Consider the following 70,450-nt stretch of genomic DNA (forward strand, 5'->3'; position numbering starts at 1 on the left):
ACTGGCCAGAGCTTGCACAGTATGCAATTGAGCTACTGGCCTGTCCTGCATCCAGCGTTCTTTCGGAATGCACATTCAGTGCTGCTGGAGGCTTTGTAACCGATCACAGGGTGCGTCTGTCCACCGACTCGGTCGATCGACTGACCTTCATAAAAATGAATCAGTCTTGGATCACCACCAGCTACCAAGCACCTGATGCTGATGTAACCGAATAATTTTTTTTAAAATCTCAGATCCCTTCAAAGACTGCCTATGCTGATGCTGAGTGACTATCCCTGAGTAATTATCCTCTTCCTCCTCAATCATCAAGCTGATAGCTTGAAAGAACATTTTTGGTTCTGGGCGCCACCACCAATGCCTAAGGCACAATTTTTCAGCCCCTGTTTAACAGGGGCGTGTGATTACAATTTTTGATGCAATACTTTGCAGCAGGGCTCGTTCCTGCGTTCCAACTAGAGTGTCTGTGAGGGGTTGCAGTGTTGTGGCACCAGCACCAGTGCCTAAGGCCCAATTTTTCTGCCCCTGTTTAACAGGGGAGTGTAATTACAATTTTTGATGCAATACTTTGCAGCAGGGCTCGTTCCTGCATTCCAACTAGAGTGTCTGTGAGGGGTTGCAGTGTTGTAGCACCAGCACCAGTGCCTAAGGCCCAATTTTTCTGCCCCTGTTTAACAGGGGCGTGTAATTACAATTTTTGATGCAATACTTTGCAGCAGGGCTCGTTCCTGCGTTCCAACTAGAGTGTCTGTGAGGGGTTGCAGTGTTGTAGCACCAGTGCCTAAGGCCCAATTTTTCTGCCCCTGTTTAACAGGGGCGTGTAATTACAATTTTTGATGCAATACTTTGCAGCAGGGCTCGTTCCTGCGTTCCAACTAGAGTGTCTGTGAGGGGTTGCAGTGTTGTGGCACCAGCACCACCACCACCACCACCACCAAAGGCCCAATTTTTCTGCCCCTGTTCAACAGGGGCATGTAATTACAATTCTTGATCTAATATTTCACAGCAGTGCCCATTTCTGCACCCACCAAGAGCAAGTGAGGACTTACAGTGTTGTGGCACCAGCACCACCACCACCACCACCAAAGGCCCAGTTTTTCTGCCCCTGTTCAACAGGGGCATGTAATTACAATTCTTGATCTAATATTTCACAGCAGGGCCCTGTGAGGGCTTACGTTGTTGTAGCCACAACAACACCTAAGGGCCAAATTTATGCTGAGTATATAGGGCAGGTCCCTACTTTCAAACATCTAACTTACAAACGACTCCTACTTGCAAACGGAAGGAGACAACAGGAAGTGAGATGAAATCTACCCCTAGGAAGGGAAATTCTCTCCTGTAAGAGTTAATATGGGAAAAACATTTCTCCTTTCCACTGATGCTTTCCAATCCTTGTTCCACAAAAAAAACCCAAATTTTCAAAAAACATTTGTCATTGGGACAAAAAGTGAGGTGAAATCTTCTAAAGAGGAGGAAAGACAGCAAAACAAATGTCACAGGGGTGATAACCCTTCCCTATGTTTTCCAAAAAGCTTAAAAAAGATTTTTTGGCTGGAGCTAAACACGTTAAAAATGTACCCGTTCAAAATGACAAACAGATTCTACTTAACAACAAACCTACAGTCCCTGTCTTGTTTGCACCGCCTGTATACTGCTGTTCAGAGTATATAGAGCCTGGTGGCCGCACACCTTTCCTTATTTTAATTTGGGTGCGGGGTTCCCCTTAATATCCATACAAGACCCAAAGGGCCTGGTAATGGACTGGGGGGTACCCATGCCGTTTGTCTCACTGATTTTCATCCATATTGCCAGGACCCGACATTACATTAAACCCTCAAGCAGTTTTAAATGAGATTTTTTCCTTTAAAAATGACATTTGGTGCAGGGACTGTTCTAAACACGGGAAACACGCGTCACTTTACAGGCATACTATAGACACCCCCCAGGTACGATATTTAAAGGAATATTTCACTTTTTTTTTTTACTTTAACCATCATTAAAATCACTGCTCCCGAAAAAACGGCCGTTTTTAAAAGTTTTTTTTGCATTGATACATGTCCCCTGGGGTAGGACCCGGGTCCCCAAATCCTTTTTAGGACAATACCATGCAAATTAGCCTTTAAAATGAGCACTTTTGATTTCGAACGTTCGAGTCCCATAGACGTCAATGGGGTTCTAACGTTCGTGCGAATTTTCGGTCCGTTCGCAGGTTCTGGTGCGAACCGAACCGGGGGGTGTTCGGCTCATCCCTAGTTATGTGCCTTGGGTGAGCCTTTTAGAGAATGGGCTGGAAGGGTTTGCATGGCTCCCTGTCCATAGATGGTTTACCTATGTTTTACCTCCACCTCATATAATGTGCCCGCTAATGTATGGAGAGTTCAGGGGGGCTTGGTACCCATATCACTTTCACCTGCTGGTTTGAATGGGCCCGTCCCTTATAGGTGTTTTAATTATACACGTCCGATCCCAGAAACTGCAGCAAACCCGTCTTAGAGAGGAGGAAAATAGACTAATCTTACAGAGAATTTTTGCAGTTCCTCTCCTTTTAAGTTTACTTCACTTTAGTATCAGACAGTACCCATATCCTCAGAGAAGAAGATTCACACTTTAAAGATAGTTTTGTTTACCTTGGGATATCCTTGGGGTATCCTGAGGTCCTAGGTAAGTTAAGTATGTTACTGTCCATGTATAGTTGACCTTTTACTTTGAATTTCGTATAGCCTTTAAATTACATATTAATACTCCAGCAGTGTTATGACATATAAGGCACTTACCCTCTCCGTGTCTTACAGTCTAATGCACTTATCTGAGGGTTAGCCGTCCCAGCTTCTCCAGCAGTATTTGTGACTTCCAGGGGAGCTGTTGATAATGTCTCTCTCCACCTCTCAGCCGGCTCTCTCTTCAGGTGCCTTGATAGATCATGGGCTTATGCTGGGATTTCCCGGAGCCTAGGCTCCCCTTGTCAGCTGTTTCTCTCCACAGCTCCTCAGATCACTGCTCCGCCTGTAATCCTGCTATCCAGGGAAAAGGGGACAATGAAGACGGACTGAAGGGGGGGGGGAACAGGGGGGAGGAGGGGGCGACAGCCGCGATCGTACAGGGACCCAGGTCCCGCGGCGTGTTCCTGGCGTGAAGGGCTAGTAGGCGGCCACCCGTATCCAGGCGAGAGGCGCCGCTATGAGCGTCACCGCCTCGCCACTAGCCACGAGGAGGGAGGAGAGATCTGGCATCCCGGCGCAATCTCTGAGGTCAGCCAAGCGCCCACATCCGACTCCTCCCCTGAAAGAAGCCTATCCTGATTCTAACTAATTTCCTGTTTTACTTCCTCCCTCCGCTCATCCCGCACAGCTATTACCTTTTGTATCAATTGACCCTCCCTTTTTAGATTGTAAGCTCTAACGAGCAGGGCTCTGATTCCTCTTGTACCAAATTGTAATGTAACTGTAATGTCTGCCAATGTCTGCCTTTATTTTGTTAAGCGCTGCGCAAACTGTTGGCGCTATATAAATCCTGTATTAAAATAATAATAATTTCCTGAATGATTAAAATTCAGATCCATTGAAAAATGATCGACCAATTTGAATTCTGTGTAAAGAATATCTGGTTGTTAAGCAGCGGGCTAAGAAGCCGGCTGCCACGTCCTTAACAACCGATCACTCATTATCTGTCAGCTGGCTTCCCCACTGACAGATGAATGTAAAGAAAAGAATGCTGGCAATACAAAAATGTTTAAAAAAAGCCCCCCCAGGTCATACCAGGCCAACGCCATGCCAAAACTAAAAAAAATGGTGTGGGGTTCCCTCCAAAATCCATAATAGACCCTTATCCGAGCATGCAGCCTGGCAGGTCAGGAAAGGGGGGGACGAGCGAGCGACCCCCTCCTACACCATACCATTAAATGGATTTTGGGGTGGAACCCACTCCTTTTTTTTAAAAAAAAATTGGCACGGGGTGCCCCTCCAAATCCATACCAGACCCAAATTAAATTTGTTACCATTTCATTCTGAGATTCATACATCCGAATCTCTGAATAACCAAAAATGTATCCGAATTTGACTGTATGCTAGAGACCAGTTCATGTCATAAAAGTCATCTTTTCACACAAATACTCTATTTGTTTGATCTAATAGTACAGTATACATAGGTGGTAGCAGATAAATTCATTGCAAATTCACTGTACCTGTGTCACATCCCAATGTCACTGTTATTAATGGTGTTGTAAAGTGACTTTTGTAAAATGAATTTTTATTTATTTTTTTATGGTTTCACAGACTGTACTTTCAGCCATTTTATTGTGTTTTAAAAGAATATCTACATATGGAAAAGAATCTCAGGAATATTTAATTAGTCAGCTTAATTATTTAATAAATCAATTTTTTTTTTGGAGCAACTGTTATGCCCTGTACACACGGCCGGACATTGATCGGACGTTCCGACAACCAAATCCATGGATTTTTTCCGATGCATGTTGGCTCAAACTTGTCTTGCATACACACGGTCACACAAAGTTGTCGGAAAATCCGATCGTTCTGAACGCGGTGACGTAAAACACGTACGTCGGGACTATAAACGGGGCAGTAGCCAATAGCTTTCATCTCTTTATTTATTCTGAGCATGCGTGGCACTTTGTGCGTCGGATTTGTCTACACACGATCGGAAATTCCGACAACGGATTTTGTTGTCGGAAAATTTTATAGCCTGCTCTCAAACTTTGTGTGGTGGAAAATCCGATGGAAAATGTGTGATGGAGCCCACACACGGTCGGAATTTCCGACAACAAGGTCCTATCACACATTTTCAGTCTGAAAATCCGACCGTGTGTGCGGGGCATTACACATTGAATGACTAAACGGTTGATATAGATGACTCAATTAGTCATTCTAACATCTGACACCAATAACCTTATTTTTGGTATACAGTATAGTATTTAAGTAAAAACAAATTAGGTCGTTATCTGATGCCAACACTGGTTAGCGTTAATGATGTCTCTGATGTAGTCTATTGAGTCTATTTAGCGAAAAGTGTATATATATATATATATATATATATATATATATATATATATATATATATATATATATATATATATATATATATATATATATATATATATATATATATATATATTAGAATACATTGTAGTGACCTCTTACCTGTGTGTGTGCCGATACAGTAACTGGGCCACCGCAAGACTTGTATGAAGACCGATGTCACCAATAAGACCAGCAGACACTTCTCCGTTTTGGCTTCAATAGTCAGGAGCATCTGTCTTTCCTCTAGACAATATCTGAAGGCTATATCCCAAGGTTTGCTTTGGATCTCTACAAGTATTAAATATATGATAACCCAGGGGAAGGAACACTGATCAGAGCCAAGATGCTTCTATACAATTCAATGTTAATGCTGCAGGACATCATGGTGGATCATTTAGACGTTGTTGAGACTACAGGACCTTATAAGATAGTCGGCACTACATACACAAATATTCCTCAAAATGAACAAAAGTGATTGTAGCCATCTTCCAGTTTGAAAGCATCGCCAGGCAATATATAAATTCAACCAGGCATATGTGATCACTTCCTATATTATCTCTTGTCCTCTAAACTTATTTTCTTAATTTCTAGTAGGGATGAGCTGAACTGCCCTGAGTTCTGTTTAAGTGTTGGTTGGTGAACTTAACCGCTTGCCGACCAGTGCGCGGCGATATACGTCTGCATAATGGCACGGTTGCGCAAATGGGCGTACAGATACGTCCCCTTTAAGAAGCAGCATTGTGGGTGCGCACGCCCGCCACGTGCTCCGTGCCCACGGGACCTGCAGACTCGATGTCCACCAATGTCCTACGATCTTGTCACGGAGCGGCAGGGTGGGGAGATGCCTATGTAAACAAGGCATTTCCCCATTCTGCCTAGTGACAAGACAGAGATCTACTGCTCCCTGTCATCGGTAGCAGTGATCATTGTCATGTCCTAGGTAGCCCCCCCCCCACAGTTAGAATCATTCCCTAGGACACATAACCCCTTCATCGCCCCCTGGTGTTTAACCCCTTCCCTGCCAGTGTCATTTACAAAGTAATCAGTGCATTTTTATAGCACGGATCACTGTATATATGACAATGGTCCCAAAACAGTGTTAAAAGTGTCCAATATGTCCGCCATAATGTCGCAGTCATGATAAAAATCACAGATCGCTGCCATTACTAATAAAAAAAATTAATAATAAAAATGCTATAAATCTATCCCCTATTTTGTAGACGCTATAGCTTTTGCGCAAACAAATCAATATACGCTTATTGCATAGTTACATAGTTACATAGTAGGTGAGGTTGAAAAAAGACACAAGTCCATCAAGTCCAACCTATGTGTATGATTATATGTCAGTATTACATTATATATCCCTGTATGTTGCGGTCATTCAGGTGATTATCTAATAGTTTCTTGAAGCTATCAATGCTCCCCGCTGAGACCACCGCCTGTGGAAGGGAATTCCACATCCTTGCCGCTCTTACAGTAAAGAACCCTCTACGTAGTTTAAGGTTAAACCTCTTTTCTTCTAATTGTAATGAGTGGCCACGAGTCTTATTAAACTCTCTTCTGCGAAAAAGTTTTATCCCTATTGTGGGGTCACCAGTACAGTATTTGTAAATTGAAATCATATCCCCTCTCAAGCGTCTCTTCTCCAGAGAGAATAAGTTCAGTGCTTGCAACCTTTCCTCATAACTAAGATCCTCCAAACCCTTTATTAGCTTTGTTGCCCTTCTTTGTACTCACTCCATTTCCAGTACATCCTTCCTGAGGACTGGTGCCCAGAACTGGACAGCATACTCCAGGTGCGGCCGGACCAGAGTCTTGTAGAGTGGGAGAATAATCGTTTTATCTCTGGAGTTGATCCCCTTTTTATGCATGCCAATATTCTGTTTGCTTTGTTAGCAGCAGCTTGGCATTGCATGCCATTGCTGAGCCTATCATCTACTAGGATCCCCAGGTCCTTTTCCATCCTAGATTCCCCCAGAGGTTCTCCCCCCAGTGTATAGATTGCATTCATATTTTTGCCACCCAAATGCATTATTTTACCTTTTTCTACATTGAACCTCATCTGCCATATAGTTGCCCACCCCATTAATTTGTTCAGGTCTTTTTGCAAGGTTTCCACATCCTGCGGAGAAGTTATTGCCCTGCTTAGCTTAGTATCATCCACAAATACAGAGATTGAACTGTTTATCCCATCCTCCAGATCGTTTATGAACAAATTAAATAGGATTGGTCCCAGCACAGAACCCTGGGGAACCCCACTACCCACCCCTGACCATTCTGAGTTCTCCCCATTTATCGCCACCCTCTGAACTCGCCCTTGTAGCCAGTTTTCAATCCATGTACTCACCCTATGGTCCATGCCAGTGGACCTTATTTTGTACAGTAAACGTTTATGGGGAACTGTTTTTTTTTTTGGATTCTTCATGAATCCATGCTGATTACTGCTAATGATACCGTTCTTGTTACTAAAATCTTGTATATAGTCCCTTATCATCCCCTCCAAGAGTTTACATACTATTGATGTTAGGCTAACTGGTCTGTAATTCCCAGGGATGTATTTTGGGCCCTTTTTAAATATTGGTGCTACATTGGCTTTTCTCCAATCAGCTGGTACCATTCCAGTCAGTAGACTATCTGTAAAAATTAGGAACAACGGTCTGGCAATCACCTGACTGAGTTCCCTAAGTACCCTCGGATGCAAGCCATCTGGTCCCGGTGATTTATTAATGTTAAGTTTCTCAAGTCTAATTTTAATTCTGTCCTCTGTTAACCATGTAGGTGCTTCCTGTGTTGTGTCATGAGGATAAACACTGCAGTTTTGGTTACTGAAGCCCCCCAATTCACTCGTGAAGACTGAGGAGAAAAATAAATTCAATACCTTGCGATTTTTTTTTACCAAAAATATGTAGAAGAATACATATCGGCCTAAACTGAGGAAAAAAATTGTTTTTTATATATTTTTTGGGCATATTTATTATAGCAAAAAGTAATATTGCTTTTATTTCAAAATTGTTGCTCTTTTTTTGTTTATAGCGCAAAAAATAAAAACCGCAGAGGCGATCAACTACCACCAAAAGAAAGCTCTATTTGTGGGAAAAAAAGGACATACATTTTGTTTGGGTACAACGTCGCACGGCCGCGCAATTGTCAGTTAAAGCGACGCAGTGCCGTATCGCAAAAAGTGCTCTGGTCAGGAAGGGGGTACATTCTTCCTGGGCTGATGTGGTTATAGAAGCTTGAATGCCCTAATCTGAACCCCACTGAAATCAATCGGAGACGAATCTGTCAAAGTAAAAAAATGCTTATTTTCTGGGCTAATAGGCAAGGGGGTGTCAAACTAATAGCATGGGGGGGGGGCACTGCCTTTGAGAAAATATAGTAACGCAAATTTTTTTTTTTATTTAATTCGGACCAGAACAGGGATTTTTAAATGCCTAGTGAAACATTAAATATACCCAATTCCTTTAAATAACAATTCTGGGTGTGCCCTAATCTCGCTTCTGCAGGGGCACATCTCTGATGAGGAAAAAAGTGTTTAAAATTGCTGGTAAATGATACTTCATTGCCAGCTTCATAAAAACAAAAAACAAAACAAAAACATCACACAGACTCCTCTAAGGGTCTTCTGTGTATTTTGGGGGCCTTTGAAGCGGACTGTGTGCTTTTTTTTTTTTTTTTTTAAAGAGGCTGGCAGTAAAATGTCATTTGCCAGCAATTTAAACTGGACCCTCAGTCATTTTTTTTTAATCTTCTGCCCTTGTTGTTGCTTTACCTTTGAATAGTAAAAGATTTTTTTTTTCTGCCAGTAAATATCTTATACAGCCCACTTCCTATTTCTTGTCCGGTCATGCACATGGCATCATGCACAGCTCTCTCTCTAACTCTCGTGAGAGTTTGCCAGGAAGGACGGGGGGTGAGTCATAAGTGGAGGTGTGCCTCTGTGTGTCTGTGTAAATCCAGGAAGTGAACAGGCAGCAGCTTCAGCTGCCCACAGTTAAAATGGCTGCAGCCAGACTCGGTGGAGGGAGATTTCTGCAGCATATTTGGCAAGTACAGAATCCCAGTATATATAAAATAATATGCAAAGCGGTTGGAGGGAAGCTTCAGAATGGCAAAGATGTTTCTATTACAAATTATGTGAGCCGACTGAAGTTCCTCTTTAGACTGTATACAGTGGAACCTCGGATTGCAAGTAACGCGGTTAACGAGCGCTTCGCAATACGAGCGCTGTATTTCTAAAAATCCTAACTCGGCTTGCGAGTGTTGTCTCGCAAAACGAGCACGATTCAGGCCAAAGTGGTGTGCAGTACTGCTTTTGGCCTGATTTGGGGGGCACCGGAGCCATTAAGAAATGCGCGGAAAGGCCCGAGGACAGTTCAGCTGACCTCGGCACACCTTGGAAAGGCTCGTGAACGGAGTCTTTCCGAGGTTTGCCGAGGTCAGCCGAAGTGTCCCTCGGGCCTTTTTTCGGTCGTTTCCGATGCTCTCCGGCGCCCCTCCCGCCTCTGGCCACATGCAGTATTGCATCCCATTGAAGTCAATGCGGAACAAATTATTTTAGTTTCCATTGACTTCAATGGGAAAACTCGCTTTAATATGCGAGTACTTTGGATTACGAGCATACTCCTGGAACGGACTATGCTCGTAATCCGAGGTTCCACTGTATATATTTTTTTTTTTTTCGCAAATGTCCCCACAAAATTACAGAAGTTTGACATGGATTTTAGGAGGGTATTTCACGCAAAATAAATAAATAAAGGCAGGAGGTCCTCCAGGAAAACCATACTACCCTCGATGGGTCTGGTATGGATTTTTAAGGGGGGTTTCAATGTAGAAGAAAAAAAAAAGAAAAAAATATGTGCGGTCCCTCTAACAATCCATACCAGACCCTTAATTTGAGCATGTGGTCTTGCTAGCCAGGAAAGGGGGGGGTGGGGGTACTTCCTAGGTATGAGGTCCTAACTGCACCCCTGAATATCTGGGAAGGAGACAGATGCTTGTTATGAAGTTGTTGTCAGGTCGGTTATAGCAGGAGGGGAGGGGAAGTAGTTCAGACCTCAAATTTAGGGTTAGGAAGCATTTCAGAACAAAGCATAGCTCCAGGGGCGGACTGACCATTGAGCCACTAGGGTACTGCCCGAGGGCCCTGGGCCACTAGGGGGCCCCATCAGGGTTGCCAGCCTCAGTAAAAACCAGGGACAGTATGTATAAATCTGTGGGTTTTTTTACATCTGTCTGTGTATACTGTGTGTACATGTATGTGTATACTGTGTGATTGTATACTGTGTGTGTGTATACTGTGTGGCCCCATAATCTCTGATTGCCTGGGGGCCCCATAATCTCCTATTGCCCGGGGGCCCCATGAGTTATCAGTCCGCCCCTGCATAGCTCCCAACTGTCTGATTTTGAGGGACTCACCTCCCTCTTCCCTCTTCATTTGTCCCTCATTTTGGTCTTATCTACATAGTTGTGCAGTATATAAAAAGGACTATTTATCTATCCAAAGGTGTTCTACAGTTCTAAACCTTTCATCCAGTTTTTAAATTGCTGCTTTCGTAAATGACAAAAGCCGGTATAAAAGAATCGTAGTAGTAAAAAAAAACATGTGGCGTTAACCAATCTAAAACAATGTTAGTCACCTGGCATTCATTTTAGCATTATTACTCAGTGCTTAACGCCCCGTACACACGATCCGAATATCGTACGACCGTTCTCGCTTAATAGTCGCAAGTAGAAACTGTATAACTAAATAAAGTCACGAAAATTCTCGTACGACAGACAAAAAAAAAAAACGGAAGTGATGTCATGTGTTGTAATGTATTTGTATTGTATTTTCGGACGACAACTATACTGACTAAACGAAAATCGTACGATCTGGAATCGTTGTGATCGGCTGTCGAAAGTAGTGTACACGCGATCCGGAAATCGTACGATCCTTCCTCGGAAGACCGTTTTCGTACGATATTCAGATCGTGTGTACGGGCCATAAGTCGGGGACCTGGAAGAAGAATGCAGACAAGGAATTGTGGACCTTTTTTGGCTTTTTATTTCATGATTCTGGGTCATTGGCTTCAAACAGGAGTGTTGTTGACTGTGCAGTAGAGCTGCACGATTATCGGGATTCTCCGCCCGCCACGATCGCAACCCCGGATTCTGACGTTTCTGACCATTAAACAAATTGTCAGTATTGTCAGCTAAAAAAGTGCGTGCCACGCAGCGATCGATGGTTGTCGCCGGGACGTTGGAATCACTATTGTGGCCGCGGCGTGAGGTTGCCTGTTACGGGGCGGAGGGGAAGCCGTCGGAGCCAGCGTGAAACGCTAATGGCGGGGGATTCCGGAACTGACGTCAGCAAAGAATGTGATTGGTCAGTATGTTTGTTCTTCCCAGAGGTCTCGGGGACAGCGCACCATCACAAGCGTGACTGCAGCACTGAGTGGCACTGGCGAAATTTCAGCTGCTGCTATACTGCTTTTTTTATTTTTAAGAATCAGCAAATGTTTTTTATTCTCTCCCATTCAATCTCTCTCTCTTTCAATCAATCTCTCAAATTCAACCAATCTCTCTCTCTCAATCAATCTCTCAGTCTCAATCAATCAAGCTCTCTCAAATCAATCAATCAATCAATCGCTCTCAATCAATCTCCCTCAATCAATCAATGTCTCTCTCAATCAATCGCTCTCAATCAATCAACCTCTCTCTCAATCAATCTCTCATTCAATCAATCACTCTCAATCAATCTCTCATTCAATCTCTCTCAATCAGTATCTCTCAATCAATCAATCTCTCTCAATCACTCAATCAATCAATCTCTCTCTGTCAATCTCTCTCTGTCAATCTCTCTCTCTCAATCTCTATCAATCTCTCTCTATCAATCTCTCTCAATCACTCAATCAATCAATGTCTCTCTGTCAATCTCTCTCTCTCAATCTCTCTCTATCAATCTCTCTCAATCACTCAATCAATCAATCTCTCTCTGTCAATCTCTCTCTCTCAATCTCTCTCTATCAATCTCTCTCAATCACTCAATCAATCAATGTCTCTCTGTCAATCTCTCTCTCTCAATCTCTCTCTATCAATCTCTCTCAATCACTCAATCAATCAATCTCTCTCTGTCAATCTCTCTCTCTCAATCTCTCTCTATCAATCTCTCTCAATCACTCAATCAATCAATCTCTCTCTGTCAATCTCTCTCCATCAATCTCTCTCAATCAATCAATCTCTCTCAATCACTCAATCAATCAATCTCTCTCTGTCAATCTCTCTCTATCAATCTCTCTCAATCAATCAATCAATCAATCACTCAATCAGTCAATCTCTCTCTGTCAATCTCTCTCTCTCTCTCTGTCAATCTCTCTGTCAATCTCTCTCTATCAGTCTCTCTCTATCAATCTCTCTCTATCAATCTCTCTCTCTCTCTCTCTCAATCTCTCTCTCTATCAGTCTCTCTCTATCAATCTCTCTCTCTCTCTCTCTCAATCTCTCTCTCTATCAGTCTCTCTCTATCAATCTCTCTCTCTCTCTCTCTCTCTCTCAATCTCTCTCTCTATCAATCTCTCTTTGTCAATCTCTCTCTATCAATCTCTCTCTGTCAATCTCTCTCTGTCAATCTCTCTCTGTCAATCTCTCTCTATCAATCTCTCTCTATCAATCTCTCTCTGTCAATCTCTCTCTATCAATCTTTTTCCTAAAAAAAATGACATTGCGAGAATTGTGATCTTTTTATCCTAAGCAAAAAAATTGTGATTCTCATTTTGGCCAGAATCGTGCAGCTCTACTGTGCAGGGGAGTGTCAGACTGCTGGGGACCCAGATCACCGTGCTCTATGGAGGGATCTGGATCTCCAGTGTGTGCTCAGTGTAAGTAACCCTTGCTGCAGCAAATGATATAGTTAAAAAAAAAAATCAGAAAGATGCTCATATTTACTACTGTTTATACATCCTGCAAACTGCCCTGGATCTGTCATAGGTACTTGTCATCTCTACAGCTTCTGCTTATTACAGTCATATGTAAAGAACATTAGTAATAATTCAATACTCACTAAAAACACTCAGGAAAGAATAAAATGAGTTGGTCACACAAAGGTAGTGCAAAGATAAAAAAAAATTAAACAACAATTATGATTGGATTAAACAGCGATAAATTTTCCAATAATGATGTCTCCCTCTTGGAAATATATTTTAACTAAAGAAAAAGGTTTTATGACTCTTATTTTAAACTGAGGTGCCGAGCTCTGCGTTATTATTGCTCGTTAATAAGTGAGAGGATGAAGAAGTATCAGAAGTTAGACCAGAGTGTACAGGGGATCAATTCATAGCGTACACCAGATCTTCCCACAAGGTGCCGGCACTGGCAGTTCTGCTTTTCTGTACAGGAGGAAACACACAATCAACAGCTCTTTATATACATGAACTGACTCTGATTTACACCGATAAACTCAACCGGAGAACAAAGGAGTGATAAAAAAAAAGTCAACATCAGTCCCAGAATAAATCTGCACTAGACCAGTTGTTTTATTTTGTATTTAATTGTTGGTAAATTTTAAAGTCTTTGCTATTTACTTTGTGAAATTAGAAATTATCTATCTATCTATCTATCTATCTATCTATCTATCTATCTATCTATCTATCTATCTATCTATCTATCTATCTATCTATCTATCTATCTATCTATCTATCTATCTATCTATCTATCTATCTATCTATCTATCTATCTATCTATCTATCTATCTATCTATCTATCTATCTATCTATACAGACAGACAGACAGACAGACAGACAGACAGACAGACAGACAGACAGACAGATAGAAAGATAGACAGATAGACAGATAGATAGATAGATAGATAGATAGATAGATAGATAGATAGATAGATAGATAGATAGATAGATAGATAGATAGATAGATAGATAGATAGATAGATAGATAGATAGATAGATAGATAGATAGATAGATAGATGTACATAGATATATATTGAATATTGAGTTGGCCCACCCTGTGCAGCTATAACAGCTTCAATTCCTCTGGGAAGGCCGTCCACAAGGTTTAGGAGTGTGTCTATGGGAATGTTTGTGAGGTCAGGCACTGATGTTGGACGAGAATGTTTGTGAGGTGTTTGTGAGGTCAGGACACTGTGCAGGCCACTCACGTTCCTCCACCCCAAACTCGCTCATCTATGTCTTTATGGACCTTGCTTTGTGCACTGGTGCGCAGTCATGTTGGAACAGGAAGGGGCCATCCCCAAACTGTTCCCACAAAGTTGAGAGCATGAAATTGTCAAAAATGTCTTGGTATGCTGACACCTTAAGAGTTCCCTTTACTGGAACTAAGGGGCCAAGCCCAACCCCTGAAAAACAAACCCACACCATAATTCCCCCCCCCCCTCCACCAAATAATTTGGACCAGTGCACAAAGCAAGGTACATAAAGATATGGATGAGCGAGTTTGGGGTGGAGGAACTTGACTGGCCTGCAAGGTGTCCTGTCCTCAACCCAATAGAACACCTTTGGGATGAATTAGAGCGGAGACTGGGAGCCAGGCTTTCTTGTCCACACCAGTGCATGACCTTACAAATACGCTTCTGGAAGAATGGTCAAACATTCCCATAGACACATTCCTAAACCTTGTGGACAGCCTTTCCAGAAGAGTTGAAGCTGTTATAGCTGCAAAGGGTGGCCTCTTGTCTGCAGGTCATACCCTGATACCTAGACATTGGAAAACGACCATTATTCCCATTGTTAGGGAATGGGTTGAAGAACTCAATTGAGTAATGAGGAGCTAACCGCCAGCCTTCTTAAATGACATTGAATGTTTGTGGCAGTGTGGTTAACTTTAATTGACTTTTCTACATCAGCCAAAATCCAACCATTCCTCTAGATTCTGTACAGGACCATGGCTTTCTGTAGCTGGTAGTCTAGACGTTTTCCGCCAGTCAAGTGGCCCATGTGTGAATGCAGTTTTGTTGTTTTTCCCCCTTGGCAGTATTAACCACCTCATTGCAGTTCAGCTGATACAGTTCATCTGTAATTTTAGCCTTTGTAAGTAAGATATCCCCTTTTTGATGCAACAAATGTCATCTTGGAAGGTCACTACATTGCATTGTTTTGTGAGCTTCTTCACTGACAAAAGATTACTTTCAAGAGCAGGGACATAGAGGACATTTTTCACAGTTATCTTTCTGGTGACACTCTGGGAAATAGGACAGGAAAGAAAACCATCTCCTTTTCCTTCTGAATTCATTATTTGCTCATTAGCTGTGGTGATTTTTTTTGTTTTACTCTGGTCAAGGTGAGAAAGAAATTTCTGTCATTTGTTATGTGATTGGTAGCTCCTGAATCAACACACCATACCTGCAAAGATGAGGTGTGACTTTTGGACTGAAAAACATATTCATTATTTAAAGCAAAATCAGTTTTTTAATTCACACTTTTAGCCGTTTGTAGTTTCGTTTGTTTTTGCATTTTAGCTTTCCAGATTCTGCAATCTGCTTTTAAATGACCTTGTTTCTTGCACAGAAAACATCTACATGTTTCTTGTTGCATGTTATTGTTTTTTTCCTATTTTTCATCTTTAACCACTTCGCGCCCGCGCTATAGCCGAAAGACGGCTGAAGCGCGGACGCTATCTACCGGGGGGCCGTCCCTGGACATCCTCCTGTTTACTTCCGTGTTGCGCGCTCCCGCGGGCGCGCATCGGGGAAGTTTTGTGCTGGCCGTGTCCCTTGGACACAGCCAGTCACAGATCGCTGAAAACGGCCAATCATAGCAGCCGTTTTCAGCACGATCGCTCTGCCAATGAGAGATGATCTCATATGTAAACATATGAGATCATCTCTCATTGCCGACTCTCCCTCCTCACACAGAGACAGCATGTGAGGAGGGAGAGCGAACTGTGTCTAAAGCGTTAGTTACTGTGAGTAAAAAAAAACACATACACTGTGCCAACACACATAATATCAGTGCCATCTGCCAGTGCCATCTGCCAGTGCCATCTGTCAGTCCCATCTGTCAGTGCCATCTGCCAGTGCCATCTGCCAGTGCCTCTGTCAGTCCCATCTGTCAGTCCCATCTGTCAGTCCCATCTGCCAGTGCCATCTGCCAGTGCCATCTGCCATCTCCCAGTGCCATCTGCCAGTCCCATCTGTCAGTCCCATCTGCCAGTGCCATCTGCCAGTGCCACCTGCCATCAGTTCCACCTGCCATCAGTTCCACCTGTCAGTGCTACCTGTCAGTGCAACCTGTCAATACCATCTGTCAGTACCACCTGTCAGTGCCACGTGCCATCTGTTATCAGTGTCACCAGTGCCACGTATCAGTGTCATCAGTGTCATGTAAGTGTCATGTGTCATCAGTGCCACGTAAGAGTGCCAGCTATCATTAGTGTCACTTGTCATCAGTGCCTTCTGTCATCACCAACAATGGCTAGAAGATTATATTCAGCTGAGGAGGCGTACAGTATTCTTGCAGGCGACGAGAGCAACGGGGAGCTCTCCGCTTCGGATTCCTCCTCATTTTCCGATTCTGAGTCTGACGTGGACTACGAGCCTATCCTAACCAGTGGTACACTGACAGCCTCAGAGGAGGAGGATGAGAGTCCGCCCGCCAGACGAAGGCGTACTGGTGAGGAGGTAGTGCCATCCACCAGCACCGCAGTGCCATCCACCAGCACCGCAGTGCCTCGGCAAAGGCCACGTACCATTGGGGTGTCACCTCAGTCCCAAAGGGTTAGGTCCCATGCCAGCCTTCCCTATTCCCTTCAAAACCCCTTGTGGCTGCCATCTAATTCAAGAGAAGCTAACGTTCCCCCTTTCACTGCCCAGCCAGGAGTCCAGGTGGACACAGAAAATTTTTCCCCGATAGACTTTTTCCCCCTTATTTTTACTAAGGACATGCTTGCATCTATTGTGGCCCAGTGCAACCTATATGCCCAACAATTTATTGCAAGTAACCCAATGTCCTCTTATGCCCATCCCTACGAGTGGAGAGCCCTAACAGTGGAGGAGTTTAAAATTTTTTTGGGCCTCACGTTCTGTATGGGACTAAACAGAAAAAAATGAAATACGTTCGTATTGGTCTACCCTCCCCATCTACCACATGCACATCTTTTCCTCAATAATGCCCAGGACCAGATATCTTATGATTATGAGATTCCTTCACTATAACGACAATACCCAGTGCCCTAATTTTGAAAAGCTTTTTAAAATTCGGCCCCTAATAAATTTATTTTTCAGAAATCTTCCCCCAGTTGTTTACCCCAGGCCAACACATATGTGTGGATGAGTCCCTTATCAAATTTTCTGGCAGACTGGGCTTAAAACAATTTATTCCCACCAAAAGGGCCCGCTATGGGGTGAAGATGTACAAATTGTGCGATCGTGCTACAGGGTATACCTATGCCTTCATGGTATACGAAGGGAAGGACACCCAGCTACATCCCCCTAATTGCCCAGAATATATTGGATCGAGTGGGAAAGTTGTTTGGGAACTCATAAACCAACTCCTGGAGAAAGGCTACCATCTGTATGTGGACAATTTTTATTCTTGTTTGCCCCTGTTCCGAAACCTTCATAGAAAGAAGACTCCAGCATGTGGCACCGTAAGGACGAATCGGAAGCGCTTTCCTCAAAGCCTTGTCAACAAGAAGTTAAGAAGAGGGGAGGCGAGCTTACGGAATGAGGAAATTCTGGCTGTGAAGTGGAGGGACAGAAGGGACGTCTACATGTTTTCTTCAATCCACAACAACACATTTGAGATCACCAGGAGGAATGGCCCAATTCAAAAGCTGACGTGTATCTATGAATACAACATGTATATGGGGGGTGTTGACTTCAACGACCACATGCTCGAGCCCTTCCTTTCCACTAGAAGAACATACCAGTGGTATAAAAAAGTTTTGATTTATTTATTTAATTTGGCCATATACAACACCTATGTAATTTATCGCAACTCCACTGACAGACCCAAACCCTTCCTTGGGTACCAGGAGGAAATCACCACTGCCCTTATATACCCGAACGGCCCACCAGAAAACATTAGATCTGATGTAATTAGCAGATTCTCTGAACGCCACTTTCCTGATAAAATCCCTCCCAGACCAACAGGCCATAAACGTAAAAAAAAATGCCGGGTGTGCTCCAAACGAGGGGTGAGAAGAGACATCACTTATCATTGTCCCCAATGTCCTTCCCAACCAGGCCTCTGCATAGTTGACTGTTTCCGCCGTTACCATACTTCACTAAATTATTAGTGAAGTATGGTAAACATAAGCCTCACTTCCTGCCTTTACACACCTTCACACCCCTTATGCCAATGCCTGCTCTGGAACCGACCCTGGACTGTTTGACCATGCCTCTTGCCTGCCTCTTGGACTGATCTTGTACCCTGCCAGTGGACTAGTGGGATTCAGAACACAGGGGTCTCACATATGTGAGGGGCTCCAGAATTGTTTTTCTGGATGAAGAAAACAATTTCATTTGTTTTCTCATTCCTAGATTAGGGTCTGGAGACTCGGAGGCTTCAAAGAGATTTGGGTGGGAGAAGCCTCTACCCCTGTCCCCATTCTGTCCTGAACGAGGCCCTACTTCTGCCTGCTGCCTGTAGGACCTATGCCATCATGCCTCTGCCTGTCGCATGAACTGACCACACCACATGGACCTGCCTACTACCAGGACCAATATATTGGCACTGCTGACAATCTCTGCCTGCACTGACCCTGGACTATATATGGACAGTATCCCTGCCTGCTGCCTGTACTGACTATGTACAGTATTCCTGCCTGTTGCCTGGAAAATTGTGGTCGCTTTTGCTGACCAAGTCCCTGCCTGCTGCCTGGACCAGTGCTATCCTCCTGTGTACAACTGCGCTAATACAACCACAGGTAATCTTTTGTTTACTCTTTGCTCAGCATAATGTATTTTGGGGTGTAATTCTTGGTATGTGAATGCTATGTGTCCCTAGAACACCTGATGGTGTTCCTTGCATGTTGGGCCTCTGTATGTGGCCAGGCTGTGTAAAAGTCTCACACATGTGGTATCGCCATACTCAGGAGGAGTAGCAGAATGTATTTTGGGGTGTCATTTTTGCTCTGTACATGCTATGTGTTGGAAATATCTTACAAATGCACAACTTTGCGTAAAAAAAATGCGTTTTCATTTTTTTTCCACATTTTCCAAAAACTTTTGGACAAAAATGAACCATTCAAAAGACTCATAATGCCTCATAGAATTATATGTTGGGGTGTTAGCTTTCCAAAATGGGGTCACTTTGTGGGCGTTTCCATTGTCCTGGTGCTCCAGGACCTTCAAAAGTGTAATAGGTGGTTGAGAAATGAGATGTGTAATTTATGCTCCTAGAACGCCTGATGGTGCTATTTCAATATTGGGCCTCTGTATGTGGCCATGCTGTGTAATAGTCTCACACATTTGGTATCGCCATACTCAGGAGGAGTAGCAGAATGTATTTTGGGGTGTCATTTTTGCTATGTACATGCTATGTGTTGGAAATATCTTATAAATGCACAAGTTTGCTTAAAAAAAATGCGTTTTCATTTTTTTTCCACATTTTCCAAAAACTTTTGGAAAAAAATGAACCGTTCAAAAGACTCATTATGCCTCATAGATTATACGTTGGGGTGTTAGCTTTCCAAAATGGGTTCACTTTGTGGGCGTTTTTCGGGTCGCAAGAAATGAGATAGGCAACCAGTACATCAGGTGTGATCAATTTTTTATGATTTGCACCACAGCTTGTAGACTCTCTAACTTTCACACAGACCAAATATTATCCACTAATTTGGGTTATTTTTACCAAAGATATGTAGCAGTATAAATTGTGGCCAAATTTTCTGAAGAAAAATTAATAATTTGCAAAATTTGATCACATAAACTAAGAACAATGCGTTTTTTTTCAAAATTTTCGGTCTTTTTTTATTTATAGCGCAAAAAATAAAAAACCCAGAGGTGATCAAATACCACCAAAAGAAAGCTCTATTTGTGGGGAAAAATGATAAGAATTTCATTTGGGTACAGTGTTGTATGACCGTGCAATGGTCATTCAAAGTGCGACAGCGCTGAAAGCTGAAAATTGGTCTGGGCAGGAGGGGGGTTTAAGTGCCCAGTAAGCAAGTGGTTAAAGCAGACTCTGCAACAGAAGTACCATCACTAATAATGCTTTCTGTTTTACTCGTATATTCATTCACAAGCTTGCCCTTAACATATTCCAATGTCACTTCATCATCTGGATGTGCATCAAGTGATGTAACAAGCATTTCATAACTATCTGGTAAGTCACTAAGTAATAGTGCTGCAACATGAAAATCTTTTATTTCTTCTCCTATACCTCTCAGGCGTTCAACCATTTCCAAGGTCTGCCTTATCCTTATGTAATCCTGAATATGCTGGCCTTTCATCAGCTTGGTTTGCTATAGCTTTCTAATCAAATACAGTTTACTGCTGAGATTAGCTCTTTCATGCACCTTTTGTAACTCTTCCCACATTTCTTTAGCAGTTTCACACTTACATATATGTATGATTTGATCACCTTCTATGCTGAGAGAGATTGCCCTGTGAGCTTCTCTATCCACTCACCTGAAGGGTGTTCTGGCCTGACTTTATGTATACATTTCCACACACCTTCTCTTATTTTCAGCATTTTCATCTTGAATTTTCATCTTGAAGACTGGTGGTTCTGGTTTGTCAGATTTAAAAATGAAAGCTTTGTTGCAGTTGTGTTAGTGGCTATTTTTTTATTCTGTTGCATCTTGCTCTTATCTGCTGTAGCTGGCTATAAGTGTGTTCTCAGCTTTTCTCTGGGCAGGTGTTTGGGCCCATAACCTGTTAGAAATTCTGTATATAGCCCTACAGAACAAACAGTGCACAGTACACATGTGGTTTATTTACTGCCTAACTGCAAGCAGGAAACAGGAACTTTATTATATAGAGAAAAGACATAGAGTACAACCATAGATGCAGCTACAAACTTATAAACACTGCCCTCTACCGGCTGAAGAATATGTTTGTTGCACAAACTACTTGAACAATGTATTCCAATGGGGGATGCAGAAAAAGCAGGCAGCAGCAACAAGTTAAGCACAGAATTCTATGGCCATATGCTGCCTACCCTTCTTCAAATTAGGGAGAAAAAAATTGAACGCAGAACCAAAAGGAGAGGTAGAGGTGCTGCACATGGGAATGATAGGTGGCAAGTATTGCTGATGTGCCCTCTTACTCTTCCACTTCCGCTTCCTCTTCCAGCACCTTTTCCTCTTTCACCTCCAGGGCCCCTCTGGCAAAGCATTGTGTCCCCATGTTGATGATGACAAGTGCCTCTTACCCACAACCCAGGCTCAGTGGTGGTGGGGGTCTACAGGTGGGGGGCTTAATGGAATCTGGAAGCCTCATTTATCAATAAGAGTGCACCCAGATCCCCCCCACATGTGAATGAGTAAGGGGTTCAATGAAACCCAGTGGTGTATCATCCATATGTGCAGGGTGTGCACACAGGCCCCCAAGGCCAGGGGAGACCACTGTGCCCTGTCACACTTTGCCAGGCCTAGACTAGCCAGAGGGCCAATGCCGAGGCCACCTGGGTAGGAGGGGCAGCATAAGGAGGACCTGATGTGTCCATTTCTCTCCTGCTGCTGCTGGATGCCTGCAGGAGGGAGAGGAGGAGAAGCGGGCATTCAGTGGCGGCAGGAGAGAAATGGACACAATGGGGTCCTCCTTATGCCACCCCTCCTACCAATTAGAAGACCTTCAGGGGTCGCAATTGTGCGCTGGCCATGCTGCAGGGATCTATGTAGGCACCTGTATGACTCCATGCAACCAGGACTGCCTCTGCTCCCCCCCCCCCCCCCCCCGGGAGAAATGCGCTGCAGCTTTTTCCCCAATGTGTAGCCTTCTGTGGCTGGCAGACCCGATGGTGTCTCTCCCAGCCTACAGTTTCTCTACTGGCAGACTACACTTCATGTACATGCACAGGTGGTTGCATGGTAGAGGACTAGGAGGAGGAACATACATGGCGACCCCGAGAGCCTTAACCTCCATCAATATGGCGACTCCTGCAGCAATTTCCTCCATCTGCAATTATTCAGCTCGATAATGTGGTTAGTACACCTCATGCTGCTCACTGCTCCTCCCCATACTATGCCCCCCCTATACTGCTCACTGCTCTCCCCCTGTATACTGTTCACTGGTACCCCCCTGTATACTGCTCACTACCCCCCTGTATACTGCTCGCTGCTCCCCCTCTGTATACTGCTCACTGCTCGCCCCGTATACTGCTCACTGCTCTGCCCCCTTGTATACTGCTCGCTGCTCCCCCTTTATACTGCTCACTGCTCCCCCATATACTGCTCACTGCTCCGCCCCCTGTATACTGCTCACTGCTCCCTCTGTATACTGCTCACTGCTCCCCCGTATACTGCTCACTGCTCTGCCCCTGTACTGCTCTGCCCCTGTATACTGCTCACTGCTCCCCCTATATACTGCTTACTGCTCCCTCTGTATACTGCTCACTGCTCCCCCGTATACTGCTCACTGCTCTGCCCCTGTACTGCTCTGCCCCTGTATACTGCTCACTGCTCCCCCTATATACTGCTTACTGCTCCCCCCTGTATACTGATTACTGCTCCCACCCCTGTATACTGCACCCTGTTCCCCCTGTATACTGCTTGCTTCTCCTCCCCTGTATACTGCTCACTGGTCCCCCCTGTATACTGCTCACTGCCCCCCCCTGTTTATCGCTCATTGCTCCCCCCCGTATAGTGCTCTCTGCTTCCCCCCATATACTGCTCACTGCTCCCTCCCTGAACACTGCTCACTACCCCCCCCCGAATACTGCTCACTGCTCCCCCTGTATACTGCTCACTGCTTCCCTCATGTATTGTCAGGGCTGGGCTCAACCCTTCCTTCTCTGAGCTGGCCGCTCAGCTGTTGGCTAATTGCCAGCTCCTATCTCTCCACAGTTACTCAGCTGTTGATGATATCCTGCTCGTCAGTCCTGCCTACTTAAGCCGTCCAGTCCAGAGGATCGCTGCCTTCGCCTTGGTCACATCACAGAAACTATCTCCTGCGATCCTGTTCAAGATTTGCTTTGCTGACATCCCTTCTGGCTCCAGATCCTGCTTGCTGTTCCACTACATTGATCCCTGACTTCTGGCTTGGCTGACTATCCATTCCGGTTACTGAACTTTGGCTATGTTTTGACTACGTTTGTTCTTTTTTACTTTTATTATTAAACAAGTGTGATTTAACTATACTTCTGTCTCGGCCTGATTTCAGGGTTTCTGACAGTAAGCGAAGGATATGAATTCAGAAGATGCAGTCGATCCACTTGTTGGTAATATTTTTTCCAGATTGGATGAACTGGATCACGGCATGGATGAGTTATCAAATGGCATTACAAATGCTCCTGAGTCGCACGGCTTACCTGGAATCTCCCACTGTGGCCGCCCCGGTACAACCTATGTTGCAGGCCGACCCTGCTGCTACTCCAGTCTCTGTGCAGGCACCCGCCTCAAGTATTATCTCTAGAAGAGGCATGTCTGGTTCCGTTCCGCTTCCCCAGCGATTTGGGGGTGATCCAGTCCAATGCAGAGGGTTTCTCAACCAGGTTGAGATATACTTTGAGATGCTGCCCCAGATGTTTCCCACGGACAGAAGCAAAGTAGGTTTCATGATATCTTTGCTTTCTGAGAGAGCCTTGGCCTGGGCAAAAACCTGTTGTCTTGAGTTACACTGAGTTTGTGGCTTCCTTTAAAAGGGTATTTGACATTCCTGCACGCTCCGCTTCTGCTGCCAAGTGCCTCATGTCCATCAAACAGAGTACGAGAACTGTTGCTGACAACACCATTGAATTCCGTACTCTGGCAGCAGAGGTTTCCTGGAACAATAAGGCCCTCGTGGCTGCTTTTTCTAATGGTCTCTCGGATACCATCAAGGATGAGATAGCAGCCTGAGATATACCCACTAAACTGGAGAAGGTGATCACGTTTACCATTCTCATTGACTCCAGACTCAGAGAAAGACTCTCTTTCAAGGAGCTCTTGCGGAAGCCTCCTGTACGTTTGTCTCTGAGCTTTGCAGTCCCACCCGTGCCTCCCTCACCTCCCATGCCTCCTGGTACCGAGTCGTTTAGTGAAGGTGAACTCTTGCACTTGGGTTTCACTCGTCTTTCTGTGGATGAGAGAACCTTTAGGGGGAGGGAGGGATTGTGCCTTTATTGTGGCCAGGCAGGTCACTTTTTGAAGTCTTGTCCTACCCATCCAGGGAACGCCCGAACCTTGACGGACAGACCTCAGGGACAGACCTTAGGTGGCGTTGTTTCATCCCCAGTTATCCAGAAGGATAAGCCCCTGGTTTTGGTCACCCTTTCTTGGGCTGAGTCGTCAGTCGAGATACAGGCTCCAATTGACTCTGGGGCTGCAGGCCTGTTCATTGATGCTGCCTTTGTATCGAAGCACTCAATTTCGCTGAAGCTGCGTGACACTCCACTTACTATTGAGGCTCTTGATGGGAGACCTCTACAGCCTGCCCATGTGACTCATGCGACGGTACCATTGTCCATGGCCGTAGGGGCTCTTCACCATGGGATAATCCAATTCCAAGTTATTTTCTCACCTAAGTTTCCGCTGGTTATTGGTTATCCTTGGTTACAGAGGCATAACCCCTCTTTTGATTGGCTCCGTGCTGAGGTTCTCTCCTGGTCACCACAATGCAGTGAGACATGCTTGCAGAAGGTAGCCAAGGTCCTGTGCACCTTTTCACTCTCCTCCCTGCTGGAGGAGTACCGCAATTTTAGCCTTTAGACAAAAGGTCAAGCCGGTAGTTTGCCTCCACACCGGCCGTATGATTGCGCAATTGACCTTCAACCTGGTGCTATACCCCCTCCTGTCCGGGTTTACCCTTTGTTGGTCTTGGAGGATAAGGCCATGGAGGAGTATGTTGCAGACGCACTTTCTCGAGGTTTCATCCGGAAATCCTCGTCTCCTGCTGGTGCTGGTTTCTTCAGTGTAAAGAAGAAGAGTGGTGATTCTGATTCTGTTGATTACGGAATTATTTGACTGCCCCAAGGGAGCAACGATTTCCATAAAGCTTGATTTGAGAGGGGCATACAATCTAGTGAGGATTAAGGAGGACGATGAGTGGAAAACTGTGTTTAATACCAGAACAGGCCATTATGAATACCTTGTAATGCATTTTGGCCTTTGTAACCCCCCCCCCGGCAGTTTTCCAGGAATTTATTAACGATGTCCTCTGAGATTTGTTGCAGTTATGTGTGGTGGTTTATCTCATTGACATCCTCATATTTTCCAAGTCCCTGGAGAGCCACCATATAGATGTCTGTTGTGTGCTTCAGTAACTAAGAGAGAACAATCTCTATTGTAAACCAGAGAAGTGAGAGTTCCATCGTGAACAGGTTAAATTCCTGGGTTATGTCATTTCCACTGCTGGGTTTTTGATGGACCCAGAGAAACTTTCGGCAGTTCTACAGTGGCCCCGACCCATGGGTTTACGTCCTCTGCAGCATTTTCTTGGCTGTGCCAACTATTATTGGAAGTTTATTCGTAACTTCTCATCTCTGGTCAAGCCCCTGACTGATATGACCAGAAAGGACGGTAACCCACAGAGTTGGTCTCCGGAGTCCATTAAGGCCTTTGAGAGTCTCAAGGCTGCCTTTGTTTCTGCTCCTGTGTTGGTACATCCTGATCCTATGTTATCTTTTATCCTTGAGGTTGATGCTTCTAAGACTTGTGTTGGCGCCCTTCTGTCTCAACATCCTACCTCTGAGAGCGCTATGCATCCTTGTGGCTACTTTTCCAAGAAATTGTCACCTGTGGAGTGCAATTACGAGATTGGTGACAGAGAGCTGTTGGCAATCATTTTAGCCCTGAAAGAATGGAGACATCTCCTCGAAGGTACCACTGTGCCGGTTCTCATTCTTACTGACCATAAGAATCTCACATTCTTGTCTGAGGCTAAAGGCCTCTCTCCCAGAAGAGCGCTATGGGCTCTTTTCTTGTCAAGTTTCAATTACATTGTCTCATTCTTACCTGGTACTAAGAATGTAAGGGCTGACGCCTTGTCACGACAATTTTCCTCCACTTCCAAGTTGGAGACGGTTCCGGTTCCTGTGATTCCTCCTGATCGTATTCTGGCTACGGTTCGCACCAGTCTCACTTCTCCTTTGGGCAGGCCCGGATTTACTCCCTTTGCCGCCCCAAGGCCGGCCCTTCAATGCCGCCCCCCCCCCCACACACCACCAGAAAGAGCCCCCAGACATAATACGGTCAAAGACTGCAGACATGATGCAAGAGATGGTCAGAGACTGCAATCATAGTACAGGAGATGGTCAGAGATTGCAGACATGATACAGGAGACGGTCAGAGACGGCAGACATGATACAGGAGACGGTCAGAGACTGCAGTTCCTATGGACATTAGTAGATAATGGCCGATCGGACTTCTCACCTGACCCAGCGATACAGCAATGGTTCCCCTGATCAGGAGTCAGGTCACTCTGAATTGCCCGTGGCGACTCCGTTGGGTAGCACCCAGATCTGTATTCCTGCAATGACTCCATTCCTTTCTCCGCCAGGGATGGCACCAGGCTGTGTGGCTTTCCCTCTGGTGGCGCAGGGCAGCGGGGTTCTCTCTCTAATGGTGTTCCCTCAGCACTGCCTTCTCCCTCTGGAGCCCTGGGTGTACTTTCCTGGGTGTAGACCCCCCCCAGGACAAACCACCCCCCCTCCATTAGTACAGACCCTCCCCCCCAGGACAAACCCCCCTCCATTAGTACAGACCCCCACCAGGACAACCCCCCCTCCCTTCATTAGTACAGACCCCCCCAGGACAAACCCCCCTCCCTTAGTACAGACCCACCCTAGGACAAACCCCCCTCCCTTCATTAGTACAGACCCCCCCAGGACAAACCCCCCTCCCTTCATTAGTACAGACCCCCCCAGGACAAACCCGCCTCCCTTCATTAGTACAGACCCCCCCAGGACAAACCCCCCTCCCTCTATTAGTACAAACCCCCCAGGACAACCCCCCTCCATTAGTACAAACCCCTCAGGTCAACCCCCCTCCATTAGTACAAACCCCCCCAGGACAACCCACCTCCATTAGTACAAACCCCCCAGGACAACCCCCCCTCCATTAGTACAGACCCCCACCAGGACAAACCACCCCTCCCTTCATTAGTACAGACCCCCCCAGGACAAACCCCCCTCTATTAGTACAAACTAGGGTTGTCCCGATACCGATACTAGTATCGGTATCGGCACCGATACCGAGCATTTGCCCAAGTACTTGTACTCGGGCAAATGCTCCCGATGCTTCCCCCGATACCTGGAAGTCAGCTGTGATCGGCGCGTGGGGGAGTTACAAGATTCTCCCCCAGCGGCTTTCAGCAGCTTTAGTGACATACAGCGGTGATCGCTCACAGCTGACTGTCACTGCATCCTCCTCCGTGCCCCTCCTTTCCTCTGTCCCCCTCCGTTCCTCTCTCCTTATCTGTCCCTCTCAGCTGTCCCCTCCGTTCTGCTCTCCTTATCTGTCCCCTCCGTTCTGCTCTCCTTATCTGTCCCCTCCGTTCTGCTCTCCTTATCTGTCCCCTCCGTTCTGCTCTCCTTATCTGTCCCCTCCGTTCTGCTCTCCTTATCTGTCCCCTCCGTTCTCCCCCTCCGTTCCTCCGTCCCCCTCCTCCTTCCTTTGTGTATGGACAGAGTCAGCTGACTCTGTCCATTCACATAACTGAAACATTGTAATCTCCTGTGATTACGATGTGTCAGTTTATGAATGGAGAGGAGCCGCTGTCTTCTCTCCATTCATTCTCAGTGCAGCTGACGCTGCAGAGAAAGGGACTGGGGAATCTCTATCCTCTGTCTCTTTCTCTGTCTCAATAACACACACATACAACGTTCACCCCCCCCCCCAAAAAAAGCAAGCACTGTTAAAAAAAAAAAAAAACTGTCATGTGACATTAAAAAAAAGTATCGGTAATCGGTATCGGCGAGTACTTGAAAAAAAGTATCGGTACTTGTACTCGGTCCTTAAAAAGTGGTATCGGGACAACCCTAGTACAAACCCCCCCAGGACAACCCCCTCTCCATTAGTACAAACCCCCCCAGGTCAACCCCCACCCCCTCCATTAGCACAGACCCCCCCCAGGACAAACCACCCCTCCCTTCATTAGTACAAACCCCCAGGACAACCCCCCCTCCATAAGTGTACAACAGAACAGATGGAGACAGGCACAGGCTTGGGTGGGAGTGAGAGACAGAGGAGAACACCCCCCCCCCCGCACAGAGACCAGCCGCACCGATCTCCGGCAGCTGCTCTCCTTCTCTGACAGGAGGAGGGAGGGGGGACAGGCTTAAACCTCGAAAAAAACAGCAGCGGCGGCGGTGACCTGCGGAGGGAGCCACCTCAGTCTGGACACAGAAAGGAGGAGGTGGGAGAGGAGCACTCTAGCGCTTCAGCACCCCCACCTCTCTGGCGCCCAGGTGCACTGCATGCTGCTATGTTAGTGTGGGGGGCGGCCGAGAAGTCGTTGCAGGAGCGGCGCCGCCCCTGTACCACTGCGGCCCCGAGGCCTGGCCTCGGTGGCCTTGTGGGAAATCCAGCCCTGCCTTTAGGTGACAAAATTCTTGCTGCTCAGGTCCATGCTCCTCCTGAGAAACCTTGTGACCGCTGCTTTGTCCCAGAGAGTCTCCATACTGCCGTGCTCCAGACTTACCATTCTCCCAAGGCTGCTGACCACCCTGGGAGGAATCAACTCTTTTGGGCCATTTCCCAACAATTCTGGTGGTCTAATCTACGTGCTGATGTAACTGCCTTCGTAGCTTCCTATTCCATGTGTGCTCAGAGTAAGACTCCACAACACTTTCCAGTGGGCCTCCTACAACCCATACCCAATGGAGAGAGACCCTGGACCCACCTGTCTATGGATTTCATTGTGGAGTTACCCAACTCCCAGGGGAACACAGTTATCCTTATGGTGGTTGACCGGTTCTCAAAGATGTGTCATTGTATTCCACTTAAGAAGTTGCCCACTTCTAAGGAACTGGCTTCCATTTTTGCATGGGAGATCTTTCGCTTACATGCGCTACCCAAGGTGATTGTCTCGGACAGGGGTAGTCAGCTTGTGTCCCGTTTCTGGTGAGCCTTTTGTGCACAGTTGGGAATTCAGCTTGCTTTCTCCTCTGCGTATCACCCACAGTCTAATGGGGCCGCAGAATGAGCCAATCAGTCCTTGGAGCAATTCCTGTGTTGCTATATTTCTGACCATCATAACAACTGGTCAGACCTATTACCATGGGTAGAGTTTGCTCACAACAGTGCCTTGAATTCTGCTTCCCGATTGTCCCCGTTTAGGGCGAATTATGGTTTCCAACCTTCCATGTTGCCTGACTCGTTTGTTCAGCAGAATATTCATGCATTGGAGGAGCATCTCTGTGGTCTTTGTTCCACTTGGGCACAAGTCCAGGAGGCTTTGCAACATGCTAATGATAGGTACAGACTCCATGCTGACTGCAGACACCTGCCTGCGCCTTCCTACCAGGTTGGGGGCAGGGTCTGGCTGTCATCTCGCAACCTCCGACTTCATGTTCCCTCACTGAAGTTTGCACCTCGGCTTATTGGGCCTTTCCATATTCTTCGCAGGATTAACCCAGTGGCTTACGCATTAGACCTTCCTTCTAATATGCATATTTTGAATGTATTTCATGTCTCCTTATTAAAACCTTTGGTCTGCAACCGCTTTACCACCTCTGTGCCACGTCCTCACCCTGTACAGGTTGAGAACCATGAGGAGTATGAAGTACAGTCCATTGTTGACTCCCGTAGGTTCCGTGGGCGCATACAGTACCTGGTGCATTGGAAGGGGTACGTTCCGGAGGAATGCTCTTGGGTCTCATCCTCGGATGTACATGGCCCTGTCCTCCTCCGTAATTTCCATAGACATTTTCCCCTCAAGCCTGGTGGTCCTCCAAAGGGGAGGGGTCATTGAGGAGGGGGTACTGTCAGGGCTGGGCTCAGCCCTTCCTTCTCTGAGCTGCCGGCTAATTGCCAGCTCCTATCTCTCCACAGTTACTCAGCTGTTGATGATATCCTGCTCATCAGTCCTGCCTACTTAAGCCGTCCAGTCCAGAGGAGCTCTTCCTTCGCCTTGGACACATCACAGAAACTATCTCCTGCGATCCTGTTCAAGACTTGCTTTGCTGACATCCCTTCTGGCTCCAAATCCTGCTTGCTGTTCCACTACATTGATCCCTGACTTCTGGCTTGGCTATGTTTTGACTACGTTTGTTATTTTTACTTTTATTATTAAACAAGTGTGATTTAACTGTATTTCTGTCTCGGCCTGAATTCATGGTTTCTGACACCCTGCTCATTAAACAGTCCACATTCAGTGAAAGTTCATGTACTGCAAAGTTTGCAGTACATGAACTTTCACAGAATGTGGACTGTTTAAGGAGCTTGTTGCACAAATTAATTTATTACACTTTATTTATGATATATATTTATATATATATATATATATATATATATATATATATATATATATATATATATATATATATATATATATATATATATATGCCTGCTATGCATATTTATTTAATCCATTGAGCACTATATCTGATGGGCTGCTTGCTTCTTTTTTTTTTTTTTTTATTGTTTATTTAAACAATTTTTGTAAAGCATACAAAGTAACACAAAGAATACAAACTCTGTGGATAGTACAGATACACACTGTCATTTATAACAAATAAGAAAAAGAAACCATTAGAATATTCATAAACAAGGGTTCAAACCTGCACTAGTAACGCACCATACCAACAGGGGGGAGACAGAAAGGTAGAGGGAATGCACAACAAACAGCTGTATACATAGCTTACGTCAACATTAGAGTCATAGCAAAAAGGAACATAGGTGTCAATTATCCCCTAACTGAAACTATTTGTGTCAGAACAATAGTCGGATTCATCCCATATCTGCCATATTTTAAAAAGCTTCTGTACTGAACTATCAACTAATGCCGTCAAACTTTCCATCCTACGTATGTCAGCCATAATAGAGAAAAATTGTGGGAGTGTTGGGGGAGAAGTAGAGAGCCAAAGCTTAGAGATAGCTTGTTTAGCAGCTAATAATATAAAGAACATGAGTCTCCGTTTAGCTTTAGGGATGTTTGGGAAAAGGAGACCTAGTAGATAATGCATAGGATTTAAAGAGATGGGGATCTCTAGCAACTTTTCCAGAAGCTGAGGGGCATTCCCAGAAAATATTGTAATGTGAGCCCATTATTACATCTCCAGCATTGTTTTGAGGTTGTCGGCATGTAAGAGTTCTGGGGTCCTATACCAAAAAAGTAGAACTTTATACGCGGTTTCCTTATGGGTCACACAGCGGGAGATTTTGAAGGTAGACTCCCAGATACTCCCCCAATCCAACAAGGGGATGTCATGCTGAAGGATATGAGACCACTTCCTCATGAAATAATGACTATCTACCGTTAAGGGGGTGGCTTCATGTAAGATTTTGTAAATGGTGGATATTAATTGGGGTTTGTAAGGACCCTTGGTGCATAGCGTTTCAAATTCCGATGGTTTCTCTAGGGCTAGGGAAGGAGATCTGGTGGAGAAGAAGTGTCTGATCTGCAGGTAAGAGTAGAAAAGTGTCTTGGGGAATTGGTGTTGTTTTTGCCATTCAAAGAAGGTCAAAAGATGTCGCGTCTCCGGATTGACAAGATGGTGCAACTGAAAAATACCTGCCTGAGTCCAAGGTAACATACGTTCATAAGACAAACTATCTGGGATATCTGGATTGAAGAGAACAATAAGAAGTGGTGGGCATGGTTAGAGTGTAACGCTCAGAGGATCTCTTCCATATTGACAAGGTAAAAAGCATTGGGGCTAGCGCCATACACTTCTCAGCTTGGGCATATGTTTGTCATTAGATGACCAGAGCATATAACACGGGTGTACCGATGCGGTAACACTCATTTCAGTATCCGCCCACCTACTCAACGCCCTCCTAGCAGTCCAGGAGGTGAGTGCTCTTAAGTGAGAGGCATAATAGTATTTAATAAAATCTGGAGCTCCTAGCCCCCCCCCCCCCCCAGTTTTACGAGCCATGACCACTGCCCCGTAGGCATTGTTCCAGATAAATCGGAAACTTCTCCTCTGAAGAGCTTTCAATTGCGACATAGGGATCAACACTGGGAGCGTCTCAAACAGATATAGCAGTTTAGGAAGTTACGACATTTTGAGGACATTAATATGTCTCAGAAGGGAAAGGGGGAGGGTGGTCCAATGGGTCAATAAGCAATTAATTTCCGTGAAAAGGGGAGGTGGAATATGATGACGTTATCTGAACTCCTAAGTATGTCAGTGAGCGGGAACGCCAGTGGTAGGTATAATTTTGTTGAAGCAAAGCCAGTTTAGAGGGGTGATATAAAAAAACGGAAATGGCACTAAAAGACGATAAGATGTTATGGAGAGAGGGTAGGTATGTGTGTGGGTGTGTAAGCGTTAAGAGAACATCATCTGCGAACAGAGTTAGCTTATACTCCATTTGACATAATTGTACACCGTTAACAGTAGAGCAATCACGTATGGCCACTGCCAGGGGTTCTAAGCTGAGGATGAAAAGTAAAGGTGACAAATGGCAGCCCTGCCTTGTACCATTGCTAAGGGAAAACGTTGACGATAGATGCTGCTTGCTTCTTTTTTGGCAGTTGGCACACACACACACACACACAATATTGATGATGATGATCAAGATCAAGAAAGTACCTGCTACTGCTAGGCTAAGGCTGCTACTGTTTGTGTTGCCTGGGGGTTCCCCCGTCATCCATTCCTTCTCTCGTCTGACTATAAGTCTCTTCTCCTCCTCACGTGACGTGACAGTCCCCGCTCCAGGGAGAAGATGATGCCGAGCAGAGGAGGGTAAGGGGAGCATTAGGCTCCACCTCCGCCAGTTACCCTACCTTACATGGACCAGGTCTGGCCAGTCATTGTCAGCCATGCGGGCACCTGTCGTTCCCCTCCCCATGTAACTACTAGCAAGTGCCGTGCCGGCGCCAAGCTCCAGCAGGCCTACTGCAGCTCCGGGGGCTATATTAGTGCGGGAGGCAGCCGCAGGAGGACGGGTGGGGTTTTTTTTTCATGCAGGGGGTGGCTTTTTGCCACCCCCCCCCAATGGCGCCCATGGCACTTACCATGGCTGCCATACTTTAGATAGGCCACTGTGTATATGATGTATGTAATGTATGTGATGTATGGGATATCACATACAAGCATCTGGAATGGATGCGCAATGATGAGCTCAGGTCAGGGGCATTTTCTGAAAGCAGTGGGCCTGTGTGCAGGATCATAAGTTTGTCCCCCGCAGCTGAGAAAAAGTGGTTGGGTTTGATTTTCATTGTGCTGAATACTGGCTCTGGCTTAAAGGGACACAGAGTGCCGGGGTTCAGTAATAAGTGACACAAAGGTTCTGGAATAATTTCAACAAAGTTCCCAGAAGTGCAACAGTAATTCCACAAACTGTCACCTGATTGGGTTTTCTCAATCACAGTGAAATCCCTTCTTTCTGAGATTGGCAGTGGCAACCAAGAGAGTCATCTTCCTCCAGATTTTGGGCGGGGCTAGCAGGACTGTGATTGGCTTTAGCAGTGGCCAATGACAGTCGTCCTCCTCCTGGAAACAGGGACCACCCCCCCCAGCAAACCTGCACCCAATCTCTTCCCCATCACAAAAGCTGACGATCGCAGCTACAGCAAAGTTATGTTTTCCATCTTTTAAAATGTGTGAGGGCACAGTGTTTCCCCCTCCGTGCAGGTGCAGCATGCTGAATTCTGAAACTGGAATACATTAGTGTCTCACTGACACTTCCCTGCGGTGCTCTGCTGATGGGGAGGGAGTCGAGTGCCAGCAAAAGAGGCTTTGTGTGTTGCTTGCGGCACCAGTGCCGGGTGTTGCCTACCCCTGGTCTATATAGTGATGAAAGGTCACTGCTTCAAATAGCTTTAACAATAATTAGTACAACTGAAGGATTATTATTTATAAATTCTACTTTATACTTTCTATTTAATAATTAATAAAACTCATTATTTAAAAGTGATTTCTCTAATGAGTATTATGTTGTCATATTTATTTTCTGCAGTGTGTTTTTTTCCTGGTGTTCAGTTCAGGGTTGAAAATTATAATATAACATTTTGGAAAAAATATACATCCTAATATTCCAGCACTGGAAGCCAATATGGCGAATACCTCCACAGCCACCATGTATTTACCTCTGGTGCTCAGATAGGCCGGGATCATGGCAATCCAGACACTGCAGAACACCAGCATGCTGAAGGTGATGTACTTGTCCTCATTAAAACTGTCCGGTAATGTCCTCACCATGAAAGCCAGAACAAAACTCACAGCTGCCAGAAACCCCATATAACCCAACATAGAGTAGAACCCGATAACTGACCCTTCGTTACACTGAATGATGATCTTCCCAAGATAGGAGAGCATGTCATATTCTTGGTATGGAGGAGACACTGACAGCCAAATAACACAGATCACAACTTGGACAGAGGAACAGACCAGGACCAAAGAATAAGATACTTTGACTGTGACCCACTTTTTCCAGGAACTGCCGGGTTTGGTGGCCTTGAATGCATGGTACACAATGATAGTCTTGGCCAGAACAGAAGAGACAGCGATGGAGAAGAATATCCCAAATAATATTTGTCTCAGTATGCAGGTTATATCCACAGGACGTCCGAGGAACAAGAAGACACAGAGGAAGCTCAGCAAGATGGAGGTCAGGAGGATGAAGCTCACAGTCCGGTTATTGGCTTTCACAACTGGAGTGTCCTGGTAATAAAAAAAGTTTCCTAATACAAATAACGTCATGACTGAGAGTGTTAAGGATATCAACAAAAATATCAGAGCAATCACATCATTTTCATAGGACAAAAAATCATATGTTTTGGATACACATTTCATTTTTTTGTCATCAGGCCACTCTTCATCAGGACATTGAAAACAGCTGTCACTATCTGCAATGAAAAAAGAGGAAAAAAAATGATTATGTACCCAACATAAGGAAAAGTGCAGGAACTTTAACATCTTTAACCTTTTCACACTGACTGGGGGAGATCTATAGGTGTATTAGGGTGTGCACCCCAAAGCTCAAACACACATATGCAGCAGCTGGAGGGAGAGGGGAGGCGGGATGCCGACTGTATGTTAAAGGGGTTGTAAATCCTCAAGGTTTTTCACCTTAATGCGTTCTATGCATTAAGGTGAAAAACCTTTTTGTAGTGCAGTAGCCCCCCAGAGCCCCCCTTTTACTTACCTGAACCCTATCATTCCAGCGACGGGGACGAGCAGAGCAGCTTCAGCCGCTGTCTCAGGTCCTCATTGGCTGGATTGATAGCAGCAGTAGCATCATCCAGATAGCCAGTGACGTGGAAGCCGGGCGGCGGGGCCAAGTCCTGCTGTCTGTGTCAATAGACGCAGCAGCAGGACTCAGGAGCGAGCCCACATGAGTGCCCCCTTGGAATGCGGCTCTCCGAGGGGGCACTCAAGAAGAGGAGAAGCGCCGCTGGGGGACCCCAGAAAAGGAGGATTGGGGCCCATCTGTGCAAAACCCTTGCACAGAGGAGGTAAGTATGACATGTTTGTTATTTAAAAAAGAAAAAAACGAACCTTTACAAGCCCTTTGAACCAGATTCCCAGCAGCAGAAAACCAGTGGGGGCTTAAGCTCATATTCGTGCGCTCACGTGCTCATGCTTCTAGACAAAGAGGCAATAGATGTACTATTCCAGTTCAGGTGCTCACATTCATGCGTGCACTCCCACACGATTGAATCATCATTCAAGATACATTATGGATTTTCTACCATTATCCTGTGGTCCTTATACTGCAACCCACTGCCAAGATGGTCCCCTCAGTTCCCACAGTAGACATGTATGGAGTCAGCCCTGTTGCTCCGTGCCTAGCATTGACAATGGGAGCCATTTTTCTCCTGAGTTTTTAACAAAGTTATCTGCTCATTTTTGAGCTACCAATACCAATACTGTTTGGATATAGTGACATTGATATTTACTCATGTCTTTTATAGATATTGGGATTATGCCTGCTCCTGAGGAAGTGAAATGTTTTCACGAAACGCGTAGGGCTTATTGTGCGTTAATCCCTTCAATGTATTATGTATACAATGTATGTCTCTATTTTTTCCTGTATATTGTTGCATCACTGCCATGGTATGTTATCAGTAACTGTTATACTATTATACAATACGGTTTTATGCATTTTTGATGCAATCCAATAAAGATTGGTACAATATGTAATTATCTTATTCGTGTATTTATACTCAAATTGTGTTCATTGCACCGACCATTGGTCAGCATGCCTCATTTAAAGTCCCAAACTCTCCTCTTTTTTCGCCAATTACCGGGATGGAGGTACATGCCTATGTGGGCCACATTTAAAGTCCCAAACTTGTTGTATATGTATTCAGACAGGGATGGAGATATGCTACCATGGCCGACTGATACAATCCTGGACACCTTTACCTATAGGTACCCAGGATTCGGTTTCCATATACAGTGGGTTCTGTAAACCTATATGTATTACTATTTACTTTTTTACAGTTTAGCCATGGCTCCTGTGCTGCACCATCACGATTGGCTCCATGTCCGTGCTTGGACGTGAGTGACGGGTTGCCCACCCTTGTCTTGCTTCCGGGAGCTGCGATGCATCCCTGCTGGCCCCGCCCCCCCATATGAGGTGGGGGCGAGCCTGGCTGTACTGCATCGGCACCACGCCTCCCACGTCGGCTGCGGTGTCATCCTGTGACATCAGCGGGCCGACCCGTCGCTTTCCATTGACGCTCTTTGTTATGGGGGATGTGTTTGGCACCAAGCGCTTGATCGGCTTCAGTCATTATGGATTTTCTACAATTATCCTTATACTGCAACCCACTGCCAAGTTGGTCCCCTCAGTTCCCGTGGTAGACATGTATGGAGTCAGCGCTGTTGCTCAGCGCCTAGCATTGACAATGGGAGCGATTTTTCTTGTAAGTTTTTAACAAAGTTATCTGCTCATTTTTGAGCTACCAATACCAATACTGTTCGGATATAGTGACATTGATATTTACTCATGTCTTTTATAGATATTGGGATTACGCCTGCTCCTGAGGAAGTGAAATGTTTTCACAAAACGCGTAGGGCTTATTGTGCCTTAATCCCTTCAATGTATTATGTATACAATGTATTCTCTATTTTTTCCTGTATATTGTTGCATCACTGCTATGGTATGTTATCAGTAACTGTTATACTATTATACAATACGGTTTTATGCATTTTTGATACAATCCAATAAAGATTGGTTCAATATGTAATTATCTTATTCGTATATATATAATCAAATTGTGTTCATTGCACCGACCATTGGTCAGCATGCCTCATTTAAAGTTCCAAACTCTCCTCTTTTTTGCGTACATGCACAAGTGTGCTTCCCAATTTGTGTGCACACTGGGCACCCAGTGGCCTATTTAGACTAGTCTGTCACCATGGACTTTGCCTTTACTCCTGCATTAACCTTATTCATCTGATCTCTCTGACCTTGGCCTGTTTACTGGACTCATCTTTGCCTGCGGATTCTGTACTGCGCTGCCCGGCTGTTACTGCCCTTTGCCTGCTTCCTGGACTTGCTTTGCCTGCTTACTTGGTCCCTTATTGCCCGGCTGCTGGTCCTACATAACGGCTCTGCTACCATCTCCTGCTCTGGTCCCAAGCTGCTTCAGTATCCTGTCCTGAGGACTGAGACCCCCCAACTTTATCCACCTAAAGAGCAGACTTTGCCAGCCAGCTATTTTGGCACTCGTTCCCTCACACTATCTGTTTCCACCTTCAGAAGTGTTGGGTAGGAGGTGCAAGAGAGGCCTCCACAACATTCCAGTTGTCACCAGGTATTTGATGCCGACAGTGCTGCAGGCACACAGAGGGATGTTTAGGGATGGAGCAGAGCAGAGAAGGAGACATGGGGGAATGGCAGGCAGCAGGCAGAATCTGTGCTGCATGTCTCATGTGCATGCCTATGGGGGGGGTCACTCACTCTCCACTATTTTTTTCAGTACATACAAAGGGTTTTCTGATTGAATGAGTTGGAGAAGAGAGGTGGACACATGACATTCTCCACCTTGCTTAATCAGAGAATGCCTTGTATTTATTGAAAAAAATACAAGGCATCCTACAAATGGCAGCACTACCAAATACGTGATTCCCTGTGTGCTCTGTGCAGAGGGAACGTCACTCTTATAGAATTCAAGCAGGGCCAAGAGGATTTCAGCTATTACTGTAGTAGCACCAACTACTAAGGTGATCTTCAGCTTCTCCAGCAGCCCCCCCAAGTATGAGGTATGCACACTTACATTGTGCCAGGCTGGACCAATGTAAGCATGCAATGCAGATAATTCCTGGAGTTCATCTCTAAGCTAAATCTCCATCCCTGGATGCAGCCAAGGCTGTATGGAGACATCATATTTTCCAAGACACCAAAATGATGAATGATGGAACACTTGTACATGCTTTACCACTTTTGTCTTTTTTAGTTAAGACATTGAAGAGAAAGTGCAGTTTCTATTTAAAAGTAACCATTCTTGCTGAATGCATACGTCACAATTACATTTGTGATTTTCTTTACTCTTTTTGGCCACTCCTACCTGTTACATTGGACACTGCCCCCTCGGAGCATGGAACGCAGTCATAGCAGCAGACATGGACACTCGCCTTGTGAGCTTTTCTGTATCCAGGAGGACATCTGTCATTACATCGGGATATCGGCATCTGGTACATACAATCACAATCAGGTGTACAGTCACATATTTAAGAGACCCTATCAGAATTTTCCTGGGATATTACCAAAATGCTCACCTAAGAGTCTCTTTACATTTTTAATATAAAGTTTACATTTGCACTTGCTTGTTGTCTCATGTTCTTCTATTCTTATCTTATATACAGATTGATAAGTTTGCCCTCTACCAGTTTTGCTACAGGAGGTGTAAACTGAGATAATCTCCATCCTGTGGGTGTCACATGAGCCAGCTAGCTGCCCGCTGTTGGGAGATGAATCATTTTAATAAAAATCCACTGATAAGCTGATGTCAGCTCCTGTTCTCTAGTAGGTATAAGGTTCTGTCAGAACTATTAAGGTTAAAAAGAGTTAACTTATAAGGTCTATACATATTATTTTATATATGGTTTAGTGGACATCTTGGAAGCCATCTTGTTCTGTTTATAAGAAGGCGAATACAAGTTCATTGCTTTTGGACAAAGGCTCCTCTTATAAGAAGATTTTAAGAGCCTAATCGCATATTCTTTCAGGTTGTAAATCGTGAGGATCCCAGACAACCAAACAAGATAAGGACTGGCCATGGGGCCAGAGTGTTTATAATGAGATTGATGACTCATGTCTCAACTAACACAATGAATAGAGACTGTGAATTTTTTTCTCGTTACTGGAAAAAGAAAAAGGGGCTTATTTAAAAGTTGCCTTATGAACAAGTATTAACTAATTGCAAGTAATTGTATTAGCAATACTTTCTATTGCATTATTATTACATTGTATGGAGTAAGTATATGCCTACTTAATTGAATAATTTCACATATCTTTTGTTTATGTACTTTTATAATATTCAACATATGTTCATTATATATTGTTTGATTGCACTCATTGAAATATATTAGTATATATATATTATTAATAGGAGGGTAGCATGTTTGAAGTACTATGAATAAGAGTGAAAATACATATGAAATAACCATTTTGTTTTGAAATCCAATTACCTCACTCTCAAAGAAATTTGTAAGAAAAGTAATTGTCGTTGTTAGACTTTCTTAAAGCAATATATCTTAGGAAGAGACACTAATACCCTGTACACACGATAGGTTTTTATGATGGAAAATGTGTGATAGGACCTTGCTGTCGGAAATTCTGACCGTGTGTAGGCCCAATCACAGATTTTCCATAGGAATTTCCGACACACAAAGTTTGAGAGCTGGCTATAAAATCCGATCGGTTAAATTCTGATCGTGTGTAGACAATTCCGACGCACAAAGCGCCACACATGCTCAGAATAAATTAAGAGATGAAAGCTATTGGCTACTGCCCCGTTTATAGTCCTGACATACGTGTTTTACGTCACCGCATTCAGAACGATCGGATTTTCCGCCAACTTTGTGTGACCGTGTGTATGCAAGACAAGTATGAGCCAACATCCGTTGGAAAAAATCCATGGATTTTGTTGTCGGAATGTCTGATCAATGTCCGATCGTGTGTACAGGGCATAAGTCTGACAGACGCTGCTATAGAATAAACATCCCTATTATATTTATGGTTTTGTTCAAGGCTCAGGTCAAAGGTTATTTGAAGTGATATCTTGACATTTCAAGTAAAATTCCAAAATCATTTTTAATCCAATAATGCCCACTTTAAGTAATTGTGCGGAAAATAACATGTCATTTGACGCCATAAATTACATGGAAAACAGATCCACACCTTTGTTCTTTGGCTATAAAAGTGTATAGACAAGCTGCAGTGAGGACAGAAAAAAATCAAGGAAGGGAAGAAGTGTCCAGTGGGACAAACAGCTGACATCTCTCAGACAAAAGATTTTTAGATTTCTGGTAAAGTATAAATTTCTATTTATCTGTAGGAAATTGATTAAACTACATATAGCTGAACCATTTAGTCTCTGTAGTATAAGATTTGGAATTGTAAGAATTCTAACTGCAGTATGAATTGTTCCTTTTTTAAATCAAAGAGAGGAGTTCACACATGGGTATCATCTCATTGAAGCTCACTTCAGTTTCTAGTAAATGGTTTAGTTATGATGTATGCTTACAAAAAAATAATTTGTTGGAAATTATCTTTACCTTAAATATAAGTCTTGGTTAAATCACCAATTCTGTGCATGGTATAACAAGTTTGTCCATGTACTGATAAAGTCTTTTGAGCACACAAAATCTGTTGACTGAGAGTGAGAGGTGACATGTCAAAATCAGCACCTTGTTATTTTCACATTCTTGCTGAGCCACTGATAAGCTAATAATCACTTTTAAGGAATTACTTAGTTTTGCTACCTTGGTATTTTTTGAAACAACATCCTGTGGTTATTTTTTCATCATCTGTATCATCCATATTATTGAAATGTTGGTCCATATTCTTTGTTTGGCACCAGTTATATTTTGATATTATTCTGCACTGATTTTAGTAAATAAATATATATATTCTTGCACATTTTTGTATTCCTTTTGTCTTCAGGTTAGAGTGAATAAACACATTTGGGTTATTTTGTGGAAATAAGTGGAAATCTCCTTTATTATAGATCTTGCTTATTTTCATAAATATAAAACTGTTTAATATTTCAGTATAAACATTGTGACAGTTCGAATTTGGGGCGATGCAGTTTTCAGACCCAATTCTAGCTGTTCAGTTTTCACAAATTAATTATTACATAGCCTATTCACCCACCTACTTTCATTACTAGCACCACTAATGAAAGATGATTTTTAACCAAGGACTGTGATTGCCAGTGTCCTAGTATCCACCCATGTATCCCCAAACCCATTCAGTTGAAAGTAAACAATGGGGTTCGGGGACTGGCTGATGTCATTGATCAAATATGGCTGTGTAGCCAAATCTGGTCAATGACATCAGTCAGCATCTCTTGGCACTTTGCCCACATTCAAAAGACTAGGATTTGAAGCAACCATTATCCTGCAGTGAATGAAAACATTTTAGCTACACTGTCATTTGTGGAAAGAGGATCCGAGGAAGGGGATCGCCATGGGACATTTACTTAGTGGGATCTTATTTTTTGGACATCCTGGGACATAATTGGGGAACTTTGTTTTTAGATACCTTTCGGAAATGTTGGAACCCTTGTCGTCATCAACCTGGGGACATGGTGCTGTGCCAGGGTCTCCCCAGCAAGGTAGCCTCCTGATGTTGAAGACATGTAGCCTGGTATGGTTTAATGGAGAAAGGGGGGTGCTTGCCACCCTGCCTTTCAAAACCATTCAGGCTGCATGCCCCAGATAAGAGCATGGGGTACATGTTCCCCCAGCCAGTGCTCAGCTCTATTAGCCTATTAGCCTTAATTGGCAAAATTATTTTTGTAGGATTCACCACTAGTAGACTTGAATGGTGTTCGAGCAATGTTCACAATTTCCACATTTTTTTGTTCACATAGTAACTGGATTTGGTACTTGTTTAGACTGCCATACAGGAGCCTTTAGTTGCCAGTGCCAGAGAAGAGACAAAGAGGAAGAGAACCTACACTTCATGTAACCGGCCTGAAGACCTTAGAAAGACTATTGATGGTGAGATGCCAAAACCAAATTTAGCAGTGTCAGCATACGTCGGTGACAATAATTCCATGACTAATTTGTCTTCCTAAAAAATGTTTACATTGTTTTTAAAATACACCTAAGGCCTTTTTTTTTGATAGGCAGACGAATATACACAATTGTGATAAAAAATTTTTTTTTTAACCCTGTGCCATCTTCTTTAAAACTGTATTTGTTTCTCTGTGCACACAAAACACAAATCTTTTAATTCCCTACTGTGCCTCTCTTCCAGGTGATGTCTTCTGGGTTAATGTTGAATATTTCATCTATGGCTTTACCATCATCAAAGCTGGCCAGTGGTTGGAAAGCAAATTCATAACGTTCTCCAGTTTTATGAATGATCCAGTTGGCTAAAATCAGCCCGGATTGGACTTCCCCACCATTGTTAAAGAAGATTTCTTCTCCGGTTGGGTCGGTGTAATGAATGTTTCTCACAAAGCGGTGCAGCTTTCCAAGAAGGACGTAAACACATATAAACAGTTACAAGATTTCTTAAAGTTGAACACAGTAGATATATATGATGCATAATATATACATAATCTGTATTCATTAATACAACATTTAATGTGATTTGCTAAATGCAAAGAGTGTAGGTTCCTGAATTTGACTTCTAGCAGCATCAGTACTGCAGAGCTCAGATCGGGGAAGAAAGAAGCAGCACAAGGAGCAAATCAGTCCGGGTGCAGTGTGTATTTGCTAACAAAGAACATGCTGATAGGAGGAGAGAGAAGAGTCTTATCAGTCTGCTGCTTCTCCTTTTATTGTCTTGGCTCAGGCTGGAGGAAGGACAAGACCTGTAAGTGTTACTGAGCTGCAGCTGAGAGAACCCAGGGCTCCTCTCCCACTGGATGGTGTTGTGTTATGTGGCAGAGCTGTGTAACCCTCAGAACAAAAAAAAAATATTATTTGGCAGATAGAAAAAAAATCTCCCTTACATGTATTTGACCACTTATACCCCCTTCCTAACCAGGCCGATTTTCAGCTTTCAGCGCTGTCACACTTTGAATGACAATTACTCAGCCATGCAACACTGTACCCATATGACATTCTTGTCCTTTTTTCACACAAATAGAGCTTTCTTTTGGTGGTATTTAATCACCTCTGCGGTTTTTATTTTCTGTGATATAAGTAAAAAAAGTCAGAAAATTTTGTAAAAAGTGCATTTTTCTTTGTTTCTGTTAGAAATATTTGCAAATTAGTAATTTTCTTCATAAATGTTGGCCAAAAGTTATACTGCTACATATCTTTGGTAAAAAAAACATGTATATTATTTGGTCTTTGTGAAAGTTATAGTGCTAGCTTACACCAGATGGAGTTCCATGTGCTTTTTAAGCCCCATACACACGATCAGAAATTCCGCCAGCAAAAGTCGGATGTGAGCTTTTGGTCAGAAATTCCGACCGTGTGTATGCTCCATCGTACTTTTGCTGGCGGAATTCCAGCCAGCAAAAGATTGAGAGCAGGTTGTCTATTTTTCGGTCGTAAAAAGAATGTGTTCGTCTGTATGCAATTCGGACGTGCAAAAAACGACGCCGAGAAACAATTCGATGCATGCTCGGAAGCATTGAACTTCATTTTCTCGACTCATCGTAGTGTTGTACATCACCACGTTTTTTTTTGACGGTCGAAAGTTCAGAGAACTTTTGTGTGACCGTATGTATGCACGGCAAGCTTGAGCGGAATTCCGTCGGAAAAACCATCCAAGTTTTTTCTAATGGAAATTCTGATCATGTGTACAGGGCATTACAGTCTAGGCCCTCCAGCTGTTGCAAAACTACAAGTCCCATCATGCCTCTGCCTGTGTTAGTCATACTTATAATTATAAGCCTTGCAATGGCTCATGGGACTTGTAGTTTCGCAACAGCTGGAGGATCGCCACTTTGAGACCTCTGGTCTACAAACTTTGGTGCCAATCACTGAAAATTGATCACACCTGATGCCTATCTCATTTCTAGAGACATTGACATGCCAGGAAAGTACACTCTGATGGCACTGTAAGGCACTCTGAGGGCACACTAAATTGTAGCCGTCTCACGTGGCTGCACTGCATCTCCCATCTCTCCTCACACGCTGTATCGGTGTGAGGAGAGGAGAGAGCTGAACCGGACATGACGCTGGTTTGTTGTCAATCACAGCGGCCCTTTACCACGTGATCGCTCTATCCAATGACAGAGCGATTGTGTGGTAAAGGGCCACAATGATTGTCCCTTTACCCCGATCTGTGATGAGCTGGGTCGGTCCTGTGGACCCAGCCATCATGGACACTTCCAGGTGCATGCCCTAGGGGGCACACGAGAAACACAAGCGGGAAAGTCCGTCATATGATGGCCTCCCAGAACTAGCTGGCCACGATGTAGTCGTCTTTCAGCTATAGCATGGTCAGCAAGTGGTTAAACTGTATTTTTTTGTTGTGTATATTTATTTATCTATTTTTATGTAATTTTATTTTCTATGTAATCTATAGACTCGCCTTTCTTAACCAGGGTTCTGTGGAACCTTAGGGCTTCTACAAAAGTTGATAGGGGTTCCTTGAACGATGAGCTGTTTCTGCCTCTGAGATATGTATCCGCTGAAACCCACCAGTTGGTAAGGGGAGAATCCTTTCCACTGACCACCATGTAAGAAGCATTGACCTATTGACCCCCCCCCCGGCTGTGAGCTGTAATTATCATTAATATTGGCAGGGGTTCTTCATGAATTAAAAGTTATTTTGAGGGTTCCTCCATATTTAAAGGATTGAGAAAGGCTGCTATAGATGAACAATGTGAAAAAATGTTTTCCCTAGTTTGACCAGTGTAAGTTTTAAACAATAAACTTCTGTAGCTCATGTAGCAGTTTCCGGCAGGCGTGGTTGATTTGTCCCAGGGTCTTTTACCAAAAATGTGCAGCAGAAGCTAGGTATACTGCAAAATTAACACATCTGGCTCAAAGAACAGTCTAGGGCAGTTGTCTCCAAACTGTGGCCCATGGGCTAGATGCAGCCCCTGTGCTTGCTTTTATCCAGCCCTTGGGGCCTTATTCCCCCCCCCCCCATTGTCAGCAACAGTGGGGCATAGTTCCTGCCACCAACACTGAGAATGGGGAACTAGTCCTCTCACTGACACAAATGATGGTATCTGGGATCAGGTAACTTCAAGGCCTCTCAGTCAAGGAGCTCCCAGTCTTTCACTAGACTATCAGATCCACTCGCCACTGGATCTCCTGAGCTCTTCCAATCTTCTCACTCAGTATCTTCCCCAAGCGTCACCACCACGTCCCTGCTGGGTCCCTAGCTTGGCACTCACAGATATTCCTCAAGCATCACCCCACTGGCCTGCTTGGTGCCTGGGTTGGCACACAATAATGCTCTGCAAACGTCAACTCCACTGGCTGGGTCCCTGGCTTGGAACTTGCTTAAGTTTCCCAATTCTTCACCATTCCCGGCTGGTGAGAATACTGCTCTGGTACTTGCTTCAGCTACTCATGGTGGTTCCCAGTAATAAGGTGGATAGTCCCTTAGTGGCGACAGCTTCCCCTCTACCTCTGACCACAACTGGTTTTTCGTTACTTCTGGTTGGACTGCAAGCCCACAGTCCCAACCCTACGCTGCTATCTCTTGCTTCTGGATAGGCCTTCAGACAGCCTAGCAGCCAGATGTCGCCAGGATAGGCCTCAGGCTTCCGGCCTAGCAGCATGGGGCAGCACAACACATGTCCACCCAGACACCCGTCCAGGTGGCACAGAACCCCGATCAACTAACTCCACCCAAATAAATAGGTTCGCCCAGCAGGCCAAGGGACCCTAGAAAATCCCTGCCCATTGGCTGAGATACCCCATTAATTCCTAATCTGTCCTTGCAATGCCCTTGTCTTATCTAATGTCACCAGATACCCTGCCATCTAGCAACAGAAGAGAGTGCAGCACTTCCAGAATTAGGGTGAAATCAATTGACCTCCTAGCAACTGGCCAAGGCAACTATCACTTGGCAAATAAATTTAATAGCAAACCTGCCTAAACATCAGGGTGCTACATAATAATTGTAAAATATAGGGGGAAAAAATTGGCAGACAAAAAATAGCTAAGGGAAAAAGGACTGGAAGGAATTACAGTAATTAGGGTTGATTAGGTTTAATAAAGGGATAAAGAGGGTTCAAATAAAAATGCAGTTTATTTTATTTATTCATTTTTTATTCTGCTATTTTATGCAGAACAAAAGTCATTCCCTCTGATCGGCTATAAAATGAATCAAAGTTGTGGCATTGAAAAAAATATTACTACATTAAAAGTGTAATAGTGGTGGTGCTACGCTGTTGGATGACTAGTGATAAAAACGAAAAAATAAATAAAAAATCTTCCGTTTAACGTGCAAGTGCAAATGGTATCAATGAATGCAAGTGTGTAAGTAATCCCACAATGAAATTGTTTCAAACTCAGTATAAATTATATTCACAATAAATTAGTGACAAAAATAATAGATGTGCAAAAAAGGCAGGTCAGTGCAATAGGGTCAATTGTCCCATGTGCCATCCTAGGCACAAATAGCAATCAAAAAGTGGTGATTCATAAGTCAATTGAGAAATAATGAATAAGTAATGACTCCCTTCACCATGATCAATGAATGAAAGGCTAATGCATAGCCAGTCCAATGTGATGACACCTCCGTGTGCACTAGCCTCTTACCTTACTGCTGTAAGGTAACAGCATGTGAAACTAAGCCAGATGCTTCAGATGGCCTCTGGGGGTCCTTATAGGTCTTTATGATGATTAATGCCTCCTTTATGGTTTCCTTGGTAACAGTGATAGAAGTAGAAGAAGAAATTCCAGATAGTGTAGTAACGTTTGATCAAAGATTTATTGAAATATAAAACTCACAAACAAACAATCCACTAGGAGTGAGCTCATACTCCAGCGTCACTTCCAGTTTTGCCTATCGCTAAATTCCGACGCGTAGTGTCACGCCCACGTAGTGTCACGCCCACGTGACTTCATCAGGGAGGCCGTCTGAAGCATCTGACTTAGTTTCACATGCTGTTACCTTACAGCAGTAAGGTAAGAGGCTAGTGCACACGGAGGTGTCATCACATTGGATTGGCTAGGCATCAGCCTTTTATTCATTGTTCACGGTGAAGGGAGTCATTACTTATTCACCATTCTTCGATTGACTTATGAATCATCACTTTTTGATTGCTATTTGTGCCTAGGATGGCACATGGGATAATTGACCCTATTGCACTGTATTTATTCACTTACCTGCCTTTTTTGCACATCTATTATGTTTGTCACCAATCTATTGTGAATTTCATTTATACTCTGCAACAATTTCATTGTGGGATTACTTATACACTTGCATTCATTGATGCCATTTGCACTTGCACATTAAAACGGAAGATTTTTTATTTATTATTTCGTTTTTATCACTAGTCACCCAACAGCACAGCACCACCACTATTATACCCCGTACACACAATCGGACATTCCGACAACAAAATCCATCAGATTTTTTTCCGACGGATGTTGGCTCAAACTTGTCTTCCATGAACACGGTCACACAAATCTTGTCGGAAATTCCGAACGTCAAGAACGCGGTGACGTACAACACGTACGACGAGCGGAGAAAAATGAAGTTCAATAGCCAGTGGTGCTCTTCTGCTTGATTCCGAGCATGCGTGGCACATTGTGCGTCGGAATTGTCTACACACGATCGGTATTTACGCAAATGGATTTTGTTGTCGGAAAATTTTAGATCCAGCTCTCAAACTTTGTGTGTCGGAAATTCCGATGGAAAAAGTCAGATGGAGACCACACACGGAATTTCCGACAACAAGCTCCGATCGCACATTTTCCGTCGGAAAGTCCGACCGTGTGTACGGGGCATTACACTTTTAATTTTATCTGCCATAATTTAGCCAAACGGTGTTTGCAGCAGTAGGTTTTTTATATTTATCTAGTCTCAGTTGACAGCGCGAGAGTATCACATATTTAGTATTACTACATTGTATCATTGACACTGCAGACACTGTTCTGTGATTGTTGCTTTACACAGAAAATAAAGAAATGTATATAGTGATTGCGCAGGTGAGAGAGATAAATAATAAAATAAAATAATAATAAAATAATAAAAAAATAGCAGCTGAAAATCACACAATAGAACATTCGTGTAAGGGTCGGTTCACACTACAACGACTTGGAACCGCTGTTTGCGACAACTAACCAGATCCCCAATTTCATTTTTGCAAAGAATAAAAAGTCACACGTTAAAATAATTGAAAATTTTGAATACAACTTATAGTGAAAAAAAATGGAATAAATGATGTAATAATTAAATTAATAATGTAATAACAATCTAATAAAATGCCACACAACACTAATCATATGCTCGTTTTTTACTCTTTGGTTTTCAGGCATGAGCCTACTGTGCTTTTTGTGTTCTAGATGGCCTTTCTTTAGTGCGAATTTTCTATGTTGTGTGTGCTCTTTGTACTACTTGCTATACTCTTGTCATTCTAAAGACAAGCAAGAATGTATCTTGGCACGGTTGCCGAGCTGTTTGAGGCTTAGGCTGCAACATTCCGTAACCTTATATGTCAATGCCGAGCCTTACCCCCAGGATGTACCATCAGTTAGATGAAATCCTCTTTTCTAAAAATGTTCTCCTCTCATCCTCCACATCCTACTGTCCTCTCCCTGCCCTGGATGTCCCTCAACACTTGGCAGATCAATTCCTTCATCTCTAATGATAATAATCCAACTTACTACCTGACTTATTCCAAATCTTCCAGACTTCATTTCCATCAAGCTATGCAGGGCATTAACTAGAACATACACCGCCGTGTACGCAAAGGAAGGTTTTCTGTCCTCTTTTTCAAAATAGGTTGACCAAATACTGAGTTCTTCTGTGCAATTCACTGTAGTAACATTTTGGATGCTCTGAAAAAACAAATTTTTGTTGGGGTTTCTCATTTGACAGTCAAATGTGTAAAACAAGAGCTCTTCTTGTATCGGGTCGGTTGGACGGGTAAATGAAGTGACTCCATTAATGAAAGAATTCAGTCCGGGGATCAATTTCTGGGGCCAAAGAAAAATTAAGCTGCAGTTTACTGCTGAAAAGTGAAGCGCTAATCCATATCTTATATTATCTGAGGACTCATGGAGAACTAAAGTAATGTTTTCCTTAATAATTTGCAGGTCATGAAATAAAAATAAAAAATTTGATAAAAGGCCAAATATGATTACAACCTTAGCTTTTGATTTCTCAATAATTTCCATGTTCTTTGTCATATCATCCTGGTAATCAGCAAATGTTATCATATACTGAATGCAGATCCCGTGCTGGCTCATCATCTTACTCAGTTCTTGCATCTCCTGGACACCACTGCCATCAGCTGGTGCCACCAACACAACCCAGTTCCATCCGAAATGTTGCAAACATTTTATAATAGCAGCATAAAAAAACTGATTATTTGATGTCACCCTGTATAAAGTTGGATACAATTTTCTATCACTCAGGAGAGGATCAGTGACTTGATAAATAATCTGTAAAATAAAATGAGTTGTTAACTCATCCAATATGGCTACAAATATCCTAGCACACAAAACTTTCTTAGCACCTCGATATGCACTATATTTCAGGAACTACATTTCCATATTTCAAATCTTGACAAGATGATACTGAACCCCCCATAGGCTCCACTGAATGTTCACTGATCTTGGACACCTGCTGAAGATATGGCCTGGTCATGGAAGACCTCCTGCACATCTTCTGGAAATGTGAGACCTTTTGGCCGTAGGTGGACGTACTGCATATCATAATATCCTCCCATTGGACCCTGCTTTGTTCCTATTTCATCACCACAAAATTTCACAGTCAGCTTATAAATGTTCCCGTCCCCTGAAAATGTAAGTTATAATAAAACATGTTGGCAGGAGCTATAGATCTGACATTATCAAACATGCCCATCGGGCTGTATGATCCTATTCTTTGATATCTGTTTGCTATTTTGTCCTTGCGAGTATGTAGGTGGGGTATAGCATGGTGGTAATAATTCACACAGTCAGGTGCAATAGAAAACTTGTATTGAAGTAATGCAGCGACAGTGAAGTACAGTGAGCACCTACCTGCAATATTTGGTAAACTGATCACTTACCTGTGTGTACCAATACAGACTAAGTAACTGGGCCATGGCTTTACTTGTATGCAAACTGGAGTCACCAATAAAACCAGCCACTTCCCCGTGTCTCCTACAGGAATAATTGGGAGCGTCAGCCTTTTTTCCAGACAATATCTGCAGGACATATCCCAAGGTTCTCTCTGGATCTGCACAAGTATCAAATATATGATAACCCAGAGTAACGTTGGGTAGCAGATCGGGATCCTTGTTAATTTCATCAACAGCAAAGATCATTGCCAGGATGTTTTTATACTCTCCAATGTCAGGGCTGTAGAAAATGAAGAACAAACGAAAAAAGAATGGTTTCAGAACCATGGAGAGCACTGATTTGCCCCTTTCAAAGCATTTTCATTGTTGTATCAATTTAAAGTGTTTGTTAAAGTGGAGTTCCACCCACTTTTAAGAGGTGGTCTTAAACGAAGGACCACCTCTCCACCCCTCGTTTTTGGATATTAAAAAAAAAAATTTCTTCTATAGTACCTTTTTATGAAGTACATAGTGTACTTCTGATTCAGCACCCCCGCAGCGCAGGACGTCATATCCTTTTATGTGGCAAGCCCCCCCCCCCCGCTGTCTTCTGGGACCTTTCTGTCTTCTGGGACCTGTGTGTGTCTCAGAAGACATCTGGCCATTCACAAAGGTACAGTGCGACTCATACATGCACAGTAGGAAACGGGCAGTGAAGGCGCAAGGCTCCACTGTCGGATTCCCTTAGTTAGAATGGAGGCTCCTGCACCCGATCCGATGGCTTTGGGGGGCCGACATCGCGGGCTCCCTGGACAGGTTAGTGTCCTTATTGAAAGTCAGCAGCTACAGTGTTTGCGGGTGGAACACCGCTTTAAGGCAATTATATAAGACTATGTCAGCCACTCTATTAGAGGTTGGCATAGCACACTATGTAAGTTGTTTTTAAAAACGAGTGTTTTAAATACCGAATTTCAGCTGTCTTCAGGCCGGTCACAGGACTCAAAGCTGCTTTATAACTCCAATGGATGTCTTCTGCGGGAAGGGCCGTGATCTCCCTCTGACGTCAGCCGGGAAGATCACGTGGCCACTTGTCTCCTCCGCAGAAGCCATCCATAGGAGCTGTTTAGAACACTGGTTTTTAAAAACATCTTACACAGTGCGCTATGTCAGCCTCTAATAGAGGGGCTGGCAGTGACAAATGTAAGTTTTTATTATTACAATAATAGTAGTGGGGGTGGGGCCAGGCCAGAGACAGACAGAGAGGGAGATGACAGGCAGGAAGGAGGGGGGGAGGGGGAGAGAGGAGAGCAGAGCAGGGCAGCATATGATGTAGGAATGCACTTTGACCACGGTGATCAGGACGGAGCAGCCCTGGTTATTGTGGTCTGTTTAGAGAGGGCATACAGGAAGTGGCAGATTCAGGGGGGGGGGGTTTACAGTTTAGAAGGGAGCAGATTACACAGCACAGGCACTGTGCTGTGTAATCTGCTTTAAGGGACCAGGAGCTATATATAATTTTTTTTAGGGTTAACAAACGCTTTAAGGTATACAGGTACTAAAAGAATATATACAGTATCTCACAAAAGTGAGTACACCTCTCACATTTTTGTAAATATTTTATTCTATCTTTTCATGTGACAACACTGAAGAAATGACACTTGTCTACAATGTAAAGTAGTGAGTGTACAGCTTGTATAACAGTGTAAATTTACTGTCCCCTCAAAATAACTCAACACACAGCCATTAATGTCTAAACCGCTGGCAACAAAAGTGAGTACACCCCTAAGTGAAAATGTCCAAATTAGGCCCAATTAGTCATTTTCCCTCCTCGGTGTCATGTGACTCGCTAGTTTTACAAGTTCTCAGGTGTGAATGGGGAGCAGGTGTGTTAAATTTGGTGTTATCACTCTCAATCTCTTATACTGGTCGCTGGAAGTTCAACATGGCACCTCATGGCAGAGAACTCTCTGAGGATCTGAAAAAAATAATTGTTGCTCTACATAAAGATGGCCTAGGCTATAAGAAGATTGCCAAGACTCTGAAACTGAACTGCAGCACGGTGGCCAAGACCATTCAGCTATTTAACAGGACAGGTTCCACTCAGGACAGGCCTCACCATGGTCGACCAAAGAAGTTGAGTGCACGTGCTCATCGTCATATCCAGAGGTTGTCTTTGGGAAATAGACGTATGAGTGCTTCCAGCATTGCTGCAGAGGTTGGGCCAGCCTGTCAGTGCTCAGACCATACGCCGCACACTGCATCAAATTGGTCTGCATGGCTGTCATCCCAGAAGGAAGCCTCTTCTAAAGATGATGTACAAGAAAGCCCACAAACGGTTTGCTGAAGACAAGCAGACTAAGGACATGGATTACTGGAACTATGTCCTGTGGTCTGATGAGACCAAGATAAACTTATTTGGTTCAGATGGTGTCAAGCCTGTGTGGCGGAAACCAGGTGAGGAGTACAAAGACAAGTGTGTCTTGCCTACAGTCAAGCATGGTGGTGGGAGTGTAATGGTCTGGGGCTGCATGAGTGCTGCCAGCACTGGGGAGCTACAGTTCATTGAGGGAACCATGAATGCCAACATGTACTGTGACATACTGAAGCAGAGCATGATCCCCTCCCTTCAGAGACTGGGCCGCAGGGCAGTATTCCAACATGATAACGACCCCAAACACATCTCCAAGATGACCACTGCCTTGCTAAAGAAGCTGAGGGTAAAGGTGATGGACAGGCCAAGCATGTCTCCAGACCTAAACCCTATTGAGCATCTGTGGGGCATCTTCAAATGAAAGGTGGAGGAGCGCAAGGTCTCTAACATCCACCAGTTCCGTGATGTCGTCATGGAGGAGTGGAAGAGGACTCCGGTGACAACCTGTGAAGCTCTGGTGAACTCCATGCCCAAGAGGTTTAAGGCAGTGCTGGAAAATAATGGTGGCCACACAAAATATTGACACTTTGGGCCCAATTTGGACATTTTCACTTAGGGGTGTACTCACTTTTGTTGCCAGCGGTTTAGACATTAATGGCTGTGTGTTGAGTTATTTTGAGGGGACAGTAAATTTACACTGTTATACAAGCTGTACACTCACTACTTTACATTGTAGACAAAGTGTCATTTCTTCAGTGTTGTCACATGAAAAGATAGAATAAAATATTTACAAAAATGTGAGGGGTGTACTCACTTTTGTGAGATACTGTATATATACATTTTTTTAAAATATGTTTTATTAAGTTTAATTTTTTTTTCAAAAAAAGCACACAAAAAAAGAATGAACAAACCATAATAAACAAAAACAACAAGAAACTTACAGTGTCTCCTGTATCTCACCAAATAGTGTGCACCATAAGTAGCGTTAACAAATATTACTACTAAGGGTCATAATAGAATAATAGACCATTGCATGGTAACAGATACAGCAAGTTTAACATCCTGGATCTAGAGAGGTTAGCATAAGTGGGCTGTGATTGGATTAAGGTGACTGAGTTACTTTTGTGGTTATACTGTAAATGCTGGGGTATGTTCCTGACACTCATTGGAACTGACGAAGTGGCTTGGATAAGCTGTGAAATGTCTCTTCAACATTCTAGAACAAGTAAATTTGTATGTGACTAACTACTAATTGATATTCCATGACTCGGACAAATGAGAACCTTCACAGGCATAGTCGTTAAAAAAGACTCGTTTTGTGCAGAGTTGCCCCGATCTTCGACTTCTGGGTCCCCCTGCGGCTCTCGCGGCCCCCTAGGAGAAGCGCTCTCCCGGGGGGGTTACCTTGCGGGGCGCGCTTCCAAGTCCAGCATTTGCGTCCATAGACACGAATGCCGGACTCGGTCCTGCCTACCCCAGCGCCCGCGTCATTACAACCCCTTAAAGAACTGAATATCCCTCATAGCTAAGGGTTTGTTTGTGGAAGGGCATGACCACCGAGAAAGAGCATCATGGCTTAGACAGCCTTTATTTCATTATTCATTTCTAAAACTTGATAAGTATTATTTGTCTTCTTCAACCATATATGAATATTATGCTTTGGTTAGGTAACCTGTAACCTACCTAGATAGCAAGGATAATTTGCATTAAATCTGTGGCAGTGTTGAATTACAAGTCTTGTTAACTTGGTGCACATTTTTACTGGCAAGTTGTACACTTGCAGAGCACTTGAAAAGTTCTAGTTGACACTTTTCCAATTCTTAGCAAATTTGCATGGCGAGTCTCTAGCCAGAGCAAAGTTGCAGTGGTGAGTCTACAGCAGTCTACAGCAGGAGCTCAGAAAGTCTACAGCATGAAAATTCAGCCACAATGACCCCTGCGCTGGGATGACTATTACACAATATAACTGAACCAGAACTTGCAGCAGACTTGCAGAATTTTTGCAAAGAGAGTTGGTCTGGAGTCATGCAATGTGGACTTGCTGCAATTGTGCAACAACCTTGTGAAGCCTGGCAAATCTAGCAATAGCTTAGAAAGTCATTTTCAAACTTGCACTCAATTGCTTGCTATCTGGGTATAAGCTCTCCAATTTGATGGTGGCCCTCTCATCCATAGTTGAAGGATCCTACAGCCCTACCCCAAAAGCAGTGCTAGAACCAGCAGAAAATGTAATAACTTAACTTTAAAGTGATTGTAAAGGCTTGTTTTTTATCTTTCTTAACTGCTTGCCGACCAGCCGCCATCATTCTACGGCGGCAGGTCGGCATGATCCCGCGGGCCGTCGTAGCTATACGTCGACTCGTGGGATCGGGATAGCAGGTGTGCGCGTGCTGATGCTCGTGGCCGACGGTCGCGATGACTACGAGCGATCACGGGCATGAGAGACAGAACACGGAAGTGTGTGTGTAAACACACAAATCTGTGTTCTGTTCTGTGAGGAATGATGAAAATTGTGCAACATACTTGTGAAGTCTAGCAAGTCTAGTTATAGCTTAGCAAATCATTTTCAAACTTGCACACAATTGCTTGCTATCTGGGTATGAGATCTCCAATTTGGTGGTGGCCCTCTTATCCGGAGTTGAAGGATCCTGCAACCCTGCCCCAAAAGCAGTGCTAGACTCTGGATAGTCATATCAGTGAGTGACGCCCCAAAAATGTGCTTAGTCCTAACACCGGCTCTGCTTCCAGAAGTGGGGCAATCACAGCCTCCAGCCCTGGATGAGACCGTGAACTCTGCCCGGTATAAAGGACTCCTTGACAGGTCCCCAACAATTCGGAAACATATGTGGAAAGCAGAAACAAATAACAAAGTCTTACTCATCACAGAAAAAAGATAACAAATTACGATCATAAAATCTGGCTCCAGAGTGAGCAGAGATTATTCCTCCGATAATGATGTCTCCCTCTTGGTAATATTCATACTCAGACATCAATTTTGAGTCATTGAGTACACAGCGAGAGGCTGAGGACATCATCACTCCATAATATGTGACAGAAAGGGGAAGAATCAGCAGGTAACAGGCGGAGTGGACAGGAGACCAGTACATGGCAGACACCAGATTATCGCTTGACAAAGTGTGGTCAATGGCAGCTCTGCACATCCTCAGCACAGGAGGAGAGACAGACTCACCAGCACTTTATATACATGAAGTGAGACTAATTTACATCTGCAGACTCAGCTGCAGAACAAAGAACTGATTTCATAATGGTAACCTCAATCTAAAAAAATAACACCTATATTGGACAGTGTGACTAATAAAGTTGATTTATTCTTATACTTCACATTCAGTTCAGCTTAAGTTTATGACAATGCTACTCATTTTCCGAATAAGCCACAAAAAAATGAAATGCTAGGTATGTAGGCAGGTGCAGTCTACTTTCACCACTGTAGGTGGCGGTCATCTGCAGTGGCAGTTGGGTAGGATAGCCAAGGGGAATATGGCTCCTCTATGGCTTCCTGGGTCACTGGGGAATCTATCTGGTTGGATGCTGCTTCCCCATGTGACTCTGACAGCCATTTTGAGGCAGACAGAGCCTATTGAAAGCCCTGGATCCCAGGCTTGGCGTGCATTTTGTGAGTGGGTAGAGTATGGACAGGAACACCATCTGGTATGGGCAGAACTAGTGGCAGGCAAAGGTTCCTAACAGGGAAGGAAAGAGTAGGGCTCACAATTTCTCTGGACATCTTTCCACCTGGGCACGAGATGACCAGGCCAGATTTTGCTCCATTAACAGGCACTTTCAGTTTGGCTTAAATCTGTTCTTTACATACTCTTGGACCTGTGAGTGACCTGGTTGGGCTTTTTTCCTACCAGGTTTATTGTGAACTGTCTTTGCATTACTTAATACAAGTTTTTACATCGCACTTGGACTGTGTGTGTTATTGCTGCCAGGCTGGACCCCACCGGCACTTGGCAGCAATTGCCAGGATATGTCCCTTGCAGTAGGTGCGGAAGGAGGATTGAATTCCAGCGTGGCTCCACTAGGATCAGAGGTGGCTAATAACACCCTAGAGGATGACGCCCACCTTGCGGTGCTGATGCTGCCAGAGGACGAGCGAGCTACTCTAGAACAGATTGGCGTTGATTTACTAAAGACAAATAGACTGAGGACTTTTGCAAGTGCATTTGCTCCAGAGCTTTGTAAATGAGGTAAAGCTTCACTTTACTAAGAATACCCAATCACATGCAAGAAAAATTAAAAAAAAGCAGCCTTTTTGCTTACACATTATTGGATGGTGGAGGTCAGCAGAGGTCTACCTCCTTTATTAAACTCCAAAGGTGCACAGTTTATTTGCCTTTAGTAAATCAACCCCATTGTGTCACACTTGGAGGGCCTGTTTTGAGGAGAAGATATCGCCTCCAGAGCTGCGACAAAGGTTCTTCCTAAGAAAACAGTTGGAGGACGAGAACCTCATCCATTATGCGGTAGCCATGCAGAACCTCTGGAGGCTCCTGGAAAAGAGGAATGTGCACAGATGCACTGACATCACTGATTCAGACCATATTCTAAGGGACCAGTTCATAGCTGGCCTGAAGGCTAGTCCAGCCTGAAGAGCTTTGCAAGAGAAAAGTTAAAGTGCAACCTGCCACCTCCTTCCATAATGCGGTGGGAACAGGAAGAGAGGGATGCAATGGTTGCAGTGACCAAAAAATTTGAACCTGCATATTTCAAAGAGGAGGTCCTCACATCTTTACCCTTGTTAGCCTTGCAAACCCTGCTAACAAAGCTAGCTCAGGATGTGGCTGCCTTGAAGCAGAAGGTAGCCTCCTCTAAGAAGTACTCACCCCAACCCCACAGGGGTGAGAACCAACTGGCAGTGTGGCCTCCACAGACACATATCAAAGAACTGTGGGCAGTCTGGATTTAGAAACTCCTCCAGGCCTTCATTAAACTGCTCACTCTTGAAGCGGAGGGATGAACCCTGGAACAAACAACCCAAAGTCCCATCGAGTAAGAGAACATGGTTGCACCGAGCCTAGTGGTAGCTGCCTTAGTCAAAAAGCAAGAAGTCCCATGTCTGATTGACATCTAGTCAGAGGTCATGGTCATGTAGTATGATTTCTATGAGCAGAGATTTGGAGCACAAGAACAATTAGACCCCTGCTGGATATCCCTGAGAGCTGCCAATAATCTACCTGTTTTGGTCGAAGGCATTACCTGGGTGAAGATTCAAATTGCGGGTAGTGGTGACCCTTGGCCAAGTCAACCCAGCAATTCCAGTTGTGCTGGGAGCTGGGCTGGCAGCACGTGGCTGTGGCCTGCGAGAAGTGTGGCTCCGAGTGCTCCAGGCCTACGAGGCCCAGCGCAGGGCAACTAAGAAGCAACCAGAGCAATTCGGAGTGCTATATACACCCCCCAAGCAGAAATTACTCTTGTCACCCCTGCAGGAGGTGGTCTGGTCACTCCCTTATGGAGCCCACAAGAAATGGCAGAGGGCCACCATTATTGTAGAACCCCACAAGGATCCTGTGACATCAGAGAAGTGGCTGCTGGGCTGTACCCTATCCAGGATCCACCAGGAAAGAGTCGTGGTGCAACTCATCAACCTGGGAGCACCAATATCGCTGCCAATACACGTAATCTTGGCTGATCTCAACACAGTGCCTCACCACTGTATCTCTGAGGCCCAATCAGGGGTGGAAGCAGTCTGCACCTCTCTACAGACAATTATGGCTTCCTGGGATGAAACCCAATACAGGTCCCTACTAGAGCAGCTGGATATCTCCTTTAAAGACTTTACCCTACCCCAACAGAGACTGCTTCACCAGCTGCTGAAAAACACCTGCTGGTGTTTGCCACCAGTCCAGAGGGTTATGGGTTCACCAAAGCTGTCGATTACCCCATACACATGGGGGATGCAACGCACATCTGGGAGCTGTACCATCACATTCCCATTGTGCCAAGAGGTCATAGAGATACTCTGAAACATGCTTCAGAGTGGAGTGATCAAGGAAAGCCAAAGTCCCTGGGCTGCCCCTGTCGCCCTGTTAAAGAAGTAGTCTATGGTTCTGTGTGGACTACCGGAAGCTTAATGCATGCACTCACCAGGATGCCTACCCACTTCCTTGGGTTAAGGAATCCCTAATGCCCAGTGGCTACTGGCGAGACTTGGTTTTTATTTGAATTTAATTGCATTCCCTTTGGCCTCAGCAACCCCCCCACCCCCACCCCCAGCACTTTCCAGTGCCTAATGGAAAGGTGTCTTGGAGACTTCAGTTTCAACACTGTGTTAGTTTATCTAGATGATATTGTGACATACTCAACCAGGACAGGGGCTTTTGGAGGAGACTGCAGGGTAGCCTCTTGCCTACCGACTATGGACCCTTGCTTTTAAAGGGAACACTACTCTTTGGAAGGTGTTTGCCTGGGGGAACCTTGGAGTGGTCTTGGCATCAGGGCAGAGTGCTACCAACCTCTTCACAGCACTGGCAACAATTCCGGAGTTCCAGGGAGCTGAGGTAGGTGGTTCCTCTCCCTAGGGACAAGTTGATGTAATGAAGTTCCTTCTTCCAGATGAAGTGCTGGCAACAAGGCAGAGCACCCATGACCTTTGTCCCACACCTGCCAATGACAACTATTCCCTGCGGTCAAGAATGGAGATCACATGGACCGACTATGTGGGTTCGATTTGCCCGACTAATGCATGTCCAGACCAGGTGGAGGTCTGGAACCTGGTTAGTCTAATTTGGATGGGGGAGAAATGTGACAGAACGAACCAGGACAGGGGCTTTTGGAGGAGAATGTAAGGTGGCCTCTTGCATACTGACTATGGGCCCTAGCTTTTAAAGGAGCACTACTCTTTGGGAGGTGTGTGCCTGGGGGACCCTCGGAATTCCCCTCCCGAAAATGGCTTATTGGGCCCAATTTGGACATTTTCACTTAGGAGTGTGCTCACTTTTGTTGCCGGCGGTTTAGACATTAATGGCTGTGTGTTGAGTTATTTTGAGGGGACAGCAAATTTACACTGTTATACAAGCTGTACACTCACTACTTTACATTGTAGCAAAGTGTAAATTCTTCAGTGTTGTCACATGAAAAGATATAATAAAATATTTACAAAAATGTGAGGGTTGTACTCACTTTTGTGAGATACTGTAAGTGGAAAAGGTAGAGGCCACTTTTTTGGGTACCTTCCTATTAGGGACTCAAAGTGGGTAGTGGGTTAAGGTTTATAAAGAGGACTGGATGGCAGCTGCCAAAGTGCATATGTCCTCTCCGGTTGCTCAGAAGAAGGACCAGACACTGCAAGCTGCCCAGATGCATACTGTGATTGCCGGTTGCTTTAGAAGGGCTGGCCAGCAAGCTGCCCAGATGTATATTGCCCGTGTTGGTTGCTTCAGACACTCCGTCCAATAGGCAGAAGTGTCAGGATATCCAGAGCTGTGGAGCTTGTGGGTGATTTAAAAGCCTAGGCAAGGTAAAGGTAAGGGGATCTCAGGAACCCAGAGGTCTTCTTCTTACCCCCTTGACTAATATTTGTATATACAGTATAAGTACTTATTACGCTTGCAAATAGTAATTGTTAAGTAGATGTATTAATGTGCGTATTGATGACTGCCTTAAGGGTGAAGGGATGGCATGGTCTCAAGGAATCAGAACAGGAGTATTTTTGGGTGTGCAATTTACAACTTTGAGCCATAGTTGAAAAGTTTTTGATTGCACTATCTTAGTGCCAGTTTTTCTGCACATAATATAGTTGCATTGTCAAAGATAAATATGTTTGCTCGCATAATTTGTTTTCTGTTTAAAATATGCATAAAGAGGAAGTGTTTTTTTTTTTGCAATGAAAACTATCCTTAACTTGTATTGTTAGGTAAAAAGATACAGAGTACACATGAATAAAATCATTTAGTTATAAATATAAGCCTCAGCCTATGGCTGTGAGTTCTAAACCAGGGTTGAGAATATTTATGTTTTTACTGACTTAAAAGAGTCAAAAAAGAAAATAGAAGAGTATAGTTTATAAAGAGGTTGAGAATTCAGGAAGTATTAAAAAAAGATATAATTAGAATGAAATAGGGAAATCCCCATATTCCAGTGTGCAGAATATGTTTATATACTCATCCCTATCGCATTTACAAATGTACCCCTTGCTAATACACTCATTATAGGGATTATTGTAAACCCCCCTAAATTTAGATGGCTGTAAAGTTAGGGAATATTGCATATTTCCCTCTTCAGCTTAATATGCCAGAAGCTGTTTAAGATAATAGTTGTAATCCTACTTTTAATAGAGTGTTGTCCCGAAGTGTCAGTGCTCCGGAGTAAGAAAGAAAAGAAAGGATGCCATTCTTTTATGTGTCCCCTTATTGTCTTATGGAGGGACACCCATGTTAGGATATGCTGTTGTTTTTAGAGATACATTTTGTTGCCAGACAAGATGCATGGAAATGAATTGATTTAGTTTGACCACTTAAGGACCGGAAGGATTTGCCCCATTAATGACCAGGCCATTTTTTGCGATACGGCACTGCGTCGTATTAACTGACAATTGCACGATCGTGCGACGTTGTTACCCAAACAAAACTGACATCCTTCCTTTTTTTCCCACAAATAGAGATTTCTTTTGGTGGCATTTGGTCAAGTCTGCGGTTTTTATTTTTTGTGCTATAAACAAAAAAAAGCGAAATTTTGGGGAAAAAAAATGCAATATTTTTTACTTTTTGCTATAATATTTATCCCCCCAAAAAATATAAAAACACAAATTTCTTCCTCAGTTTAGGCCGATATATATTCTTCTACAAATTTTTGGTAAAAAAAAAATCGCAATAAGCGTATATTGTTTGGTTTGCGCAAAAGTTATAGCGTCTCCAAAATAGGGGATAGTTTTATGACATTTTTATTATTATATAATTTTTTTTTTACTAGTAATGGCGGTGATCTGCAATTTTTAGTGGGACTGCGACATTTCAGCGGACAGATCGGACACTCTTGACACATTTTTGGGACCATTGACATTTATACAGGGATCAGTGCTATAAAAATGCACTGATTACTGTGTATAGTTCACTGGTAGGGAAGGGGTTAACACTAGGGGGCGATCAAGGGGTTAAATGTGTTCCCCGGGAGGTGTTTATAACTGTGGGGGGATGTGACTTACTAGAGGAGGAGACAGATCGCTATTCCTATTTAGTAGGAACAGACGATCTGTCTCTCCTCTCCTGACAGAATGGAGACTTGTTTTTTATAGTCGTTTTTATAGTCATTGTGAAATGTAATATGAGGAACTTATACATTCAAGAATAGCATAGCAGCGAGACAGCTAGAGGATGCTGTCTGATGGAAAAGTTTAGTGCAAATTATTCTATATCTCATGTATTGAATGTATTCTAATAAGTGTATTTTAAATTGGATAATGATAATAAACACACACATCCTCGTTCTGGCTCTTGTGCCTGCAATCGCGCGTGGCCGGTGGACATCATGGCCTTGCACATTGTGTCCCCCGCTGTGCAGTGGGCACAAGCGTGCCTGCTTTGGCTCTCAAAGGAGCCGACATACAGCTACGACGATTCTCGGGAACGTGCCAAACCTGCCATGGTATAATGACGGCGAATGGTCGGCAAGCGGTTAAATAGTAGAGCTCATGGTTATAAAACAGGCTTGTATAATAGCGAAATGCTGTACAATATGTGTTACATGTTTATTTTTTGGTTTGGTTGTTGAGAGGTTTCCAACAACTATTGGTAAGTTATGGAATGTGTTGGGTCCATATTATTAAGCCCATGCCCAATGCACTAAAATTGGAATCACATGTGGGAAAAGTGATGTCACTACTAAATTACATGTATTTAATGGTACCAACATTTCCTCTCCTAAGGAATATGATCAGGGAGTCAAGTAGATTTAAAAGTTTAAAATAATTGCAAATAATGAATCTTAAAAGTAAAAAATAATAACGTTATAATAATAAGAGGTTTATATTGGTTTAAAATGTTCTGTTGAAATTACGGAAGTTAATTTGCTGCAGCTATTCTCAAACCACAAGGGAGACAGTGAGAAATTTTGAGATACAGTGCCTTGAAAAGTATTCATATCCCTTGAAATTTTCCACATTTTGTCACCTTACAAAAACGTAATGTATTTTATTGGGATTTTATGTGATAGACCAACACAAAGTTGCACATAATTTTGAAGTGGAAGGAAAATGATAAATAGTTTTCAAATAATATGTGAAAAGTGTGGGGGGCATTTGCCTTACTAAGAATTTGAAACTACTGTCTATACTTGTTTGTTTTTGAAAGTGTCACTTATTTTGTATTATGCTGCCCTGAACAAGATCAAACATTTAACCTTATTCTGTTGCCCCCTCTTGCACTGTGTCCAGACCAGTTGTAAAACCCTACCCCCCACAAGCCTGGTTTTATCAGCTTCTAATTGACTAATTTTGAATCCCCCCCCCACCTTCCCAGTATAAATGTAGTTCATTTCTTGGGACGGCTGGTAAGGGTTTAGGCTGGTCACTCCTTGAACAAAGTGTCACACCGGCAACAAGTGTTTGGCACTTGTACACGGGCACCTTGACTAAGGCACTGCTACAAAAAAGTAAGTACAGACATTATTGTTCAACAGCTATTTTGCAGGAAGTTCCTCTTCATTCTCTAACTTTCCTCAGCCTTCCTTCTATTCCCCTCTCACCCTCCAACATGATCACACTAATCTTTGTTATAACATTTTCTCTCCTCAAACTCTCATTTCTTTATCCCCCCTCTCCAGCCCCCAACCTGTACACATCTCCCTCTCTTCTTGCCACTCAATATCTTCCCTGAAGACGTTTACTACGAAACGTACGTCGGAGCGGTACGTGGTCACATGTCCTATCACCTAACAACATCCGGATCCTTTGGCTGCCCCCCTGTGTAAGCTGGAACGCACGCCAGCGTGGAGGAGACATGAAAGGTTTTTTTTGACTGTGAAGTCACCCTGACATGCAAGCAGCCCCAGTGCCGGGTAGGCACCCACCAATGTAAGCTGCCATTTGGCTTTTTAATTTGTTTACTTTTTTAATAAATGGTTTTACGCTATGGAGACTGTTTTTGTTTCCTATGTATCCTTATCCTATCTTGAATGAGTTTGATGGGAACGATCCATGCCTATAACACCAACCACAGTCCGGCTATCCATGTGAGCAGGCACAACCCTGCACAAGCGCTAGTGACTCTCTTTTTAACTAAAGGAGTCATTGGTATCTGGTAAGCAGATATCTACTACTTCGAGGTGTTTTCCTTTTCTTATTTTCCTTTGGTGATGGAAAACCTTTTGTTTACAGCAACAGGATTGGGATAATATTGAAAGATATCACTTCAACTACTTTAATCGCTTTTTTATGTGGACTATCAATCACTATATATATTTTTTTTTCACTATTGTGGGCACTTCAATGTGTAATCTAATTATGATTTGTCAATATTATGATTTTTATTTTTTGGTAATGCAGGAGATATATTTATTTAGAGCACTTGAATAGTATGGTATCTAGCGCCCCCTAGCTTTCTTACATTTCCATTTTTTTGGTAATGCAGGAGATATATTTATTTGGAGCACTTGACTATTATGATATCTAGCGCCCCCTATCTTTCTTACACTCAATATTACGCCACTTACCACCTCCTGCTCTTTCTAAGCCCTCACAGTATCACCTCTTCCATTCCACCACAACATCTGCCCTCCCATAAATCCCACTCCCGCCTTATCACCCTCACTCTCCTACTACTTCTAATGTCTGGGGACATCGCACCAAACCCCGGCCCTCCCACACCCAATTCCCAACGCCAAAATTGGCCATCTACCTCCTCCAACAGTAATCATAACTTCAACCTTCTCATCCCAATTCCCCTGATTCCACAAGTCGGCCCCCCCTCTTTCATGTGCCCTCTGGAATGCCCGCTCAACAAACTAGCTTCTGTCAATGACCTTTTCTTCTCCAAATCCCTTAATCTATTTTCTATAACCGGAATCTGGCTCCAGGAATTTGACACTACCTCTCCAGCTGCCCTGTCCCTCAGTGGCCTCCTCTGGACTCACTCCATCAGACCCAGTGGACAAAATGGAGGTGGTGTTGGACTTCTCCTCTCCCCACAATGCACCTTCCAGGTACTTGCCACACCACCCTCTCTTTCCCCCTGCTCTTTCGAAATGCACTGCATTCGTCTTTTCTCTCCACCTTGTCTGAGGGTCGCATTCATTTATCAGCCTCCTGGACCAGTGTCACGCTTTCTGGATGACTTCTCTGCATGGCTACCCTATTTTCTCTCATCTGAAGTGCCTGCCATCATCCTAGGTGACTTTAACATTCCAATTAATGTTAATACTGCTACCACTTCTAAACTACTCAACCTAACCTCCTCTTTTAACCTAACACAATGGACACAAACCACCACTCTCTCCAACGGCAACACTCTTGACCTCGTATTCTCCCATCGCTGCACTCCCTGCAATCTCTCTAATACCCCCTTTCCTCTCTCTGATCACAACCTTATCCATTTCACACTCTCCTTGTCTCCTGCATCCCATGCTGCCAACCCACAAACCACTATCCCAGAAATCTTTGCAACCTCAACCCTTCCCTTCTTCACTCTGCAACTGATGGCCTTTATGACAAAATCTCACCCCTGTCCTGCCCAGACCTAATCACTTCCATCTACAACACCACATTGTCATCCTCCCTAGACATACTTGCTCCTCTTTCTGCACGCAGAACCAGGCCCCATCTGCCACAACCCTGGCAAACAGACGGCCCCTGAAGTCTCAAGAGACACAGCCTTGCTCTTGAGCGAGCATGGCGTAAATCTAAATCCCTGCAAGACTTTACCCTCTACAAATCTGCCCTTCTCAAATACAACTCCTGCCTCCACACTGCTAAACAAACCTATTACAACACTCTCATTAAAACCCTCTCATCCAAACCTCGTCAACTCTTTTCTACCCCTAATTTCTTACTTCACCTCCCACTGCCCCCACCCACCAACTTGCTTACCGCTCAACAGATTGCCAACCATTTTAATAGCAAAATTGACACAATTTGCAAGGAGATATCCAGCATTCAAACTCCTCCCCTACCCAACACATCGGGTCCAACACCATACTCAATACTCTCCTCCTTTTGCCCAGTTACCACAGATGAAGTTGATAAACTCCTCTCTATGGCCCACCTTACTACCGGTCCCCTGGACCCTGTCCCCTTTCAATTACTGCGACCACTTTCCCACTCTATCCTCAACTCCCTAACCCAAATCTTTAACCTCTCCCTCTCCTCCGGCACCTTTCCTTCCTTGCTCAAACATGCACTGGTTATCCCCATACTCAAAAAACCCCCACTAGACCCCACCTGTTTGAATAACTTAAGACCTATCTCCCTGCTCCCGTTTGCCTCCAAGGTAATCGAACGCCTTGTCCATGACCGAATGAGTCGCTACCTCATGGACAACAACCTTCTCGACCCCCTACAGTTTGGCGTTCGCCCACAACATTCTACTGAAACTGCCCTACTAAAACTAACCAATGACCTACTAACTGCTAAAACCAATGGGCACTACTCCATACTCATACTTTTAGACCTCTCTGCTGCCTTTGACACAGTTGACCACCTGCTCCTCCTCAGCAAATTACACTCCCTTGGCCTCCGTGATTCTGCTTTATCCTGGTTCTCCTCCTACCTAACTCAGCGCACTTTCAGTGTCACAACTCCATCTCCTCCACTCCACTTCCTCTTTCTGTTGGGGTAACCCAAGGCTCCATCCTTAGGCCTCTCCTATTCTCACTCTATACCTCTCCCCTGGGCCAGTTGATAACCTCTCATGGCTTCCAATACCACCTCTATGCCACCCAGATCTATCTCTCCACTCCTCAACTCACCCCCTCGATCCCCTCACGGATCTCAAACTTATTGAATGACATATCGATATGGATGTCACACCACTCAAACGCAATCTTTCTAAAACTGAGCTTGTTATATTTCCTCCTTCACGGTCCCCCCCTGTGACTTCACCATTAATATTAACAACACAACCATTGGTCCCTCCACACAGGCCAGGGTGCTGGGTGTAATCCTTGACTCTGACCTCTCCTTCAGCCCCCACATCCAATCACTGGCTAAATCCTGCCGCCTTAACCTCCACAACATCTCCAGAATTCGACCCTTCCTGACTAATGACACCACAAAGCAACTTATTCACTCCTTGATTATTTCCTGCCTTGACTACTGCAACTCTCTCCTTAATGGCCTACCCTTAAACAGGCTATCCCCCTTCAGTCTATTATGAATTCTGCTGCTAGACTAATGCACCTCCCATGACTGCTGCTCCTCTCTGCCAATCCCTTCACTGGCTTCCCCTGCCCCACCGTGTAAAATTCTAAATGCTAACCATAACCTACAAGGCCATTCACAACATCGCCCCCATCTACATCACTGCTCTCTAGCTCCCTTGTTACCACCTCCTATGCTCGCTTTCAGGACTTCTCCAGAGTCTCTCCCATCCTCTGGAACTCCCTGCCCCAGTGTGTCCGATCAGCCCCTACCCTGTCCACCTTTTGGAGATCCCTGAAAACTCATTTATTCAGGGAAGCCTATCCCACACCCACCTAGCAACTGTATTTCCGAGCCACCCCCATCAAATCATTCTCTGCAGCTATTACCTTTTGTACCACCACCCCCTCCCTTTAGAATGTAAGCTCTACGAGCAGGGCCCTCCTGTACCTTTTGTATTGAACTGTGCTGTAATTGTGTGGTCCCCCTATACATTGTAAAGCGCTGCGTAAATTGTTGGCGATATATAAATCATGAATAATAATAATTTGTATTGAGCCCCCCTGAGTCAATACTTTGTAGAACCACCTTTCACTGCAATTACAGCTGCAAGTCTTTTTGGGGATGTCTCTACCAGCTTTGCATATCTAGAGAGTGACATTTTTGCCCATTCTTCTTTGCAAAATAGCTCTGTCAGATTGGATGGAGAGCGTCTGTGAACAGCAATTTTCAAGTCTTGCCACAGATTCTCAATTGGATTTAGGTCTGGACCTTGACAGGGGCATGCTAAACACATGAATATGCTTTGATCTAAACCATTCCATTGTAGCTCTGGCTGTATGTTTAGGGTTGTTGTCCTGCTGGAAGGTGAACCTCCGCCCCAGTCTCAAGTCTTTTGCAGAGTCTAATGCCGCGTACACACGGTCAGACTTTTCGACCGGACTGGTCCGACGGACGCCGACGGACCAAAGCCGGTGGACAATCCGATCGTGTGTGGGCTTCACTGGACCTTCAGTGGACTTTTCCAGTCGCAAATCTGACAGACTTTAGATTTGGAACTTGCTTCAAATCTTTACGTCGTAACACCGCCGGACCCAGAAATCCGCTCGTCTGTATGCTAGTCCGACGGACAAAAACCGACGCTAGGGCAGCTATTGGCTACTGGCTATCAACTTCCTTATTTTAGTCCAGTCGTATGTCATCACGTACAAATCCGTCGGACTTTGGTATGATCGTGTGTAGGCAAGTCCGTTCGATAGAAAGTCCGTCGGAAGTCCGTCAAAAGTCCGTCGAAAGTACGCTGGAAAGTCTGTCGGACCAGTCTGGTTGAAAAGTCCGACCGTGTGTTCGCGGCATAACAGGTTTTCTTCTAAGATTGTCCTGTATTTGGCTCCATCCATCTTCCCATCAACTCTGACCAGTTTCCCTGTCCCTGCTGAAGAAAAGCATCCCCACAACATGATGTTGCCACCACCATGTTTCACGGTGGGGATGGTGTGTTCAGGGTAATGTGCAGTGTTAGTTTTCCGCCACACATAGCGTTTTGCTTTTAGGCCAAGAGTTCAATTTTGGTCTCATCACCAGAGAACCTTCTTCCACATGTTTGCTGTGTCCTCCACATGGCTTCTCACAAACTGCAAACGGGACTTCTTATGGCTTTCTTTCAACAATGGCTTTCTTCTTGCGACTCTTCCATAAAGGGCAGATTTGTGGAGAACATGACTAATAGTTGTCCTGTGGACAGATTCTCCCACCTGAGCTGTGGATCTCTGCAGCTCCTCCAGAGTTACCATGGGCCTCTTGGCTGCTTCTCTGATGAATGCTCTCCTTGCCCGGCCTGTCAGTTTAGGTGGACGGCCATGTCTTGGTAGGTTTGCAGTTGTGCCCTACTCTCCATTTTCCGATGATGGATTGAACGGTGCTCTGTGTGATGTTCAAAGCTTGAGATATTTTTTTTATAGCCTAACCCTGCTTTAACCACTTCCCGACCGCCGCACGACGATGTACGTCCTAAGTTTGAAGGGGTATATCGTTGTTATGGCAGCAGCTAGCTGCCATAGCCCCGGTATCCCCGTTTTCGTGCGGCGGCCGGCTTTCAGATAAAAGTGGTCCCTGCGGCGGATTCGCCGCAAGATCACTTTTATCGGTGGCGGGAGAGGGGCCCCCCCTCCCGCCACGATCCGGTGCCCTCCGCCGCTTACCGGAGCCGTCGGTAGCGGCGGAGGCAATCGCGTCCTGTGCCATGGTGTGTCTGGAGACAAGTGAGGCCAAGATGGCGCTCACTCGTCTCCATGACACTGCTGGGCGGAAGCGACGTCAAAACGTCACTTCCGTCCACGCCTCTTAAAGGCATATTTTTTCAAATGTCATTTTTCTAAATGACTTTTTTTTTTATTGCATTTTAGTGTAAATAGGTCTTTTTGACCCCAGATCTCATATTTAAGAGGTCCTGCCATGCTTTTTTCTATTACAAGGGATGTTTACATTCCTTGTAATAGAAATAAAAGTGACACAATTTTTTTTTTTTTTAAACAGTGTAAAAATAAATAAAATATTGTAAAATAAATAATAAAAATAAAAAAAAAATTTTTAAAACCCCCCTGTCCCGACGAGCTCGCGCGCAGAAGCGAACGCATACGCGAGTAGCGCCCGCATATGAAAATGGTGGTCAAACCACAGATGTGAGGTATCGCCGCGACTGGTAGAGCGAGAGCAGTAATTCTAGCCCTAGACCTCCTCTGTAGCGCAAAATATGCAACCTGTAGAATTTTTTAAACGTCGCCTATGGAGATTTTTGAGGGTAAAAGTTTGACGCCATTCCACGAGCGGGCGCAATTTTCAAGCATGACATGTTGGGTATCAATTTACTTGGCGTAACATTATATTTCACAATATAAAAAAAAATTGGGATAACTTTACTGTTGTTTTATTTTTTTATTCAAAAAAGTGAATTTTTTCCAAAAAAAGTGCACTTATAAGACCGCTGCGCAAATACGGTGCAAAAAAAAGTATTGCAATGACCACCATTGTATTCTCTAGGGTGTTAGAAGAAAAACCATATATAATGTTTGGGGGTTCTAAGTAATTTTCTAGCAGAAAAACCTGTTTTAATCATGTAAACACCTAAAATCCAAAACGAGGCTGGTCTTAAAGTGGTTAAAGTTCTCCACAACTTTATCCCTGACCTGTCTGGTGTGTTCCTTGGCCTTCGTGATGC

General features: G+C 44.2%; 1 protein-coding gene across 1 annotated transcript; it reads right to left on the reverse strand.

The window, feature by feature from the left end:
* Positions 1 to 34,178: 34,178 nt before the first annotated feature.
* LOC141130454 (vomeronasal type-2 receptor 26-like) lies at positions 34,179 to 59,533 on the reverse strand. The gene is made up of 6 exons (XM_073618139.1): positions 59,402 to 59,533; positions 57,773 to 57,909; positions 50,564 to 50,855; positions 42,657 to 42,887; positions 38,753 to 38,876; positions 34,179 to 35,080 (listed from the first exon to the last, which is right to left on the reverse strand). The coding sequence occupies exons 1-6, from the start codon at positions 59,531 to 59,533 to the stop codon at positions 34,179 to 34,181; spliced, it is 1,818 nt and encodes a 605-aa protein (XP_073474240.1).
* Between the last annotated feature and the right edge of the window lie 10,917 nt (positions 59,534 to 70,450).

The sequence above is a fragment of the Aquarana catesbeiana genome, linkage group LG01, assembly GCF_042186555.1.
Source record: "Aquarana catesbeiana isolate 2022-GZ linkage group LG01, ASM4218655v1, whole genome shotgun sequence".
Taxonomy (NCBI): Eukaryota; Metazoa; Chordata; class Amphibia; order Anura; family Ranidae; genus Aquarana; species Aquarana catesbeiana.

Excerpts from the sequence above, each read along its gene's own strand:
- LOC141130454 (XM_073618139.1), bottom strand. The coding sequence starts at position 59,533 with ATGGGTGCTCTGCCTTGTTGCCAGCACTTCATCTGGAAGAAGGAACTT. Across the intron at positions 50,856-57,772 it reads CTCACCCCTGTGGGGTTGGG|CCCTGACATTGGAGAGTATA; the intron begins GTGAGTACTTCT and ends CATTTTCTACAG. Across the intron at positions 38,877-42,656 it reads TCACCTGGAAGAGAGGCACA|ATGCCGATATCCCGATGTAA; the intron begins GTAGGGAATTAA and ends TGTATGTACCAG.